Source organism: Malurus melanocephalus, unplaced genomic scaffold (assembly GCF_030028575.1).
Source record: "Malurus melanocephalus ecotype Western Australia unplaced genomic scaffold, MMel_1.1 scaffold_298, whole genome shotgun sequence".
NCBI classification, from domain to species: Eukaryota; Metazoa; Chordata; class Aves; order Passeriformes; family Maluridae; genus Malurus; species Malurus melanocephalus.
The window spans coordinates 899,261-961,795 of NW_026623530.1; the positions used below are offsets into that span (position 1 = coordinate 899,261).

At 45.1% G+C, this 62,535-nt stretch overlaps 2 protein-coding genes across 2 annotated transcripts in view; both read right to left on the reverse strand.

Annotated features, from left to right (window-relative positions):
- Window positions 1–19,663, reverse strand: part of DGAT2 (diacylglycerol O-acyltransferase 2) — a 23,604-nt gene extending 3,941 nt beyond the window's left edge. The window contains exons 1-5 of the mRNA XM_057377020.1: window positions 19,521–19,663; window positions 11,812–11,931; window positions 10,709–10,816; window positions 9,834–9,904; window positions 2,283–2,487 (exon numbers count right to left, since the gene is read on the reverse strand). Of these exons, the coding sequence (XP_057233003.1) occupies window positions 2,283–2,487; window positions 9,834–9,904; window positions 10,709–10,816; window positions 11,812–11,931; window positions 19,521–19,560 (544 nt within the window). The 5' untranslated portion in view covers window positions 19,561–19,663. The remainder of the gene's footprint in view (window positions 1–2,282; window positions 2,488–9,833; window positions 9,905–10,708; window positions 10,817–11,811; window positions 11,932–19,520) is intronic.
- Window positions 19,664–36,584: 16,921 nt separating this feature from the next.
- Window positions 36,585–60,692, reverse strand: MOGAT2 (monoacylglycerol O-acyltransferase 2). Its single transcript, XM_057377009.1, has 6 exons — window positions 60,591–60,692; window positions 53,363–53,541; window positions 40,907–41,111; window positions 39,334–39,508; window positions 38,976–39,175; window positions 36,585–36,969 (listed from the first exon to the last, which is right to left on the reverse strand). Exons 1-6 carry the CDS (start codon window positions 60,682–60,684, stop codon window positions 36,815–36,817), a joined length of 1,008 nt encoding a protein of 335 aa, XP_057232992.1. The 5' UTR covers window positions 60,685–60,692; the 3' UTR covers window positions 36,585–36,814.
- Between the last annotated feature and the right edge of the window lie 1,843 nt (window positions 60,693–62,535).

The window sequence follows — 62,535 nt, forward strand, 5'->3', positions numbered from 1 at the left end:
AATGAAAACCCAAAGACAGCACCTTTAACTTCTTCTGTATTGCTCTAAAAATGTGAAGAAATTTGATTGTCTGCTCTTTAAACGTTGTTTTTGCCCTACAACTGGTGTCCAAACTTGCTCCTGCCTCACGTTTTTGGCCAGGGTGAACCAAGGAGAAGTAGGATGCCCTCGTTTCCATTTCCATCAYGCAACACATCTGACCTGAGTACTTTAGGTCATTGCCCTATTACACCATTTAATCTTAGAAGCTGATTTTGCACATCTCATGGTATTCATTACTTGAGCCAAGAACTAAAAGATGAGCAGGCCCTCGGGACTTAGGACAAGTCTGCCAGGCCTTGATGTTTATCTGGGCATCAGGGTATCACCTATCCCAACTCCAGAAAAGAACAGAACAGACCACRCTTGACAGATCAGCTGGATTTGAGGATGAAAAATTAGTGTCTTTCAGCACAGCTCCATCTCTCTGACCATTTCTCCTCTGAAAGGCTCAGGCTATGCTCACTGCTTCAACTTTCATCCTTCTCCGGTGCTCTGGTGATCTCCTCATAGCTTACAGAATCCCTAGGATAACCTCTAATATGCTGTAAAATTAAGAATTCTTACTAGTTGTAAGCCAACTATGTGAATTGGTACAGTGTTAGGTTAAATTATAACAAATCCTCAAGTGGTTCAGCCACAGAAAAAAAGGATTGAGGGAATTCTAAGCCCTTTCTAAATTGTGTTAAGGCCTTTGTATCATCACTCTAAAGTTCTAGTATAGGAAAGTAGAGAAATTATGGCTTTCACAAGGTTAACTTCATCACACTTGTAGTATTGCTTAGATCCCAGGAAGAGAAGAAGCACAATTTTCCTCTGATTTAAGCACAATGCTCAGGGACATAGCCAAGCCAGCAATGACATTGCCAGTGTCTACTTCTACTTTCCTTCTAAAAAGAAAAAGGCAGCTGTGGCTGGCCACAAGATGTGTTTGCCAGTCATACTAAGAAAATTGAAGATGATTTTTTTAAAATACAGGAAGACTGTATGGAAACTTAAGCAACACAACTAAATTTACAGACATGACAGACTGGGAAGCAGATTCCAGATTCTCATGCACTGCTGTCCTGTGAAATTCCCAAATTATGGACTTCACACAGCAACTAACATCAGCGCAGGAAAGTAAAAACCAGCTTGACACACTATCTTTTCTAGATAGGGACAAACACCTTTTCTGCACCAGAGCAGGTTAGTTTTTTTCTCCCTCACTTAATTAAGGCAGTAATCTCAGAAAYAGTCAATTCTAACAAGTCAGAGCCAGGTACAGCTACTCCTRTCTTCTTCCCAGCCACGGTACWTAAGATCTCTGTTTTAAAGTAACTYGATGAAGCARTTCCAGAAACAGTGAACAGGTTACTGGATTGCTCAATTCATGGTCTTTAAGTGTTGTTGCTTCACCTCCATCTAACTGACAGGCATCCTCACTCTGAAAAGGAAGCTCAGGCCATGCAAGAACACTGTTTACTGAGATTTTAAACACTGCTTCCTCTGTCTAGTCATAACTTACAAGCCCTCCAGGAATCAAAATCGTGGACCCTGTTAAAACAGACCTATTAATGTAATTTAGCACACTTACATCACTGTCTAATCCGTATAATCCATCTATAGGAATACACTCAGGGAAGGGGCTCTCTGAACAGCTGGAACCATGCAATGCCCTAGATCCTTTACCCCTGGCAGTCACCCAGCAGTGCAGTTGGATGGAGAGAGCATCCATCACCAGTACAAAACACAGATGTGTGACAAGTCACGTGGCAGTGAGCCCAGAAACTGAGCTGGCCATGGGTACTCGGTATTTTACTGCAACTTCTGCAACTTCTTCCAGTACCTTCTACTAATAACTTGTTTCCATGTCTCCACCTTCCACCACTACAGATGTCAGATATCATTACTATGCCTTTGGACAAGAGTATCCTAGAGTTAAGGATGAACACAGAGGAGCAGCAGTGCTCGCAGCTCAAACTAGTCATCTTCACAGAATCACAGACTTGCTTGATTTGGAAGGAGCCTTAAAGACCATACAGTTCCAATCCTCTGCCATGGGCAGAGACACCTTCCACTAGACAGGATTTTTCACATTTATTCACAGCTTTCTCTTGACAGCCATATGAAAGCAATGATAGGTGATCCTACCAGCCAGAAGTGGTTACGTGAGCTTCTGACACAGCATTTCACTTGAAAGAGGTGAAGACAGGTCAGAGCCAAGGGCATGAGCAGAAATGGCACAGCGTGCTTGTGCTTACCACCAGACATTAAGTAGTCCCTCAAGATGGGCATCCTGAAGTTCCCAGCCAGGGTAGCAAGGTACGGTCGGATCCCAGGGAATTTCTGGCTCACACCTGTGGCCTCTGTGCTGAAGTTGCAAAAGGCACCCAAGCCCATGATGCCATGTGGATGGTACCCAAAAATGTAATTCCTGGTGGTCAGCAGATTGTGGGTTTTAACCAGCTAGAAAATAAAAAAGAGCTCAATTGAACATGGACCTTCAGATAGTAACTAAAATAGGAGAAGCATAAAACCTCATATCCCCCAGGTTTAGTCTCTCTTCCCATCAGGGAGAACATCCTAAGAGCTTGTGAATATGCTCGCCTGGATTTCAGAGGCTCTGATAGGAGCAGCCATTTTAACTTCAGTTTCCTGAGCAGAGGGAGCAGGATAAACAGGCTGGAATAAGAAGTCTGCTAGCCAAGTAGGAATAGGGATGGGTTGCTGCAGCCTGGGCCTTTTGCTTCTCTACTCCTTCCTAAGGAATTCTTACACACCTCCTGCCCAAACCAACCAAGTTCTTCAGTCCTGTAGCCACAGCTACGCCTCCTTCCAGGCTTTCTTTCAGCACATTAGTGGCTCACATCCCAGCATGAGGGGGAAAGAATATAAACATTGCTGTCTCATGGCAGAAGCAAGTTCACTTAATGCCTGAAAAACACAGCCAACCAGTGAATGTGCCTGTTGACCACCTTCCAAGTGGGAAAATGTGCAGAAGGGTGGTAACCACTGTGAGCTATCCCTTGTTTTAAGACATTCTGCCCTGGCCTACATGCCAAAGGGCCAACAAGACACCTCAAGCCATCTCTGATTCCAGCACGACATGCTCCACAAGTKGTGATTATATTGTTTTCAGGCTGTGCAATATTCCTAACCATTTGCTCCTCTGTTTGTACAGCATGAACTCACCACAGCTGTCTAGGCTAGCACAGAATCACCCATTTCCTGGTACCACTACTGTCAGAGGGATTTGTTTGGATGCTACAGGTAGCAGCAGCATCCCATGTGTCAGAGCATTTTCCCCAGCAGTACACAAGCAGTCTGAGACAAAGCACACAGCACAAAATACAGCAGGGCTACAGCATCATACTACAAAAATAGATCAAATTTGATTTTTTTTTTCTATATGTTAGAATAGYTTGCATTGGAAGGGACCTTAAGSATRATCCAGTTGCAAACCTCTGCCAYGKGCAGAGACACCTTTCTCTAGACCAGGTTGCTACAAACTCTGTCCAACCTSRCCTAAAACATTTCCTRGRATGAGGCAGCCACAGCTTCTCTGGGCARCCTGTGCCAGGGCCTCACTACCCTCAGAGTCAATAATCTCTTCCTAATATCTAATTTAAACATCTCCTCTTTTCCAGCTTCAATAGTGCCACTTTTTGCCCACTGCAACAACCCAGCAGCTCTCAGACCTATAAGCTGCAGCTTTGGCATGAGGTAACAGACAAGTGCACYCCATCCCTCAAGCTGCATATGCAAAGGTCACTGCATCAGCTCCCATAGGAAAAAACCTGCCAGATTTCCAAGATGTCACACCAGCATTACCCACCCCATTGCCTTTGGCCCAGTACTTTTGCACTACGCAAGTCCATTCTGTTGGACCACGCTACAGGGAACTGAAGTGCCATTGCAACACACTAMAGCAGCATGCCCAGAAACTTGATTCCCTTCTCTCCTTTGTCCTTAAACGAACTTACAGCCCCTGTGCTATTTAAAACAGCAGATAGGATATGGGCATGATGCAGCAGCACGTTCAGCAAGCTGAGTGGCTCTCTTCACAATTTCCTCTGGYTTTGAGGTCACATAGATCTCCAGGATCACAGAGGCTTGTGGCTGTGACAGCTCTGTAGAGCCCCATTACCTGTATCATACTAAGTCATCCTTTTATYCCTTTTTCTTTCTTTCCCAATTAGTAGATGACTTGCTTTCACTCCCCAGGGTAGAAGGGCTGTYCCCTTGATCAGTTACAACAAACAGGGATCACAAGCTACAGACCAAAAACAACTCTTCAGGAAAAACGTGGTGATATGGTAAGCAACCCTTCCATCTAGCAGCTCTTGATCAGTTGTATAAAGACTGCTACAACAGGCTGTCCACATCCGTGGTGGACTCCCCCATCCCCGGAGGAAGTCAAAAGCTGCGTGGAAGTAGCACCTGGGCATATGGGTTAGTACTAGCCTTGGCACTTCCAGCAGAATGGTTGGATTTCATGATTTTAGGGGACTTTTCCAACCAAAACAATACTCTGAATTTATGAGTCCACGCCTGGTAGACACAGACACATGTGGCTTGGCTGGACAAGCAGCAGACACTCTTCCTTAAAGCTCCTGTCAAGAGCAAAGTGGTGACTTCCAAGCSTCATCTCTCACCTGCACCAAGTATAGTTCCTTTTTAAGAAAGACAACTGAAAAAGGGCTTGTCCTTGTCATTCTGGAACATGAGGCATCTGCCCCTTGAGCTTGGCAGAACCACACATCTGGAGGACACACTGTTCTCCTGCTCCAGCCCCTCCACCACACGCAAGGACACCCAGATCCCAGTGTACCCCATTGCCTGGATACCTCATAGGAGCCCCAGCCAAGCTGCAGCCTTATCAGTGTGGTTGTTTTCCAAGAGCTCATGTTATGGAGCCATAGGGTTAGCAATATCCATGGCAATCAATCACCCACACCACTGCAGGAGCTGGGCAGGGAGTGTGCAGGGATCCAATTCACCAACAGCAAGGGAGAAGGGCTGAGCTTTAGCCTGGTATTCATACACAYGTGCTTTTCCCCTGCTTGTGCCATGCAGGCTGCCACTGCCCTCCACACCTGTCCCACAACACATGGGCTCACAGAAGGTAAACAGGGAGGGTGCAGGTGAAGGGCAGTTTCTTCTCCAAGGTAAGAAGTGACAGGACAAGAGGACATGGGCTCAAGTAGCACTGAGGGAGGTTTAGATTAGATACTAGGGAAAAATTTCTCAAAAGCCACTGGAATTGGTTRGACTCAATCCTCAAGGTCTTTTCTAACCTTAGTGATTCTATGTGTTCTTCCACCCACCAGACATCAGACAGGGCTGGGCACTTCTCTGCAAGTGGATGTCTCGGATCTGCTAAYGCACAAACTCAGCCCAGGGAGGGTCTGACCTGTCAATATCTTCTTCTCTCTCTATATTTAATCTAGAAGTGGGAATTTTTGAAGTACTGTAAATCCCTTATTTCTAACTCAAGCAAGAGTGAAAGACAGTGAAGTGCACAAGTCAGAAGGGTTTGGAACTAGAATGCATTCATTTCAACCCAAACCATTCTATGATGGGCCTGAAGCTCTATTCTGAACCTCCAAATAGTTTTACCTTTTGACTTCAAYGTCTCCTTCAGTCCCACACAGCTCTTTGGAGCCTCAGGGATCCCATGATAAGGCAGAGTCTGCACATCCCTGCTGCATCCCAGCCAGACAATCAGTACTGAGAGCGAAGCTGAACTTTCACCCTACACTAATACACCTGTTCACAGCTGCTGTCAGAGACCAAACCTGTTTCTCTGGGAGCAAGGTCCATCCACTTGTCTAATAATAAATTTCTTTACACAGATCTAATCCAGCCTACAGAAGCAGTAAGCTTCTCTAGCCAGTGTGACAGTACAAAAAAAAAAAACCATCAAGTGTTCTGTAAGCTAGTGCAACAGTGTAAAAAAAGCAAGTGATAATATTGAGTGCCACAGCCAAAGAACCATATTGCCAATTTTATTTGTAGCACAGTGGCACATTCAGTAGTGGAGAAAGGGGACTGCAGAACCATTGCTGCTTAGCCCCAGGAGCCAAAGAGCAGGATAAAAAACAGTTGTTTGGGTGGGAGCTGAGCAGCACTGTGAAAACATGCAGAGAGCAGAAAAACAGAGCTTATCCTGCAGGATTCCAAGCAGCAGTTCTCATAAGCATGTAAGCTTGCAAAACAGCCCAACAACTGCAATTAGCTCATACCCAGCTACAGTATGGAAGAAATTATCTTACCTTCTCAGCAGTGCAAGCCAGAACCTGAAGACCACCCCCAGGCTTCTAGTATTATATATGCCACAGATTCACAGTATGGTTTGGGTTGGAAGGGAACTTAAAAATCAATTTTTTTCAACCCCTGTCATGGGTAGGGGCACCTTCCACTAGACTAGGTTAGGACATAGCWATCAAACCTTTCTATTTCCATTCTGTAATTCATGTATAACAACTAAGGAGGAGCTTTGCCAGGARGCCAGCCAAGACACAGAATACAAGACAAATGCTTGGGAGGAAAAAAAAAAAAAATACACTTTTTGCAGCAATTCCTGCTCGGGCCAGATGCCCACTCTCCCACTGCAGTGAGTGGATCTCCCTGCACACAGCCTGACCAAGGTGACCCAAAGGTCTGCAGCCCCGGATACCTGGAGTCCTAGTGCACATGGAGATGCTCACSTGCTCAGGTGACAGCTTCTTTACCTAAACAAGACCTTCAGATGATGGCATTCCCAGTGTGACATCCTCAGATCAGCAGGATGTGCTCAGGAGGCTACTGGGATCTGTCTGCTGCAGTCCAGCACCATGCTCACACCTGCAAGGGCTTGGGTTTCACCTGTCACTGCAGATCCAGGAATCAGCTCACTGGAATATTCCTCAGCCACCTCATGCACTGCTTAGCTTAAACCTTTATTTACAAGGCCAGCCATCAACCAGCAGACAAACTTAAGCTTCTAGTGCCTAATCACTGCGTATTACMGCTTATTACTGTCAGAGCAGCTGCATGAAGCCCCAGAGAATGTGACCAGCCACTGCTCATGCTGAGCAACTGAGCCAGTTTTAGGCTGCTTTWCAAATCCACCTGGTATTACAAAACATGACCTCGTATCTCCAGGTAGAGGTACAATAGTCCTGGTGTTTCAGGTGGGGAGGCACTGATGACTCCAGTAAGACTAGCCTAATCAGCACAAACATCAGAGCACAGCCTGAATCTCATGCAGCTGCTCTAATACAGCAAGAAATAATAGGAAGAAATGCTTCCCTGTGAGGCGGTGAGGCCCTGGCACAGGTTGCCCAGAGAAGCTGTGGCTGCCCCATYCCTGGRAGTGTTCAAAGCCAAGTTGAATAGGGCTTGRAAACAACCTGGTCTAGTGGAAARTGTCCCTGCCTATGRCAGGGGSGTGAGCTTTAAGGTCCCTTCCAACTTTACTGTGATTCTGTTAATAAATCTGAGCCSATAGCCCAACAGMGGTGGTACCTCTGCAGGTACGGATGCAGCTACCACAGCTCTATGTGCAGACTTTGCAGGAGCTGAATTCAGCATAACAAGTGCCAWTGGTGAGACTGTCACTAGTGTAGTCTGTCCTTGCAGTGCTCAGTGGACACATGGCACAGGATGAGGTGCAGCAGAGAGAGGATTGCCCAGACAAACCATGACCCAGRGACACAAACCAAGCCCTGCTGAGCCATTACACAGATCAGGATCCAGYAAAAGGGAATTCTGCAGAGAGAACATTTAAACAAGTGATCCTCTGTAGACTTGTCTCCCTCTTGACCAAGAACAGCTAACTAGTTTAACCCAGGAGCTCCCATGCTCTTAGCAAATTCAAGCCCAAGTCATTCTGGTTCTTGGTACTATTCCTARTATCCAGAGATATTAATCATTGTTCATGCTATAAGATCAGTACCGTRACCATAGAAAACTACCTCTAGCACCTCTCTGTCCTATGATCCCTGTAGCAGCTTTTACCAACCCTGCAGTCAGCTGGCTGYTCCCCCAAAACAGCTGCAGGAGTCATCACCCAGCTGTCAGTCCTCACGTTCTGCTCTTTGCATGTGAATTGCCAGTGGGCTCTATAAACTTTGCACAACTCCTCCCCCTCAGTGGCAAAGGAATTACACCCACAAGGGGTTCTCACAAATGGGCTATGGGAACTAGCAACTATTTACCTAATACTGCTGCAAAGTTTAGTTTATCCTACCCCATCTCATCTATAAACCTACTTAAACAACCCAGCTGTTTGACAAACCTTTAATATCCACAGGGATCAAACCTTCAGGACTTCTGCCAGTGAACATTTCCATGAAGACAGGGATAAATGTGCCATCAAAGGAATGATGAAATAGCAGAACCAGTGCTACAGGTGATCCCTTGGAATCAGGTCCCCAGGACAGCAGAGCATATTTTGGCAATATCAAGGGAGCAGAGTTTAGTGTAGCAGTGAGGCCCTGGTACTAGAACACAACACATCTGAGACCCATCTTGAGCTGCAGAGCCTGCTCAGTTCTCTGTTAGCCATGAGACCCAGGCTGATTTCCAGCCTGTGCATGCATAGTGAATATTTCCATGTACACCTAGACTTGGCAAGAATTACCTGTTAACAACAGCAAATTTCATGGTGGACTTGGCAGTGCTGGGTTAATGGTCAAACTTGGTCTTAAAGGTCTTTTCCATCCTAAAAGGTTCTATGTTTCTAAGCGTACAAGAAGCTTGTTCACCAGCAGCACGTTCAGGCATCCTGAGAGYTCAAGTGACTTTGCAAAGGAAGAATCCAATCTAAGCTGCTTTCACATCCTKCTGGAATTGGATTCCCTGTTCCTTTCTGAAGCTGGACTATCTTGAGGATAGGTAGCTCAAAAATCATATCAAGGTCCCTCCCTCATACTCAAGCTGAATAAAACTTGCCAACAACYTTACATAATAGTCCTTTCAGCTGTGTGCCCTTCCAAAGAGGATCGAGTTCCCTCCTAGCTGAATTTAACCCTTGCTCCCTTCCAAGTCATCCAGCTAATTCTGCAATCCCAGAGCAAACTGGTAGCCCTGTCCTCTTTCTGAAACATGTCTGAACTAGCAGGAAAAATACAAGCATGTGTTGAACAAGTTACAAGCTGGAGAACTGAAACTATTCCCACTGCTGGCAAAACCCCTTCTCCAAAGCAAATAGACTTGAGGACAAATTTCACTGCTCTTTGCAAAATGCTAAGACATTTGGTGCACAGGGTTCCCAGCTATTCTGGCTCAATASATCCCAGAGCAGAAGTGTTACAGGAAAACAGATCAAAACTGAGCTAGATTTTATGATTTATGAGGGGGGAATAGAGTTAGGGTCAGCAGGACTCTGCTGCAGCACAGAAGAGAATCACAAAGTGATCTGCATTGGAAGGAACCTTAAAGATCATCCAATTAYAACTCCGTGYCATGGSCAGGGACACTTTCCACTAGACCAGGTTGCTCCAAGTCCCATCCAGCCTGGCTTTGAACACTCCCAGGGATGGAGCAGCCACCACTTATTGGGACAACCTGTGCCAGTGTCTCCAGAAGCTGGAGAGAACAAGGATTGCAGATTGCCTCAAAAAATCCAGTAAGACCACTAGAAGYAGCAGTTTCTGGCAATCGCATTGCCATCACTGGTGATACACTTCAGATTTTCTAACCACAGCTACCACATGGCAATGGTAACCAAGCCATGTCCTCCTTAGAGTTCACAGATATATTAGTGCCAGTACAAGAAGAAACTAAAGCAGTTAAACCCCAGGGTATAGAGTTAAACTTCAACTTACTCTTATTGGAAAATAATCCCTGAAGTACCTCCATATAGTCCAGTTTCTCACCCACTGGGATCTTCTTCCCCCTGTTGAGAAAAATGAATCATATTTTTAAGGCTCTTTCCATATGGCTGCCCATGATAAAGCCTGAAGGACTCCAAAGCTTGCTGTCTCACTAGAGGAATCAACACTTTCATTCCTTCATGTGGGACACATGCATCATTCACTGAAATCAGCACATGCTCTGGAACACACGGTACTTTGAGCAAATTAAGGCCCAACTGCAAATTTAGGGTAGACAACTCTATGATTCAAACTAGATACATTCAGATTCAACCTTTGGGAAAGGCCAAAATCCTGGATGATTTCAATCACCTTGAAACAATGCAGAACTGTGCTAATTGARTTCTAAAAGTAGTTGCCAAAGGTTGTTACCACAGTTGGTTCCCAGAAGCAGCTTCTAGAGGGTTGTTTTTTCTCCTGAAATAGTCTTCTGCTTAATTTGCAGCAACACTGACTCCATAGAGGAGCCACATCTTAATAATCACATCATAATCTGAACCTTGCAAGAGCTGGAAAGGACAGCAAGGTCTTGAATCTTTCCATCTTTCTGAATTACAGAAAGAATCTATCCCTTATGTTCGTAAAAGCAGGAAATGATAGGATATGAGTGAATGTTAATCTTGTACTGCCCTCAGCATCAATAAAACCTACGGTCACTGCTCATGCTAAGGGCTGACATTTAAATGCTTCACTGAATAATGCTTTTGGTCAGTGATTCAGCCAAGTCCCACTAAGACAGAAAGTCATCCATTATAAGGAAGTGCTTCTTTGTCCAAATATGGAAACAGGGACACCTTAAGTGCAAGGATCTGTTCTGCAATATTTACCTTTCTTTGGTGTATTCCAGTCAAATACCAGCCAGGCTAAATATAGAGCAGCAATCGCCCAGCAATCTGTGCACAGTATGTACATGAGGATTAAAGTGCAAGCAATACCTGCAGAGGTGCAAGAAAGAAGAAAACAAGGTTGCATCAGGTTTTGATCTCCATTTACACCCCTTGCCTTTTACTCTTCTATGCTGAAATCTAGTCTCAATCTGATGTCATTAATCCTCAATCAAATTCGATTTGGCTAAAAACACCTTACRTAGGGCTCAAGCAGCTTCCTCTAGAGCTCTGGAAAACCTCAACCTCCCCTTAATGGTCCTCCAGGTATCTTTCCATCCTATCTCCAAGCAGGGCAGCTGCTTCCATAGACTTGATGAGCACCAAGATTTCTTTGTGGCCCACACCAATGGAGGTTTTTTCCCCCACAGCTACATACATCTTCCGCAGATTACACCAGCTCTACATCAGCATCCCAGCAGGGTGCCAAGGACCCTGCCCATAAATGACATTGCCATTCTAGCTCAAACAGAATTGAAAAGGAACAGTGAGAGATGCTGAGTGCAGTCATTCTCCTGTTTAATTATAAAAAATTTAGAGGAGCAGAGGAGTCTGAGGCTTCACATAATCCAAGTACCCATGGACAGTCTTTACTCTTTTGCTGGTCTAACACAAACATTTGCCCATCTCTGGTACCCCCTGGAAGGAGAACAAGCCAAGARGAAGCCATTCCTGTTGCAGTCACTTTCATCAGTTGCCAACTGCTTCTCGGAAATCTCTGTGAGTATTCCCATGAGCGAGCCAGGTAAGATATTTCCAATTGTTTCAGCCTCATTTGCACAGTAGACCCAGACATGAGCTAAACATCAGTCTTTCCACAGCTCTTACGATTTTCTAGAGCCAGGAAAAGTAATTTATYCTTGAAAATATCAATGTAACTAGTTTACAATATCTATACACCCCAGCAGTTGCCCTGCTGCAGAACACATCCAGTAATTACTGGACAAAAGTATAAAAATTAAATTTTTTTTTGCATTAAAATTGTTCCAGAATTACAGCAAAAACCCCTTTGCTTTAGACCAAAAGTGAAGTTTACATTTACTTGCCCATGATAAGAAAAGTGAGAACCCATTGCAGCACGGAGATGATTTGGAGTTGTTTCTCTACTTTGGATTTCAATAGCCAGAACAAATCCTGCAGAGCAGAAAGAATGTTTGATCCTGTGCCTGAGGAAAGAAAAAATAAAGAAATAAAGTTCTATTTGCACACTGAGAAAAGGGAACAATATTTTTTCTTTCAAATAGAATCACAGAACAAAGGATCATCAAGTTCAACTTACTTTATAAGAGATTTTAGATAAATGTGCAGTTTGCTTTTAGAGCAAGGCTTGCTAAAAGCTACTATTTTCCATGGAGTTTGGGCATCCTGGAAGAGGAAGAATTGGCACCTATCAACATCCAGCATTCTTCAGAATAACGGAGGGAATTAATGGGTAACCATGAGTTCCCACCTGAGCAAGCCTCTATTGACTTGACCATAAAAATGCAGATGTTAACACATGTTCCTAACACATACCCTCATCTCAAGCTGCCAGTTCCTTGAAGTGGTGTTTCATAAGAGGGAACCCCACGAGTCCACAGTAAGATAAAGATCAGCTGCCTCAACCACAGGGAAGCAGACATCAGGTTGTGGTCTGAGCTGTTCTCATCCACCCTTCAGAAGGCCTGTTGCACAACTCCCAGTGCTATTCAAGGAAAGCTCTGTGCTCCAGCCTTACTCAGCACACAGCCCAAGGGCTGATTGAGCAACACCTCAACCCACTACCCTCAACAGCTCTACAAGTAAGGAAAATTATCAGCATTCCTAAAGCAGTAAATGAGAAGGAAGAAGCTGAAAGCCGCTCTTGTRAAAAGCTTTAGATATTCAAGAGGGGAGAAAACCAAAAGTGGGTAAAASACTGAAGTGGGAGACTTGCTTTCTATATGAGGAACCATCCACTACAGCTTTTGGCAATGTACTCAACCTCCAGAAAGAAGCACTTATGCGTGGGTTTTCCTTCACTTTTCTTCCTGACTTTATTTACAAGCACCATAATAACTGGCCAAAATACAAATCATGTTCATGTATATTTACATACTTCCTTTTGTGCTTAGGATCAGCCTGTTATTAGAAGGACTATGAAAGAAGCTGTTAATTAAATGGGTTCAGTCCTTGCTGACAAGATATGATCCTGCTAATGGTAATAGCATAGCAAGTGTTCACACTCAATCAAATGAAACTGATTGAAAATAGCTTCTYTAAGTATAAGCAGGCACTAGTATTTTTGGTAATTTCTACAAAGATACTCTCACTGACACATCCTTTAATTATGTAAAGCATCTGTTTCATAGGAATAAGGGTTGATTTAGATTAAATAAGGAAGAAGTTTTTTATTCTCAGGGTGGTGAAACATTGGCATTGGTTACCCAGAGATGCCTCTTCCCTGGGAACATTCAGGGGGSAGCCACACCAAAGGCTGCAGCCTAAATCTAGAGGCAGACCACCCAGTTCAGATTCTTGGTTCTGCTTAGTTCATGTTACACAGACAATCCCAGCAGTGGGTTGSGCATTAGTTACTCTAAGCAGAACAAGTTTTAGGCTGGGAGAGATCATACCACTACAATTGCCAGTAAATTGAAACCTACGGCGCTAATACATATTGAAGCAGCAGCTAGAGCCGAAAGCAGTTCTTTACCAGATAATATAGTGCAGTATTAAGAGTGAGTCCAGCAAGTAGTTCTCCTGCTTCTGAGGTGAGACAGGAGAATACGCTGAGTTAAACTGCCACTGTGCATTGATTTGCCACACTAGAGTATCTAGGCAGTGAGATTCAGAAATTCTGTGCTGTAAAAACTGGCAGTAAATAACCAAATTTGCAGTGAGGTATAAACTCCACCCCATTTTTTACAAAGCTAGCTGCCTGTCCCAGGGTAAAAGATACCTATTGGATTTGGAATGGTTTGTATTAGGAAAGAACTTRATGTTCATTGCAATCTAATGCCCTGCCATGGGCAGGGATACATTTCACTATAGCAGGTGGCTCAATTCTTCCTGAGAGACCATAGCTCCAGGAACTTGCTATCCCAAGAACTTTACAAAACTGCACATGAACAGACTTGATGAAGACTRAGGATTACCAGATATAAGTTTAAAGAAAGCTTACAGTAACCGTGGTGCCATTGGCCATATGTTTATGTACTCAAAATATGCCAAAAGTCTTAGAACTTATTTGTGACTCACAATAAAAGCCCAGCCCCATTAAATTTTATTCTTCCAGCACCTGCATTTACAACACCAAGCCTCTTTGGTTTCATAAACCCAACACTCCAGCCTTGGATCAGCTAAATCTCAATCCTCTTCCAAAAGAGAAGAACTGTTTATCCCTCCAGATGAGATTTTGTACTTCAGCATTTTCTACATGTTTGAACCAATTGCAGGCATTGCCAGCCCTGTAAATAGACCAGTGTTGGGTAGCATAAGTCAACCTGTCAACTTGTTTTCCAAACCACATGAAGATACACTCAAATCCTGCAGATAGAGGGAAGGCAGTGGTTTGACAGACAGCTCCAAGCACCTGCCCTTGGATAAGTGGTGTCCTGGGTCTTGCTGAAAGCAAAGACATCCTACACAGAGAAAAGATTATGCACTGCAGAAAAGTCCCAAGGGCTGAATATTAACATTTGATTCCCAGTTAAGACATGAAAGATGCCTGGTGGCAATTGGAAGGACTGTGGGAATCATCAGAGAAGTCACCTGGCCAGTTCATCAGGTCTRCCTTTGACCCAAACCTGCACACTCCAGATGAACGCATTTCATCAACCAAGCATTTACAGGTTTTACTGCCAAGACAACCCTTTCTAGACAGCCCTGAGCTTGCTGTTCATAATGACAGACCTGACACTGTGTATTCAACCACCCATGCAAGCCTTGCCTCCTTTCACCTTCAACTTCAGTAGCCGGGAGGCATTTTTGTAAAGACACTCCATGCTCTGGAAAACCAGGCCAGTTACCAGTAACACAGAACAGAAGAGCTTTGACAAATCAACAGAAATGTGGGGGTTTGGCACTCAGCCACAGAAGAACTACCCAACATTGACACTTGGGCTCAGTCCATTAGAGAAAATACTTCCTTTTAAGGGCTCACCTGTGTGCCCATACTAAGCACCTTTCACATTATTAAAAGCCCAAGGCATTTTCTCTAATTTTCAGAAAACAGATTATCCTAATAACCTGGTTTTAAAAGGCCCAGTAGATATAACTATAACTTTGAGGCAGAAGGATACTGTCTACACCAGCATTTTGTATCCATTTCTATCAGTCTTTTCCCAAGGAAATATTCCGGATCCTGAAGAAACCCAAACCTCCATCTTCTACTGCTGAAGACAGTAGCTTGTCCTGTGCTGGCCACACAACACTGCCCCTGGAGTATTTTCCAGGGTACCCRTCCCAGAACTGGAAAGCCTGACAGGGGAACCTTGACTAGATGACCCTTAAGATCCCTTCTAACCCAAGCAATTCCATAACTGTTGAGGACAGCCTTAGTATGCCACGTCCACAGAGGACATACTTTACCCACAGCTTTCCTGGTCTCAGATGAGATCCTAGCACCCCAGCTCACATGGCAGCCCATTCCTTTAAGTACTGATGGGATATTCCCTGCACCAAGCCGTGCATGGCTCTCAAGATTGCTCCTTGTCACAATGGACAGAGTAGCACCTTCTCCAGGAGACCTCCCTGCTGCCAGGGATAGCAGCCATCTCCAGCCTTCCAAGAAAGCTCAGGGACATTAGCCAGCTGTTCTGCAACTGGTGATGGGCTTGAAACACTGTTATCATTTAATTCCACTGAACACCAAAAGACCAGGAGTTGCTACCAAGGAGATCCTGGAGTCAGCAAAAGCTTTGACCAAGCATTTGACTCCTGCAACACAGACTCAGCATCTGGTGCTCTTTCAGTACAATTTATTTCAGATAAATTACTCAAACATTATTTATCTAGGCAGGGAAGCAGAATCAAAGGTCTCAAGAGTGGAAGTAAACAGGACTTCACACATGGGTACCAGAAAAACCCAACTGACAGGACTTGATTAAAAGCCAGCTAAAGAAACTAACTGAGAGGAAGTACAAGTGTTACATATAGGTAAAAATACACTGAAACCATGTTAAAGCCAAGCTTTATTTGTCCCCCTTTCCAGACAGCTAGCATGTTAATCTCAGCCAAGAATTAAACTGCTTCACAGAGCTTATTTGCAGGAAAACCATATTAGATCCATCAAAGCAYAARCTGCAAATGGACATTTTGAGCTACRTAAATGGCAGAGAAGCTGAAAYTGGARGCAWAACAAAGCTAGATAAGATAAGCAGACCGAATACTAGAATATCCAGGAGGATTCAGCCTCCCATGCAAAAGCAGGACTCCACACAGCACGCTGCTACACCTGTAAAACCCCTTGAGTAACACAAGTTCTTCTGAGTCTGGGGCTAACTTGGGTGCCCCAAGCATAAGCATACTCACTATATAGTAAAAAATTTGTTAAAAAAATAGTGAGCAACCAGAGCAGAGTATAGTTATCTTGTCCTGTACACAGCTTTAGAACAGTTTGCTCCTKTCCCAGGAAGCTACTCAATAATCCCATATTATCTGCAGCACAGTGTCTCTACAGCTGAAGGTCAACAACATTGTTAAGAGGGACATGCAAATAAAAATTTATAACAGCTCCTTTAGAAAGAAGCTTGGATTCTCCAGACCCAATAAACAAATCTGTTGACATTTCTCACGTTAGTTCTGCATTTACTCATAGTACTAAACTAAGCCCTCAGTCTCCATGCTCACAGCTCTATGTAGGTTAAAGTGATGTAACCAACAAGACCCAGCTGCCCCAGACCAGCCAACAAGCTTACATTTAAGTTAGCAGGACAGGACAGGTCTGGGTCCTGCTAAGGTCCCATTTTCTCCCAAGAGAAAATGACCCATCCTACTATAATTCATCAGTGCATCCAGAGCACATGGAAGCCCTGAAAGAGGGGTTTCAGATGAGCAAGCCCAGACCTTCACCTTCCAGACAACTTCGTCAAGAGAAAACAYCTCCATGCATCCAACAGTGATCCTGTTCTCCCAAAACAGGAGCTCCCAGGCTGCCCACCCCAGAGCAGAACTGGGGTCTGGTAAACCTCACAGACTATCTAACTCCAAGATAAAGCTAAGCAAAAGCATCTTCCTCATCCCAACCTTCTGACAGGTGAAAAAACATTAGAAACAACACTCCAGCACAGGACCACCTTTCAGTGTTGCAGCCACACCAACATCTTTCCTCAGTAGRGAGTGATGAGACAGACCTTGCTGCTCTGCCAAGCACAAGGAGGTGACCTCTTGGTCATCCCATGGCCAAACTGAGGCAGGTCAAGATGAGGAGACAACAATCCCTGCTACCTGACCAGGTGTCTCAGAGCATCATCCAATCCTAGGCAGTGGCCCAAGATCTGCTCTGATTTTTGCAATACTGGGTTGATATCCAAGGGCATTCTTCAGTATATATACAGGGATAGATATAGAGACAGATGCCTAAACCCTTTTTTTTTTTTGATTGTTTTTAAACAGGATCAAACTTAATTCAGCCAAATCCACGAGCACCAGGACAAGTCACAAAAGCACTAAGATGAAAAATAAAAGGACAGTATGAGCCATTCTGATGCTCACCCAAAAGTAAGCTCTTTGCACAGGCAAGATACTTGGAAGAAAAAATATTCAGTGAAGTAGGAAAAAAAAGTCTAATGGGTTTGTTCTACACATMCTCCATAGTCAGAGAAGTTGTCCAACATAATCAAGTACTAATGAGATTCCATGAATGAACCTCTATACCACATCAGTTTCGGCCAGACTTTGATCTGCAGGGTCTCACATTCCTATCCCCAAAACCCAGCCCAAGTAAGAACTCCTCTGGGAGGCACCTGGATTTGGCTTTGAAGCCAATTCTGTGCTTTTCCTGCCCAGACAATCCTGGCAAGGGGGTGGCAGATGCCRCAGTCACCAAGGCAACACCTCCTGTCTCCCCAAGCAGAAAACACATGAGGATATAACTCAAAAAGCACAAATATCACTGCAGGATCCCACGAGGTGCCTCWGAGGAAAACTGACCTGAGGAGAGTTAAGACAGCTTTCCATCACTAATCAGGATTATCTAGAGATGAGGCCAATCACTGTCCCTAAACCACACTCCATTTTGAATTATGCACGTGTCCTACATCCATCATTAACATGTCAGTGCCAACAAGGTGGCTGTAAAGTCTCAGGTCAACCCTACATATTTTATAGGTTTCCTAAATTATTTATTCTCTGCACTTAGCTTGCAGTTAACTCTCAGCTCAACAGTTCAGATGCTGCTAATTCAAGTGACCTCTCTCAACTGAAAACATAACTTGCCCTCTGTTAGTTGTGTAAGCAAGTAAAGTTATTTTAAGAAGCAGATTTGAGCAGAGGAAACACACAGAGGTCTTTTCCCCAGTCGATTCACAGCTGATCCTTCAGATCAAACACTAAAATACTTCTGGCTGAGATGGGCGCCAGCAGCTCTACACGCAGGACTGGGCAGGACAGTGCAAAAGCAAAACCTCAGGGGTTAATTCACCAGGTTCATGTCCTTTCAGCCCTGCAAATGATTTGCTTAAGAAACCATTTCACAGGTCTCTTCATCCCAGGAGGAATTAGCAGTTTATTTTTTTGAGGGCAAAAGGCCTTTCACAGCACAGAAGAATCACTCAAGAAACCTTAAATCGTTGTCCAAGAGCATTTTCATGCAAAGCCCCTCCTGTTTGGAAATCCTGACCTTTCTCTAGACAAGCAACCTTGCAGAAGGGATACTAAACTCTAACCAGCAAAACATTTAGACTTGCTGATTTTATTCCTACAATATCCTTTAAGATGCTGTTACAAGCATGCAAGAGAACTTGTCGTTTGGGATTTCYTACATTGTCTCTCCAAAGCCCTTTAACAACAAGTTGCAGCGTGCAGGGAAGTGTTCGCTGTCTGCAGCAGCTCTGCCCACGATGGGTGTCAGCCACAGACACCCATTCCACTTATCTCGACAAGTCACTCACGACCACAGAGGGCTGTAAAAGCAAACTTGGCGGAACTTGTTACCACAAAACTCCTGCTGAACAYTGAATCTTCAGCTCCTCATAAAACAACAACAAATAGCAACGTGTTGCCCTTTTTTTCCTCTCCCGTTGATGTAGGTATGGGGAACATATTATTRCAAAACAGTTGGACTTGATGAAGAGGCCTTTTCCAACCTAAACTAYTTTATGAAAATAAGGCTGAGACTGAATTTTATCAGCCATGCGTGCCGATAAAACTAGTACACTTCYCTTCCTACCATCACAAAAAGAGGAAAAAAAAGACTCGTTTATACGCATGTGTTTTACGCCCACATYTCGCCAAGGTGTAAACTCACTCAGACCAACCAGAGCCGCTTCGAACAGCCCGAGGAGCGCAGCCCGAGCTCCGAGCTCGCTAAAACACAAAACCTGCGCAGAGATCCGTAATCCCCATCTCAAGAAACGCTGCAGCTGCCTCCCCGCCATTGCACATCGCTCTCCCTCCCTTCCTATTCCTCCTGCACAAAGCTGCTGCGGCCAAAAAAAGGGGGAATATCAAAAAGCTAAGCGTTTGGGGGCTGCTCCCACCCCAGCCCTTGAACCGGCGGAACGCTGCYCCGCACCGCAGCATCCCCCTCCCGGCACCAGGACCCACCTCCACCCCTCCCCACCGCCCCCGGTACCTCTGAGCACCCCGGAGTAGGCAGCAATGATGGTCTTCATGGTAGGAGGGTGCTCAACACTCGGACAGGGCCATGGGATGGAGAACTGCAGCCGGCTCCACAGCCCCGGTGCAGCCGGCGAGTAGGAGCAGGAGCAGCCGCGTATCCATATATAGTGCCGGGGAGGTGGGAGGAGGAGGAGGAGGAGGAGGAGGAGGAGGGGAAGGGGGAAGGGCAGGGAAGGGCGGGCCTGGCAGGAAGCCCGGGTCCTTCAGCCCGGACGCGGAGGTGGGGGGGAACCTCTTGGTACAGGTAGTGCAGCTTTTTGTATGAGATTTGGGAGCGGGGCCAACGAGCAGAGGCCCACTGCCCACACAGGCTGTTTCATTCCCTGTTTTATAGAATCACACAACAGTTTGGATGGGAACAGACRTTAAAGCTMACYCAGTTCCAACCCTCTGCYKTGAGCAGGGACACCTTCCACTAGACCAGGTTGCTCCCTGCYRTATCYAACCTGGCCTTGAACAYTTCCAGGGATGGGGCAGCCACAGCTTCYMKGGGCAACCTCAGGTGCCMGGCTTCACCACCATCACAGCCAAGAATTTCTTCCCAATATCCCATCTWACCCTGCCCTCTGATAGTGAGAAGCCATTCCCCCTTGTCCCGTTCTTCCAGGCTCTTKTCCAGTCTCTCTCCAGCTTTCTTGGAGCCCCTTTAAGGACTGGCAGGGGCTCTGAGGTCTCTCCCCGGAGCCTTCTCCAGGCTGARGAGCCCAAACTCTCCYARYCTGTCTCCAGAGCGGAGGGACTTCAGCTGTTGGAGCATCTCCGCCTCCTCTGGACTCTCTCAAGCAGCTCYRCATCCTTCTGATGCTCTCAGAGCTGGAGGCAGCGCTGCAGGTGGGGTCTCACCTGASTGRGGCAGARTCSYCCCCTCCCCTGCTGCCAAATCCCATGTGTGGGATCAGCCCAGCACGTGGGGGAGCACCAGGCTGGCAGAGCACATGGCTGGRACACATTTCAGTTTCTTGTCCACCAACACCCCTAAATCCTTTCCAGGGCTCCTCTCAATCCATTCTATCCCCTCACTGGTGGGAGGGGATCACCCAATGCATCTGGTAGTGATGGGCTGTTTAAGACCCAATAGCTCTCTTCTTGCTCAAATGCTCTTCCACCCCAATCTTGGCTGATTTTATCTTCCCTAGTTGGCTTTGGGAGTTCCGGGGTCCTAAAAGAATCATGAAATTAGGAAAAAAAGTAGAAATGAGACATATTTAGTAATTTTAATTTTTTTAAATAAATTTTAATGAAAAATTAATAAATGAAAACTTTAAAACTTAACTGGAGCTCTAACGGTTTCATTAAGTATTATTTTTGTTACGATAACCTGCAGGTACTGTCCAAACCACTCACCAAGCCTGACCAATTTTCTTCTAACTGCCTGTTTAAGGGTCTRTTCAAGTGCTCCGTAAGAAACAGTGACCCTGTTATTTAGGTTTGCATCAAGTTTTAATGTCGCTGCGCTTGCCAAGAGATTTCTGGGGACAGGTGGGTCTGTCCCAGGTCCCATGACATTAAATCAGCTTCTTTGTAACAGGGTGCTGTCTGGGCAAGTTGGTAAACAAGGGACTCTGCTCTAGCTCTGGAYGAAGGATCAGGCCTCTGCCTCTTCCCTAATCTCAGTTTCATTTTCTATAATTTGGAGAARATTGAATCATCTGTATTTAAGGAGCACTTTAACATCCCTCAAGGAAAAGCCTGTAGAAAGYAGTGGACAAGTAGAGCTTCTTATGTGCAGTGGACAGGTAGAAAACATGACTGAAACAGCCCCAAAAATGCTTCAACTTTTTTAAGGTTTTTTTGGGATGAGAGCAGGATCATGCATAGATGTGTCTACAGGTTTTTCCAGTTGCTTCTGGAGGTGCTGCAGCAATATCTACCTTTAGGCTCAAAGAGACATGTCTACCAATGTGTTTCATTGGAAAAAAAAAAAAAAAAAGCCATACTTTCTTGTGTAGAGGGCTTAAATCTGCGATTCAGAGGTGAAAATGGTTTATTTTTCTTCTCAGTCCCCTCAGGCATTCCCATACCTGTCTTAATGAGTCAAAATAGCACCGTATCTTGTTCACTCTCCATTAGGCCTTAAGGATCTTCAATATTTGCAACTGGCCAGCTGAAATCTGCATAATAATATAAAATTGCAAGAGCCTGTCTGAAGAAAGGGTCTTGACCAACAGGCTAAGACCTCCAAAAGGGAGCCAGAAAAGGAATAAATCACTCTACCATGCTGCTGAGTGAATAGAGAACATTCTGCTGCCTGCCTATGTTCCCTGTCAAATTAAATAAAGTTATAGGCAAGCAAAGAAGGACTGAARTATCTTTTCTTATTTTAACTGAAAGAAAAAACTGCCAAAAAATCCCACTGCTAGGTCATGACAGCATGAGACAGGCAGATGGAAAAAAAGTTCATTTGCTGGGATCACTACCTGTCCAGATCCATCATCTTTCTATTTATATATTCACATTTTTATATATTTTGGTGCAAATTCTCTGAATCCTGATTATAGAATCACAGAAGGGTCTGGTTTGGAAGGAAGCTTGAAGCTCATCCAGTTCCAGCCCCCTACATGGGCAGGGACACCTTCTACTAGATCAGGTTGCTCAGAGCCCCATCCTACCTGCCCTTGAACCCTCCAGGGATGGGGCAGCCACGGCTTCTCTGGGTAACCTGTGCCAGGGCCTCAGCCTCTCACAGACAAGAATTTCTTTCCATTATCCCATCTAACCCTGCCCTATGTCAGCAGGATGCCATTTTCTCTTATCCTGTCCCTCCAGGCTCTTATCAAAAGTTCCTCTCCAGCTCTTTTGGAGCCCTTTTTAGGCACTGGCAGGGGCTCTGAGGTCTCCAGTAGCTCCACATCCTTCTGATGTTGGAAGCAGAACTGCAGGTGGGGTCTCACCTGAATGGAAAGAGGGATAGAATCCCCCTTCCCCTGTTACCCATGCTGTGGGATCAGCCCCAGCCCAGGACATGGGGGGTTTCTGGGCTGCTTTTCTTGCTCCATATATTGTCATGCTGTCCCAGACTAGAAGGATGCATTAAAAATTAAATAAATAAACTAATAATAATAAGAATTCTCAGTGCTTCATGGAGTATTACAACTGTCAGGAGTAATAAAAGACACAACCACCATAGCCTCAGGCTCAGCAGTTGCTTTAATTTGTGACTTGAAGGTGCAAAATTGTGTCACCAAGTTCTTTGTAAGGAAGGAAAACTTGAGCCTTGATCTGATGATACACATGAGTACCAGGACAGCCTCTACCCTCACAAGGGCATTTAGTGACACAATCAAGGGAACACCTTTAAACTGCCAGAGGGCAGGGTTAGATGGGATATTGGGAAGAAATTCTTGGCTGTGAGGGTGGTGAGACCCTGCCACAGGTTATCCAGAGAAGGTGTGGATGTTTCACCACTGGAAGTGCTCAATGCCAGGTTGGACAGGGCTTGGAGCAACCTGGTCTACTGGAAGGTGTCCCTTGGCAGGGGTTTGGAACTGGTTGGGCTTTAAGGATCCTTCCAACCCAAACCATTCTCAGATTATTTGACTGCCACTACTTGAGCAGAGCAGGGATCTCTCTCCCAGCCAGGTCCCACCTCACTTCTTTTACCAGTAATTGTCCTGTAACTTTTTCTTTCCTCTCCCATCCCACTCACTGAAAATCAGCAAACAGTTCCAAATAATAGATTAGAAATGTCTTGGTTTTTTCCCAATGAGAAGCCACACACCAGGTGCTTTGATAGATGATTTTGGAAATGCCCTGGGCTTGTTTTCTTGATGTTTTGGTTGATGCAGGAGATACACAACTTTGTCTGTTATTAAACCGTGTGTCTGTCATAATTATTCTTGAACAATAATATCTTTTCAAATACCCTACTATTACTTCACATGAGCCCGACAAATATAGGTTGTGGACAGAGAAACACAGACTGGAGCCAGCTCTCTGCAGCCAAGAATAATTCACAATAGTTTTAGAAAGGAAGTTCATCCTTTCATTCTGGGTTTTAGTGGCAACAGAATCTCATAGCAAAGTATCAATGAACCCTTACGCAGTCACTTTTTTTTTTAATACATGTACTGACTTTTTAGGGCGATGCCCACTGAATAAGGCTTTTGAGAACACATTTATTTTTCCCTTCCAACTTCTATTCAGGGTCTGCAGGAATTGTTTGCAAGGTATGGGGATGGTCTGAAGTACTTTGGGTCAGAACTTGGTGTACGATTTTGTAGTTTTGTTTCTATATGACTACTTAGTGGCAGAAAATCACAGAAAATGCCGTGTTTTCAAAGTGTCAGTGTTCAATGTCTTCACCCAGAGGTCAGAGGTTTGGATGTATRTAAGAAACTTTCTGTATTTGGCTTGTCAGAACACATTATACCCCAGTGTAGGCCTTATGTGTCTTTGTAATTCTCCTTTTCTGACTTGAAACCATAGAGTCATTTACCTGCCTGAATAAAACCTATGCTCATGGATTTTTAAGTTTTCTCTTTTAAGGTAGTATTATTTTCAGTAGATTTTTATTTCAAGAGTTGATACATGTCTTAAAAACAGAAGATTGAGAGCTGCGAGAGTTGTTCATTGATCCTGCAGTCTCTGCACAGGCTGCATGCACAGCATCAGAGAAGGGCCTTTTCTGCACAATTTCTACTCCTTTCTACTAAGATGATAGATCTTTCCCTGTAGTAGAGAGCATAGTTCAGGTACCACAATCAGATCCAACTCAGTAAGTCTTACCTCCCACTGGACCAKGTTGCTCCAARCCMCATCAAACCTGGCCTTGAACATCTCCAGGGGTGGGGCAGCCACAGCTTTTGTGAGCAGCCTGCACCAGGGCCTCACCACCCTCATGGGAATTTCTTCCTRATCTCTGATCKAAACCTGCTCTCTTTCAGTTTAAAGCCATCATGCACTTTCTAACTGGAGCATAACAGGACAACATTACAGATACATAAAGTCACTTTGGGTCAGGTCATTGGCACAGTCCAGTGACATTGGATCATGTTTTGCCAGGGTGCAAAAACATCCACTACTGTGTYTGGAGCCAGAAAGAGATGAGTGAGCAGGGAGCAATGCTTCCCCCCTCTCCAGAGATCTCAGCAGAGACCATGCTGAGATACCTGCAGACATCTGTGCACCACCATGATCATTCAACTGGTTGAACTTTGCATGTGGAGGATCCAGCTCATGAGGCCAAAGTCCACAGAATTATTTGGGATGCAAAAGCCCTCTAAGATCATCATGTCCARCTGTTAAAGCAGCAGTGYCAAGGCCTCCAYTAAAATCCTGTTCCCACGTGCTGCATCCACATGCMKTTAGAACWCTTCCAAAGATGGTGATTCCACCACCTCCCTATTATAATGCCTGACAATTCTCTTGGAAAAAAGTACTCTTTTATCCAGCCTAAAACAACCTGGGGCAAATTGGAGCTGCTTCCTCTGGTCCCATCACCTGGGAGCAGAGCCCAGCCCTGTCCTGGCTCCACCCTCCTGTCATGGAGTTGTGAAGAGCAAGAAGGTCGCCCCTGAGCTTCCTTTTCTCCAGGTTGAGCCCCCTCAGCTTCCTCAGATGCTCCTGGTGCTCCAGACCCTTTCCCATCTCCATTCCCTTCTCTGGGCATGCTCCAGCCTCCTCAATATCCTTGTCAGAGTGGGGGGCCCAGAACTGCCCCCAGGACTGGAGGTGCCTCAGCAGTGCCCAGCACAGGAGGAAATGCCACATTTCTTCTGTCCACTGTTGGATACTGGTCTTGTATCCTTTCTGATGCCTCATGACCTATTAGGTGTCATTTGGGGTAGGAGCACCAGCAATGCAAACCTCCATGCTCAGTGTACACAGCCASTATTTTTGTAGTATTGGAGCAAAGAATATTTCCTCCTTAATGGTACAACCACCTTCAGTGCCCAAAGCTGGCATCAGCTATTTTCATAGCACTGGCCTTTTTTGTTCATGCAGTCATTTAGCTGCAAAAAACTGTTCAAAGTTATTTAACATTACAGAAGTTTTGAAATGTAGCCATTTTGTCTTCTTCTAAGCTGCACTTACACCACCTTTTTTTCCCAAGTGGAAGCAGAGTTTAGGCCAAAACTGCAAGAGAGACTTCACAGTGAGMCTTGTGCTGGAGGGCATTAAAATAAAAATAAAACATATAATTTTTATTTTAAAGTCTCACCTTTTCTGCACCAGACAGATAGGAAAATTTATACAAGTCACAAAGCAAAGATTTTGGCTGTTGGCAGCAAGTCACAGTAGAGCTGCCCAGCTACAGTCTAAAATTAGAGCATCTAAAAATTAACTGTATGTCCAAAGAACTTTGGTCCCTGTGCTGAATGAGCACTGGAGAATTAGTAATAGAGAACTGGCCAGTTCCACTTTTAATCCAATTGAAGGGTTTTTTGCAAAACAAGAATTGGCACACATGACCCAAGAAAGTTGATCGTCATGTTTTTCTCAAATATGTTTGCTCTCCTTGCTAAGAAGGGCATGGGAGGATGAGACATGGGAAACTGGTTAAATATAACAGGGAACAATAGTTATTATTGAAAGGTGGGAGAATTTCATAATCTTTTAGGAAGCATCTTGCTATACTTCTCAAAAAAATAAGCATTTTCAGCTCATGTCCGTGACAAAGACTGCATTTTCCCAAAGGCTTCCCTATGAACTCCTCAAACCTCTGTGATTTTTTCTGTGTTTGCAACCAMTCATGGGACAGCACCARCCTCYAAACACAGGTGGGGAAACTGAGKCACAAATCTTGGGAAGGTGACCAGCCACACACAGACCATGCCTTTCTGATGAAGCCACAACAAGTACTCCTCTGCACCTCCCTGCCTCCATCCCAGCTCTCATGCCAGGCAAATTCCTAGCAAAAGCATCAYACACCCTCCATTCCCTGGGGACAGCAAGGGTCAATAAGGAAGGCTTTAGAGCTGTTAGCCAAGATTGTCCTTTCCTACCTGACCTTTCAGCCAATCAAACCTCTCAAGGGCTCCCCACTACCCTGGGCATGACAYGTCTGGCCCCAAATCCTGTGCAGTATCCATGAGTCCCCAGATCATAAGGAAAAAAATGGGTTAAAAAAAGGAGAAATTTACCCAACAGATCACCTGCAGTTTGCATGGACATATCCAAGTATTGCCCCATGGAATTAGCCCATTTCTGGTGCTTTCCAGCTTCCAAAGATTTTACCAATTGCAGCAAACCCCCCTAATCCCTTCGGGGCCCCTCCAGCAGCAGCACCCATTGCAGAGRAAAGCAGAGGCTGGGAAATCCTCCCTTTGCCCCTGATCTGCAATCCTCTCTGCAGGTTTTAGCCTCACACAGAAYACAGGATGACTTCAAGCAGGGAAGAAGGAAAAGTAACCTGGTGAGAAGGGACCACCTTGCTATGGGGCAGAGAAAGAAGTTCCCTGCTGCTTCACATGCACTTGGTTTCTCAAGGTGTAGCATGACAGGTTCTGGGTACCTCTGCTCCATGAGAGGCAGTTGTGGGCTGTTTCCTCAGAGATTGTCTMCCATGAGCTGGTGCATCTCTCCTCCATGTTTTCAGCTGCTTGTCTTTTCCCTTGGCTGGAGAAAAGCTGTAGGTTTTCAGAAAGGGAGGATGGATCCCTCCTACAGGGAGGATGGATCCCTACTGCAGGGAGGATCCTTGTGGCCTTTCTAAGATGTAAGGAAGGGTTCCTTAGGACTGCAAAACTGGGTGGTGTAGTTTGGAGGAAACAGACATTGCTTGGTCATTGTCCATGTCTACATCCATGGATTTTGTCTCAGTGGGAGGAGTGGAAGTGAAGACTGCATACGCATGACCCCCAGCATGTGGATCTCAAAGGAGAAGAGGAAGGGGATGTGCATGAGAGCAGAGGGATCAGGGAGATCTTCCAGCAGCCTTCCAATACCTAAAGGGGGCCTACAAGAGAGCGGGAGAGGGACTTTGGACATGAATCTGGAGGAACAGGGCAAGAGGGAATGGCTTCACACTGCCAGAGGGCAGGGTTAGATGGGATATTGGGAAGGAATTCACCCCCTGTGAGGGCAGTGAGGCGCTGGTACCTTAGAGAGGTTGCCCAGGGAAGCTGTAGCTGCCCCATCCCTGGAAGTGTTCAAGGCCAGGCTGGATGGGGTTTAGAGAGCCTGGTCTAGTGAAAAGTGTCCCTGCCTGTGGCAGGGGGATTGGAATGACAAACTATTCTATGACAAACCCAAACTATTCTATGATCTAATGATTCTTTTATCCCAGCCCTGAAATATTAAGGCTGGAACTTCCTCCAGCCTGAGCTGCCCTGGTCCTTCCCTGTTGTGCAGGACCAGAACTTCTGTGAGCTTTGCACTGGGGAAAGGTGCGAGAGAAGAAGTACATTGCCATCTGCTGCACCATTTTCTCCATTGTGTAAGGTGTAAGTCTGCCCATGGACTTAGGGACACACTGTCACCCACCTGTGCTTTATGGATAGTGCAGAAGTCCAAGTTAGTCTGTCCAAGCTGCCGTTTGAGGTCTTGGACCAAATAGTTTCTGCTGCAAGCCAAACAAGGGGACTCAGGAGTGTCTCAGATGGAGCGAATCTTCTTCCAAAATTGCTCTTCCTCCCCAGGCATGCTGGAGGTCTGTTTTCACCCTTTCTGCCAGAAATTTAACCTTTTTTTCCCCTGTATTTTCCCAGATCTTCCCCCCTGCCTTAGTCTGGCTGCATCTTCCAGCTACAAGACAGGATTGTGAAATCAAATCAAAACTTACTGTGATACTCCTTGGACCATGGATGAGAAGCTCCTCCAACACAAATCAGTAATAATGATCTGAAATTTAGCAGAACATCCAAAAGAGGCATCAGATCTGCTGTAGATCCTCATTTAGAACCCTTTATCTTTGAGGACAGGTGCAATCAAACCCCTGCTTGTTAATTATGCCTTGCAAAGATCATTTTGCCTCCCCTGTCCCAGAGCTCTCTCCTCTGAATGCAGGACAGCATCACTGTCACTCGTCTGGGAAAAGGCACAAATGGTCTTGCCCCGAAGTGCCTCTGTTGATATAAAGCTGAATTTTTACTTCTCTACACTACAGAAATGGATGAATTTTTTTTATGTCTTATTTGCAATGCTTTAGTTTGCTGTTTTAGAGCAAGTGTGCTAACCAGCCACCATGCCAATTAAAATTGAGTGTTATTTTAAAACTGAAAAAAGTTACATGCCCAATTATAGTATTGGAAATGCAGATGCAAAGCAAAAAGCATAGAACTCCTAGAGCAAAGTGTCAGGACCTACCTGTTGTGTCTCCAAATGCTCTTTCTCCAACCTGTTTTTTTTTTTTTTCTCAGGCACTTAGAGTCATAGAATAATTTAGGTTGGAAATAAAMTCCCTCTAAGATCATCGAGTATAACCTTTCCCCCAGCACTGCCAAGGCCAATAGTAAATCATGATTCCAAATGCCACATTCACATATCTTTCAGTTTCAGGACTGGTRATTCCAGCACYTGTTCCAATGTCTGACCACCATTTTGGTGAAGACWTTTTCCCTCATCCAATCTAAGCCCCACAACTTGAGGCGATTTTCTCTTGTCCTGTCWCTTRTCYCATGGGAGCCCAACCCTCACCTGACTCCACCCTCCTGTCAGAGAGYTGTARAGATAAGAAGGTCTCCCCTGAACCTCCTTTTCTCCAGGCTGAGCTCCCCCAGCTCCTTCAGACACTCCTCATAGAACTTGTRCTCCAGTCCATTCCCCAGCTACATTATCCTTCCCTGGATGCTCTTCAGCACCACTGCTGGTCAAAAATACCAAAAGACCTTTCTTGGTCGGGCTCTGCTGCTAAAATGCCCTTCTCTCTGGGACTTTGACTTGTGCATGGTTGCGTATTCTATATTGGCTCTTGAATTTCAAAGCACATCCCTTGAAGCCATGCATGGTTGAAAATGCCTCCCCATTGTGAATGAAGAAGGATTTTGGRATAGAAATCCCTTTCCTTCCCTCAGGAAGGCAATTAACACACTGTCCCCACTACACTTTGCATGTTGCACAGCAGAAAGGGGACATGCGGTGGGAGGCTGAATCTTAATTCCTCCTGGCTCTGCCAATCTAAGCAATAATCTGGGCCTCCCCACTGTGTTAGAATAGCTTGGAAAGTGGAAAGCATATAATTTCTACAGTATTTTTTCCAGCTCTGCAACTGCAGGAATTGATGTAGAGATTATATGTGATAGATCAACAGACCAGTGCTGCCTTAGTCCCCCATGGTGTTAGATTTAGGGGGTGGCATCACAAACAAGCATAAAACCATAAAAAACTAAGAATTTACAAAGTCTGCAGGAAGAAGGCACCAGCCTTGTTTCACAACTCCTGTGGGTCCCARTAGAGTTGTTCCACACCTGTGGGCTACAGGCACCAGTCTTGCACCCTTTAATTCACCAGGGAGTCACGCTGACTGTAACATGACTGTTTCTGCAGATGCTCCCGTGCTCTCCACGGCTGCAGGAACAAGCCAGGAAATGCAGAGTAAGAGCAGCACTTCTTGGTGATGTCTACAGGCTGAAGGACAAAAAGCTAATCTAGTCGCCTGARGCTGTATTTACTCTTGACAGAGCCTTTCSATGGCTCTCTATCTCATCCCTTTTCTGGAGYGTTGTGAGAAAAGTTTATCATAGACTCAGAGAATGGTAKGGGTTGGAAGGGACCTTGAAATATCATCTGTTCCAACCCTTCCTTCTTCCATGGGCAGGGACATCTTCAACTAGACCATGTTGCAGGTCTTTTCAGCAATTTGTCACATGAGAAATTTCTTGGCCAGATACGGACCAGTATTTTGGGGATGCCCAAGAACAGATCAACAGCTTTGGGCTAAAAATGGGAAGAAAGGAAATCTTCCTTTCACAGGCCATTTTCCATCAGCTCTTTTATGCTGGAGTATTTTCAGACTCATGGAAGTCCTCATAACCCCATGTTATCCAACTCTAGAAGTTGAGATGATCATCAAAATATATGTCTGTCTACCACTCAARCACCTATTCTGATGGAGATTATTGTGGAGGTTTTGCTGGATACAACTGATCAAATAAATTTGGTTTAGCCTGAAAACTGTGGATTAAGAAGACATGATATATGATGACATGGAAGTAGATACAGAGAAGAGAATAATCTTGTCTTCATTCCCCTACTGGATGGGRAAAAAAGCCATGAGCCGAAGTACATCTTTGAGAATTTGAGCTGAAATTTGGATTATGTATAAACTCTCTGGGAAGATTGTGGCATCTTTATCATAGAAAGTCTCCAAGAGCATATTAACACCATGTCTGCCTGATGACACATGACATGGATGGAGTTGATCCTTCCTTGAGATAGAGTRCATGGCCACACTGACCTCTTAATACCCCTTCCCAGCCCCGTTTCCCTATGATTGCAGTGCTGGGAMCAGGAATATCAGCTACATTGTCACCTCCACTGCTCTAAGAGGATTTTCCRCAGGATGTGCCTTAGCTAATAGGCTTTGGAAGATCTTTCTTGAGGCCAGTTTTAGCGTGACCYGCTAGGAAGTGATCAATATTTCTTCCTTCTTACAGAAACCAGTGTCCARTGGCTTTTCTTGTTACTGGGTTTCATTGCTTCTAATGCTTCTAATACTCCTAATGCTCTGCRCTGGTCAATACAAAGGAAAGTGAAGTGGTATCAGGCCTCCTTGCACAAATAAAGCTTTCAACAAAGATTAAAACTGTTCCTGATACTCCAGCCCTAAAGTTTGGCGAGGAAGACCCAGCAGCACATCCTATCATCATCACTGTGGTGTGCCAGGGTGGCAGTCACCTCTGTTGTGCTGCTCACATGCTCACAGCGAGATGTGAAATCCATTCCTCCATCTTTGGCTGAAGGATGTGGACATCCCAGAAACAAGGAGGTCTGATACACCACAGTTGCAAGGGTTTCTACAAGGAAAATTATGTGAAATACAGATGCAGGCTAAGAAGGAAGGAGAGAGGAAATAGACACTTACAGAGATGGCCACTAAAAGAACAGGTGAGGATGTAGGGACTCCTGAGCCTTGGGGCTAATGTGGAGAGGACTTTCTCTGTGTCATTTGCACTTTCTAAGGAAKGGGACAATTTTTATACTAAATACCTGTGAAATCTGGTCATCACCTCTTTATTTCTAAATTTTAAATTTTWAATAAGAATTTAGCCATTCTGCTTGCTTACTTTAAAATAGTTTTAATTTCATTTTGTCTGGACTATCGCTTACCAGATTGATACTCTTCTTTCTCCCTCTCTATGTTAACTATAAGTATTCTTAGAAAAGATGGTCCATTTAGATTARATRTAAGGAAGAAGTTTTTTTACAATGAGGGTCATGAGCTATTCTAYGATTCAGGAGGATTTAGGTCTTAACTTTGCTACAGTCTTCCTCCAACCAGCCACAAATCACATGGATCTAGATGATCTGGGAATTTGGGCCACAGGGTCATGCTTATTCTTGCTCTCTGGCCTTGTGCTATTCATGATCTCAAGTTGACAGAAGCCCAGCATCAACAGAGGGGTTAAAGGGGCTCCTGCTCCACCTCTGCAGGGATTATGGATCCTATTTACGTGTAAAGTACTTGGCAGTTCCTGGAAACAAGGCACACTACGGAATTTGTAGGTAATGTCAAAAACACAGCATAGAAAAATCTGACACTCAGCTCATTCCTTCCTCTGAGAGACACACTGTGATTTTAGCAAGTGAGTATCTCAGGATTTTTGGGCTGCTAATGAGGAAAATAAGGTGTTTAGCCTTCCTAGGAGATCCTGCCTCACGGCAGGATCCTTAGAGGATTTCCCTTTCAGAAAGTAGAAGCTAAGCACCYTGTAAACAATTCTAAAATCCTGACCCCACGGCCTTGTTTACGTACTCTTGACAATGCAGCAATGCTCTTCCAGCTCAAAGTACTCTGTGATGTRGAGGTGAATTCCTCAGCATCCAGATGCACCCTTGTCCATGAAGCTTTTGTTTGTGGTGAGCATCCAAGTTCTATCCTTGCTAGCAGCAGTGAAGATAAAAGCACTGCTTTCTACTGTTTGTTCCCCTTCAATTCTATGGGATCAGAAAACTTTCTCCACCAAGAATTAGGCATGAATTTTTTCTTTGCATTATTTTTCTTCTGTGCATGCACATTTTCTGTGCATTCATGGTTTCCCGCAARCATTTCAGAAACAAGTGATTTAAAATCCTTCCTGTAGTGCTTCTCTGTGTAATTTTCAGTGCATCTTGAGTTGGTCATTGAAATCATGTTTGGTCTGTATTTTGTTGGCTTCTTATAATCTAATAAAACATGAATCTTGTTAGCTCACAGGAATTATTTTGTATCCTGACGTCCAGGATGCTGGCTCACAACTACCTGATTTTACAGGTGGTTTCCCTCTTGATAAGTGCATTCTGTCTTTTGAAGGGCACATGTTGCCTGAAGCACACAAGCCCCCTTTGCCCCAGAGATGTGGTGGCTTTGTAGGTTGCCAACCCAAATTTAATGGCTCAGGATCTCCAGTGGGGCTAGGGTGAGGACATGGGTAGGAGTAAAACCAGGCACAAGTTTGAAAAACAGGTGAATCATAWCCAGTAATTCTTTAAATCCAATATATACCCTTCTGCCTCATTGGTAATTGCAGATTATTTCTTCATTAATCGGTTTTTATAACCTGAATAAGGCAGTTTGCCAAAATCTTGTGTCAGATGGTTCCTCCAAGAAAGGCTGTGTCAAGTGGCGAGCTCACGTGATGGGAGATGCAGAAGAGCTCATTGGGTACAAGTCAAACAGAACTAACAGATTACCCCCCAAAAAAGTGTCCRTGTTCATGAGGAGACCTGTGTTTTCTATGTTTTAAATGTTAGTGTTCCAAATGTTTAAATGGAAAAGGAAACAAAAAAAAAAAAAAGTGATTTCTTGTTTTGGATTTCGTTTTGTGGGTTTTTGTTTGGTTGTTTTTTTTAATACAAAGTGACAGGTTTCAGATACACTGGCAATTTTATTTCCTTTCTTGAAAGGTGCCGTAAGAGAGGGATGCATTTTGGGACTTTATTGAACTAAAGGCAGCAAATCTTTCCCTGAGCAGAAAATCACACATTTTCCTAGCTGTTTGCTGCAACAGCAGGCAATTTTTTAACCCCATTCTCAGGGCAGTAAAACAACTTTGTGGAACAAGACCTACAGAAGGGAAGAAAAAGGCATTGGTTTGCTTGGCTCTCCTCTTGAAGAATTAGTCCATACTTTGTAGTCATCAGTCATCAGAGGTTTTCTTCTGAGTCTCATGATCTGAACCTGCTAAGTAAGGCAAATCCAGATTAGAGCCTCTCGCAACAGAAATACAAGAGAGATCAGGAGGGAAGAGGTGGGAGGAAGAGACAGGTGGGAGGGGAATACTGAATCACCACACTTTTATTTCTTCCTGTATTTTCCAATTCAGAATTTCCATAGAAGTCCCAAAAAGAGTGAAATTTGAAATTTCTGCAAGAGAGGCAATTGGATGTATCTCTTCTCCTTGGGCTTCTTTCTCAGATCAAAGACAACCATGTAAGTAGGGAGTGGACTGGAAGGAGACATGCAGTGTTGTTTCAGCTTTAAGTGGTCCTTTCTTTAAGGTGACAGCTTAGAGGTCCCTCAGTTTAGGGAGCCTTGGAGGTGCCTCCAATTGAGTCAGTTCCAAGTTGAAGAGGAGTCCAAACCTAAAYATTGTTTGGTTTGGCTGATCTGAGCACTTTTCTTTTCTTTTCTTTAGGCTTCTTCTGCCTTGTGTAGCATCAGAGGAGTTTTAATCCTCCAGACAGCTCTGTGTGAGGCTGAAATAGCACAAAAGCTCCTTGACCTACAGTGTTTTGCTCGGAGACAGCTCTGGCTTCTTGAGATGGGATCTCTTATTGTGCTTTCCACCTCAAGAACAGCACTGTGGCTCTTTTTCCCCTTGCATCGAGATCTTAGCTCCTCATTCTCACCTCTGGAGAGCACCCCCATCCCTGCAGCACACTTGCTGTGACCCTGGGGACATCCCATCACTCCTCTCTGGCACTGATCCCTACTGGGATGTTTCCAGAAGGTCATGGCAACATTCCTGACATCTGTGGGTGGATGAGCAGTGAAAGGAAAGGCAGAAAAAAGCATAGAGAAAAAAACCCTGGAGGTAGGGTAAAGCTTGGGTGGTGATTGAGCACCAAGAGAAAAGGGTGACAGATACCTTTTTTTTTTTGGTGCCTCTTTTTTTTCCTTTTTTTCCTCCTGTTTTTTTCTCCTGTTTGTCCTTATTTTTTTTGTCTTAATTAAAGAGAAAGCAAGCAAGAAATCACAGCCTGTGACTTGTTTTTTTGGGCTGGATTAAGTCTGGGATTACAGTAGTGTTTAGAATATTTAGTATTTAGATGTTGACCAGGTCCATTAAATTCTTCCTTGCCAGTGCTTGTTTTCTGGGAATGGGAGGGATTTGAAGCAGGTTATTCAGGTTAAGAATCCAGTGGAAGAACTTGGTCAGGACAGGAGGCAAGAAAAGGAAAGAAACCTCWGTGAAGGTCTGGTTTTGTCAGTTGAGACAGTTTTCAATTTTTTTAACACCTTTTCTTGTTAAATGCAATTCTTGCAGTTTCAGGAACAAAAATAAGTTGCATGTGATCTGCAGGAATTTGGTGGCTCTTCACAAGTGGGCTTCGGATGTGGGGAAGAAATGAAGGGAGGGAGGGAGAAAGAAGAAGATAAAGGTATCAGGAGTCTGTAAGGGGGATATGAACAGAAGGCTGCCTGCCACCTAAAACTTCCACAGTGCAAAATCCCATTAAGTGCAGAGTTWAATGAAGTTCTGGATACCAAAAAGAAGCAGCTATTTAAAGTCTTGATCACCTGCCAAATGTGGCTCCCCTAAACTCCAATGGATCTTTCTGGCCCAAATCAATTCTCTCTTCCCCCATGTCCTGGTCATGCTCCTCTTTCCCAAGAAAATGGTCTCATTTGTAAAACAAAATGCTGCCATAGCTGGTGACTGGTCCAGTGTTCCTATACAGGGGTGTCTGTGATTAAATGAATCAAATTGGAAGCAGGGCTCCTAGAGCCCAGGTATGGTGAACCCTTTAAATGAGTCCCTGGACTTTATAAGTTTATTTCTAATTTATATTCCTAAACTAATCATTAAAGAACATGCTCAGAGCAGGCAGCTCACAGGCAGCTGTAGTGCCAGATGTAGATGGAGCTCTGGAGGCGAGAKGCTGTGAATTGCCAACTGTTTGCACAATAAATGGGCACAAGGAGCTGTGGCACAGCCAGGTGAATGAGCCCAGGACTCAGCAGGAAGAGCCCAGACTTGCCCACACTCAGATAGTAAGGGCACATAAACTGAGGGGTTTTGTTTTTTTTGAGATTTCTCTTCACTTTTGGAGGCTCCCACACCAAGCTGTTATTTTGTTCTTGCATGATTAAATTATTTGAAGGATCCAGATGTCTGAGACTGTGCTATGGGAAACCAGGGGCTGAGCCAGTAAGGAAACACAGCCTGACTGTGTGAGTGTGGAATGTGGATCTGARAGGGGCCTCAGCTCAGSTAGTGTGAGTGTGACTGCCARAGTGGGTCCTGGTTTCTTTAYAATAATTAGAAATATTTTATAGTTCCAATGCATATTTCTAATGGAATTTATTTAATTTCTTTTGCCATGGTGGGCTATGGCATTGTGCTGCTGAGGGTGCTTGGCATCACTGGTGGAAGTAAGGCCTTTCTGATAAACTGTGCTTCAGGTRGTGAGAAAAAAGCCCAGACCAATTGAAAACATGAAGACCAGCAAACAAACAATGTTCATTTGTTGTTCTAGATGAATTATATTTTTCAAATCATATGCCTTCAGCACAAATTATGGCTCATTGTCCTGTTTCAAAATGAAAACAATGCAAAGAATGAATTTCAATAATTTAGATCTGCCCAGGAATAAATGTCTGTATAAACTGGCATCTATGGCAGACAYGAAGTGTGAGCTTTGTGCTGGGGAKATTGAAYAGTGATGACTGCAGAAGAGATTTYCAACAYCYTTTTTATATCTTTTTTATGTCTTTTATGTGTCCTGGAGGAGACAGAACAGGAGGAGTCCATGGAGAAAAAGTAAAAAAATCAAWATCTGGCACTTATATCCATGTGAATACTGGGAAAATCAAGCTCTTTTCCCTACCTATATGGACTATATGGAGTATATGTTAACTGTGACTATGTTGAGGTTGTGAAGCAGTTCCAGAGAATGGGGAAACTGGGATCTTYATCTCCATGGTTTCACCTTGCTTGAGGCACTCTATATAAATTCCAGGTGGCTGTCTTCTGGGACATTGAATTTAGCTTTGTGCTGCTCAAAGAGCTTGGACAACTCATTTAGGTATTTTTGATGGACTTGATCAACTTCTTCCTCAGATGGTTTGCTCTTCTTCTGCACTGGAATTGGCTTCCCAACTGGAAAAGAAGCACAGGCATTATGAAAAGCMAGTGTCAGCTACCTCTGTACACCCTAGCACAGAGCTGAGGTCAGCCTCTCCAGGAGGAACAGGTCCACATGAGCAGTCATTTACTGAAGCTTGGGAGATAACAAAACCAAGGAGGGATGATAGCCCAGATCTGACCAAGCTGTTGGTCTCCAAGAGCACACCAGTCCTTGCCTCAGTTTACTCACCCATCTGCAAAGTTGGTTAATGTCACCTCTGTGCAGCTTTTTGAAGTTAAAAGTGCTGTGTCCCAATGCAATCCCAAGAGCTGCTCCTCATATCTCAGATGTATTGAAGATAAACACAATATAAAGACAAGATAATATTTGGGTTGGGCTTTCCGAGCTGTTTCTACATAGCCCTGGGAATCTACATTGCAAATGGGGAAAACGAGGCGCAGGGGAGCCCCACACTATTTAAATACTCTTGCAGTAGAGGTGYTTCCACTTTGCTCAGATTGAAGATWMTSTGAAACATCAGATTTTTATTAGGAATCAGGTATCTACATTATCTTTAAAAAGTGTTTTATTCAAGGGAAAATGTAATTATTTTGATTCCTATCACTAGAAGAGCCTTTCCATCTCCCAGAGCTACCAGGAGCAGGTGCCTGGCAGGAGACAGGGAAGTCCATGAGGAACCTCTCTTGCTCTGGTCTCTTACTCAAATTGTTTTGGTCGAGTGACAAATAATGTTATTCCTCATCCAATTAATGAAGACTCCATGTGATGCTACACAGCTCATAATACCATTGAGACAATCCAAACAGGTTGTAATACAATTAGAAGTAATTGCTTATTGTCAAACTTAATCAGCGCTGTGAGCYCTGACCATTCCAAACAGCATTTTTAACTAGATTGATTCACAGAGCATCAGCCACACTGGTGAGCCAAGCATGGAGTTGTTGAAAAATTTATTCAAAACCAAAGGTTTTCTTGAAATTTGGCCTGTCACAGAAATGGTCTCTGGTCAAAGTAGTTCATTTTCTTCACATACAAATAGGTTTGGATTTGTAGATGTGTCTGCACAGGACACTGAGCAAACCTGCAAACTGCTTCAGTGTTCACAGAATCACAGAWTGGKTTRGGTTGGGAGTGACCTTAAAGATCATCTCATTCCACCCCGCTGCCATGRGCAGGCACACCTTCCACTRGGCCAGATTRCTGCAARCACCATCCWACCYGCCCTTGAGCACACCCAGAGAAGCAGKGCAGCCATYWCTACTCTGGGCAACCTGTACCAGGCYCTCACAGCCAAGAATTTCTTYGCAATATCCCATMTAACCTGCCATCCCTGTTACTCCATGCCCTTGTCCAAAGTCCCTCTTCAGTTTTCTTGAATCCCCTTTAGGTACTGGCAGGGGCTCTAAGGTCTCACCAGAGCCTTCTCTTGTCCAGTCTGAACACCCCCAGCTCTCCCAGCCTGTCTCCAAAYCAGAGGGGCTCCATCCCTTGGAGCTTCTCCATGGCCTCCTCTGGACTCGCTCAAGCAGCTCCTCATCCTTCTGATGTTCTTGCCACAGAGCTGGAGGCAGCACTGGAGGAAGGGGTCTCACCTGAGTGGGGCAGAGGGGCAGAATACTCTCTCTTGAGCTGCTGATCCTATTTGTATTCGTAAAACTGCCTTGGAAGATGTTTAATGCAACCCTATTACAGTGGTTTGTGTCGCCACATTGCACCACTGTTGGTGTTGTCTGTGTTTCACAGGAGCAGTGGGGTGGCTGGGTTTGCTTTGGGGCTTTTCCTAGCTCAGCCCAGATAACCTGGGATCTGTCATGAGATCAAGACAGACTGCCAAACCAGTGTGACATGTGAACAGTTGGGGATGCTGCTTTGCAGCACATTTCTAGCCCACCACTGCTCATGCTCTCTGGCATGATGCTTCAGCCTGGCAGGACAGTGACACAACTGTCCCTGTTTCCCCAGTTTGACCAGCCTGAGTGTGTCTGGCATCACGCCAGAGTTGTGTGGGTTGACTCACCTACGGTGCAGATGGGCCGTCTGTAGGGTATCAGYCCAAAGCTGTACTGGAAAATCCCTCGTGCATGGAAGAGGGGAAGGGAGATGCCCATGACGTGCTGGAGCCGGTGCTGAATCCACCGCAGCCAGGAGCCCTTGGGGTTCCTCACCTGATCAAAGACATCATTCTCCCCAAAGGAAAAGGCAGGGACCAGAGGGGTGCTGCAGGGAGTCAAAACCAATAAAAGGGTGTCACAATCAGCAAAGCTCACCCCAAAACCCCTTTGTTCCTCTCCAAAACAGAAACACCCCATTAACCAGCCAGCTGGAGGAGCTGAGCACCCCTCATCAGCACCCCTGGACCCCATCCCCTGCATCACCCRTTCTGGATGGCCAAGCGCACAAATCCCTTCCTGTTCTTCAGCAGCAAGGTGAAGGATCCYGGCCGGGCATCCAGTGCCTCCTGAGCCCCGCCGACAATGATGGCCAGCAAATTCCCACCCTCCGGCTTCTGCAGCACGTAGGATGCACTCTCCTTGTCAGAGGAGATGAGGCCTGGAGAGAAGAGAGGAATTGAAAGTAAAATCCATCTGTAAAACCCAGCTGACTGTGGTTTGCTCTGGACATTTTGCCCCTATTATCCATCTCTGGAGAGGTGCTAAACACTATCTTTGGAGTTGAAAACCTCAGCTCAGCTCCCTTAAAAGGTGCTGCATTTATGCACAGCTCTGCTGGATGAGTATGCAATTATTCATTTGCTTTCTGGCTCAGAAGTGAGAAATGAGGGAAAAAAACTAGGAAAAAAGTAATTGGAGAACTAGCTGCACGTAAGCCCCAGGAAAAATCTGTTTCAATTTGTTGTCAAGTGAGACCGTGTCTAATCCTGAATATTTCTGAAGTCAGAGAAATATTTGCTTTAGGTCAAAACACATGTAACTTTCAGTGGACGGTGCTAATTTAGAGTGGAATTTAATGAAGGATTTGACCCCTTGGTGTTGTTTACTTGAATAAATTAATCTTTAATTCAGAAATTACAAAGTAACATTGTGTTGACTTGTAAAAAAAAAAAAAATCCTTGTTTCGGAGCTGAAATAATCTGCAAATTAAAACCTCTTTGTGAAATGGATTCAATTGACCTGAAAATGTGTTATGCACCCAATGCCCATATTAAAGTGATTAAACCTTCCTTCACCTAGGTCATGAGTCTCTCATATATCTCACAGTTTTGATTTCTCACACTCCATGTAAATATTTTTTCAGCAGCAGAAGCCAGAGTTTATATGGAAAACAGGGTAGTGGATGCCCTGGGTTATGTTAGATGGAACTGGATGCCTGTGTGATGTCCACATTCAGCTGGAGGCGTGGCCATTGCCAAGTCCACTGGTGAGAAATGGAAGTCATCCTGCCAATGTCCAAAAATCTCTCAAAACTCCCTTTCACCTCTCTCCATTTAATTTTTACCTGTTCTTTATCCTATTCCTTTTCACTACACCTTCCTCTCCTGACAGTTTCCTTTGCAGCAGCATGAACTGCTATTTTCATCCTAGGTCCCTGCATGCTGCTTCCCAGAAAAAGAGGTTTTTTCCTCACAATTTCATTCAATTTTTTGAATAAAATTTTTATGGACAGAAATACAGGATCTCCCTGCTCTGCAGCTCTTAGCATTTCTGTTCACAATTTCCTCTGCATTTTGCTGTTACACCTGGCAGAGTGATGCCTTGGGCACAGAGGACATTTAGGAAGTTGAACAACAGAGACAGCAGGGAGGAGGGCAATTTTTAATTACAGAGTTTTTGGGGTGCCATCTCCAATAGCTGTGCCCATGAATGGGATCCAATTGGCTCCTGATGGGGAAAACAGACCCTTGACTCCTCTTCCCCATGGGTCTTCATTCTATGTTCTTCAAAAAAGCACCCACCCATCCCACTGCTTGCTAGAGGCCCATGCTCTTACCTCCACTCATCGCATAGTCCCTGAAGAACGGAATGCGAAACCACAGGGAAAGCATCATCAGGTGTGGGGTGATGCCTGGGAASAGCTTGGAAAAGTCTGATGCCTCTGTGCAGAAATTGAGAAAGGCTCCAGCTGCCAGGACTCCGTGGGGATGAAATCCTACCAGGTAGTTCTGTCTAGGGTCCAGTTCCGCTGTCTTCATCAACTAGACCCAGAGATGAARCCAAAAAGGAGCCATGAGTTAATGCCATCACCTCAGAAGGGTGGAACACTGGCTGTGGAGAGCAGGTAAGGCATTCCTGGAGGGAGTACCTAGCACCCACCATGCTTTTCTGTGGGAAAAAGCCAACTGGAACAACTCCCCCATTTTTCACTGAGATGTATTTCATTGCCCATATTTCCATGTCCTGCCACCTATTGGCCTAAAATAACTTTTCCAATGGTACAGTTCCTCTTGAGCTGTTGTCTTGAACTGGTCTAGGTGCTGTTGGAAACCAATTTCATTTAAAATGTCCTCCAATACATTTTCTAATATGGAAAAAACCCATGAGAAAAGGGTGATTGTTTCCACACAGACCCCCTTGATCACACAACCAGAACAGCAGAGGGAGTGCATAATCACTCTGATCTGTGTAGAGCTACTACAGAGCACAAGCACATGGCCCACCCATCAGCCTGATGTGAATCCAAGGTTTATCCTGTCCTGAAGCATGTGTCAGATGATTCCAGGTTGTTTTCACACAATGGTAAGTTGAAATCTGGCTCTTAGACATCTAACAGAGAAGCTGATGGTTTCTTCCCACTGGTGAAAGCCTGTAGAAGCCCAGCTCTTCGTGCCTGTGTTGGGTGCCCAGGTGAATCAAAGCGTAGTGGATGTCTGGCTAAGGTTGCTGCAACTTTAGCAGGAGGGGGGAGCAGGGAATACCCATATCCAGCATTTTAGGGATGGGCAGCATGGATTGCAGATACAGTGCAGCTCATGACCAGCCCTTGGGGGTTGGCTAAGCAGCTGGTTAAAATCCTCAGCCGATCTGAAAGTGATATTGAAGCCTGGGATAAACTACATGGGAGAACAGGGAGCACAGAACAAGAGGGGATGATTAGTGGGAGGTAAGGGACAATCAGGATTTGGACTTGGTTACACTTGCTCTAGACTGCCCAGGGGGAAGGAGCTGTGTGACAAATCCACCCTCCAGCTCTGACACYGAGAAGATCTTGCCATGCCAACATCAACCGGTGTGTGCACAGCCCAGGCAGAAGCAGGCAAAACAAAATGCTAATGCTTCTGCTCTGTTTCTATGTGTGCTGAGGATACTCACAGCACTGGAGGAAGATGATCTTTCCAAGGTTAGTTATAATTTCCTCATGGAAAGGGTGGTCAGACATTGAAACAAGATGACCAGGGAAGTGGTGGGACCAAGATCCCCGAAATTATTCAAAAAACATATAGATGTGGCRCTTGGGGACATGGTTAAGTGGTGATTGTGATAGTGCTGGACTCAATGGACTTAGAGGGCTTCTCCAATCTAAGCAATTCTGTCATTCTGTAATCACAGAATCACCATGCATTTCCAGACAACTCAAAGGCACTTGTGATCAAGAATAACCAAGGCCCTATGCATTTCAGTGTCACCCTTCCAAGTACYCCCATTCCATGTGCACTCAGGGTGCAGTTAATGGTGCATGTGTTTTCCTAGAAGCAGCTAGATCTGCAGGTTAATCATATTTTACTTTCTTACATCATGGCTCATTTTCCACCTGTACGAAAGCACTGTTGACTGTACATGTGCCCATTCAAGCCACCTGCTCCTAATGAGGGGAATGAAAAAACAAAAGTCCCACCACTGCCCAGGTGCCGAAGTATCTAGGCAGGAAGAGAGGCAGATGGCTGAATCACTAAGTGCCCAGGGCCCTGCCACCATTAGCTCTTTTTAGAGTAATCTCAGCTTGCATTAATGTTTTCTGCATTCATCTTCAGCTTCCAAACAGTCTTTTATCTCCAAGTGATTTATAAGCAGGAAACCAAGATGTTCAGGCGTGTTGGAAACTGCTACATTTCTGGCTCTGTGTGTGCAGGGAGACAAGAAGGGGGGCGGGGGCACAGGAGGGCAGCCATTGAGATGTGGAAACTGCCTCAATGGGAGAGTTCACCTGTGCTAAGACACCACACATCTGTGAAATCTCTCCCTAGGAAACATCCTAGGGATGCTCTCTTGGTGCTCATCCCAATGAAAGAGGGAGGAAGACAGGAAAGGAAAGAATAAAGAATAGCGATTGGAGTGACAACACAGGGGAGAATGGTTTTAAACTAAGAGAGGAAAGATTAAGACCAGATATGATGAACAAATTTTTTTATGATGAGGGTGGTGAAGCTCTGGCACAGGGTGCCTGGAGAAGCTTTGGCTGCCCTATCCCTGTAAGTGTTCAAGGGCAGGTAGGATGTGGCTCAGAGCAGCCTGGTCTAGTGGAAGGTATCATTCCAATGAGATGAGTTTTAAAGTCCTTTCCAACCCAAACCATTGTGTGATTCAGTGATAAGACATGGTCCTGGGCAACTGGCTATGGATGGCCCTGTTTGAGCAGAGGGTTGGGTGTGATGRCCTCCAGAGTTGTCTTCCAATGTCACCCAGTCTGTGCATCTGTGATTTTTGACACTCTAAGCCATGGGCAGCTGGAGGGTAGCAGTTGCATTCCTCCAGATTTGGTGGGTCTGGTTAAYKTTTCTGCAAGGGCTGTCCCCTGAASTAGACCTGGGGRARGAAGGTCCTCATTTAGTCAAATCTGGATGATTTGGCCAAAACTCACAGAGAAACCAGAGAGCTTGTACAAGACTGAGAAGGAAATCTGTAGCAGAGGAGAGACTCGGGCAAAGCCTCTTACACTGAAGGTCTAGACTGTACACCACACCACCCTTTTTCCGCTGGGAACTCCTCAACAGAAACTCCATCCTCCCTTAAGGATTGTTCCCACTGTCTCACTCCTTCCCTCTCCACCTGCCAGAGACCAATCTCTATTCCCAAGCTGTCAGAAAGTTAATAATGTGACTCTGCACGGCCTCCTGCTCCTGCTGTCCAGCTGAAGTATCTAATGGAGCTGGGTTTGAGGTGCCAAGGGATGGGATTATCCTCTGTCCTGCCTTGAATGGGTTGTCTTTTCCACACCCTCTGGATGGTGTTTGCTCTTCTGGTCTTTATGAGTGAATTGAACATTTAATCATTGTCAAAGTACTTAAGGGTCCAAACAAACTGGTCTGTGCCTGAGCATCTAACTGAGAAAACCCAAGGTTTTTCTGGTGAGAGATGAACAGTTTCCTCACTCAGAGGTGTCTGAGGGATGCCAAGTTAATGTGTATGACCTGTGCTCTGAAGGCAGTGAGCTGTTAGCAGCTCAGGGTTGTGTTCTCCAAGCTGAGCCATGGGTTTGTTGATGTCCTCAAGATACCCCTTGGCATGGTGAGGGTGCTGGATGATGCCTTGGCTGCTGACAGCAGTAATGATCCATTCTCAAAGGTGTTACAAAGCTTTCTGAATCCCAGATGTGGGATGATCTTGGCCTTCCTAAAAGATCATAATTGTTTATGTTGGAAAAGCCCTCTAAGATCATGGAGTCCAACCATTCCCTCAGCACTGCCAAGGCCACCACTAACCATGTCCCCAGCTGCCACATCCACAGAGCTTTAAAATGTTTCYAGGGATAAGGACTCCACCACTGCCTTGGACAWYCTGTGCCAAYGYTGGAAARCCCTWTCAGTGAAGAATTTAATAAACTTAAATTCTGAAGGATGAGGTTTATTTTATGCTTCATCATTGAGAAATATCTTGATAGCTACCATTTTTCAGGGCTTGCAGTGATTACTCTGTAACAGAAAACTCCCTTTATTCTGTCTACTCAAATGTGGGTCCAAGACATGGGTGAAACTCTGCCCCAGTTCCCCCAGCTCCTTGAGAGTGTTGTGGGTTTAAATTCCTCTCTTTTTGTTCACTTTGGGAATTTTTTTTCCTTCCCCCATTTGTTGCTGGGATACCTTGATGGCCAAGCTGTTTTGTTAATGGTCGGGCGATTGAAGGGACAATGACACCTATGGCCACACCCTAAATGGGGAGACAGCTTTTGTGTGGTGGGGTGGGGATTGGGGAGTGGGTTTTTTCTTTCGCGGTTTGGGAGAGAGAGGGGTTTTTTTTCTGCTGGCGCCCCGTGCTTTTGCTCGGCGGTGGCTTGCTAGGACTCCAGCTTCAGGAGGGTGAACTCTGCTCCATTCCCGTCTCGCGTCCACGGGATTCCTGCTCGTCTTTTTTGCTGTCCTGGGTTTCTTGCTGTCCAGAAGAGCACCGGCGTTTTTCCACTGTGAGTTTTGCAGAGAAACTTTTCTTCATCCACCTCTGCCATCTTGTATCGATCATCCCAGCCGCGGGAGATCTGAGCTAGCCGGGACCCGCACCACCACGTCCCCTGCATCTCTGAAGAGTCACCGCGCCCTCCCTGCTCAGCCAGGGGGCCAGCGGCGCCGCTGCCAACCAAACTGTAATCTTGCCAAGAAGGAGACTGTTTCTATAAGGCTGTCACTAGGTTTGGACTGTGCTGTTGTTGCATTGTTATTGCTACTTGTTTCACCTTGTTTTAGATATATATATATTGGTAAAAACTGTTATTCCTTTTTTACCCATATTCCTGCCTGAAAGCCCGTGTTTTCTTTCAAAGCTGTAATAATTCGGAGGGAAGGGGGCCATAGCCACCACTCCAAGGGGGGTCCCTGCCTTCATTAGCAAATACCTGTCTTTCAAACGGTGACAGAGAGACATGGTGCATGCACTGTCAGCTGTGCAAGGGAAATGCATATGCAGACTTCCAGAAGTTCTGATAAGAGCCCATGTATTAGTGAGGATCTCAAGCAAATTAATCCAAATTGATTTTCGGCTGGATTAGTTAAATGCCATTATTAAATGGAATTAAAGTGCTCTTAATTTCATATTTCTTTTGGTTTGGTTTTAATTCCTTTTGGAGTGGAATTAAACTAATTAGAATTAGGGCTTCTCAGTGACTTTATTAGCCTAGGAGTTCAGCATGGGTTTASCTAGGCTGATTTAATTCATCCTTTGAGATGTGGCTGGGTTCTCCTGGTTATTCCCTACAGATTGGATTGTCCTGTCCCAAACCATGGGAAGACAGAGGACAGGAAATTCCCTGCCTAAGGCTGGTGTACTAATGCTTGAAGAAAGGGTAGTGAGGCACTGGCACATGTTGCCCAGAGAAGTTATGAATGCTTCATCCCTGAAAATATTCAAAGCCAAGTTGGATGAAGCTTGGAGCAACCTGGTCTAGTGAGTGGCATCCCTGCCCATGGCAGGAGGTTAAAACGAGATGATCTTTAAGATCCTTCCAACCCAAGTCACTCTGTGATTCTGTGATTCTACGATTCAAATAAAATTCTCCCAGAATCCAAAGTGTTGAGGATGGGTGTTTCAGAAGGCCCTGGAAATGCATTGTCCACAGGGCTGAAGGGGTTGAAATGTTGTTAGGTGAGGAATTAAGTCAAGTTGAGATGAGTAGGGGCATTTCATGGTGCATTCCATGTCAAGGCATGTAATCTGGGAGGACACTGATGTGCCGTGTCATTGCATCCTTACGGATCGATGAACATGAGGTGGGAAAGAAGGAGCTGCATGGCATTGTTCCTACAGTCATTCAGAGAGCAGAACAGGATGTGATGGAGGATGAGAGGTTAGGAACAAGGATCAGCAAGCTCTCAYCTTTTAAAGTCTCACAAATTGAATTGCTACTGTTTTTCTCTCCTTCTCTCATCCCAAATTCTGTTTCCATGGATGTTACGGTCATTATCCTGGTCTTAAGTAGGATAAACTTCTCTTCAACTTTGTACTAAGCAAATCCTCAGGTCTCTTGCTGTCCATGGGTGCCTCTAAAAAGCATCTCTTGCAGGATGAAACAATGCAGCTASTGGGAAGAGACCCAGCAAAGATATCCAGAAACCCAACCAGATCTGCAGAAGGACAAATTGTGCCAAGCTGAAGAGAGGCAGGTCACCCATCTGAGGTGTCTGGATGGGAGATCAAAGGAAGAGCAATTCTCTTGAGTACTGCCAGTAGCTGCTGAGGAGGATGGGTTTCAGGTCCCAGCAATGGTGGGTGTCTGAGAGGGACAGTTGTAGACACTGAGGTCTTTGAGCCCTGGGGTTTTCTCCTGGTGCCACAATGCCAGGTCACAGCTGGGTTTGCAGTCAGTATTGGAGAATCTGACCAGCCAGGTGGGTTTAAACTGAGTTTGGAATGGACTTCACCACCCTCATTCCCAAAGCTGGGTAAGGATGGAAGCTCCAAAATTCTCAGGTCCTCCCTTGCTCTTGTAGGATCACTTTAATCCAGTGGATTAGCAGTGCAGACGGTAGCAGACAGTCCTCTGATGGATCTCAGACAKGGTATCACTCTTACTTAAGGGCACCCCAGGGCAGGAAAGTGAGGGCCTACACATGGGACAGAAGTTCCTCAGAAAAGGATAATGATGGGCCATTTGGCCATGCCTTTTTTTTTCCCCTGACAATCCCTCTTCCAGACAACAGAAGGAAGCAAAGGGAGCAGCCAAGACCACTGGAAATCAGAAATTGTATTTAACATCATGGGCCATGACATAAATCCCCAGTCACAAATAATACCACTCTTCTGTGAAAACAAAGGAAACATTCCTGGCAGGGATTGTTTCACATGAACTGGAACCGTTCCCTCTACAGGGTCTTGTAAATCCCCAMAACACACTCAAATAACCTCCACTACAGTTTGTGCAATGATGAGAATGAATGAGCCATAGGATGGAGCCTTCCCAAATCACAGCTTCAAGGGTTCAACTAATTCTCCAATAACTCATTTTTGCTCAGCTAACAAAAAACAGTAACACCAGCAAGGCCCCAAGCACAATGACAGAGGTTGCTGCAGATAACAAGATYCAGCTGGCACTTTGAAAACCCCAAGGCTTGTAAAAAAATGTCTTGTGGCTCTTCATGAGGAGAAAACAGTGCAGCAAAGACCACAGGGACCTTCCCCAAACAGCAGGTGCTTTCCATGCCCTGAATARGCTGGCATGATTATCYCTACKGGGRTTGCTCTGAATGATGACAGCATCTRAAAACARAATTTGCCCCTGTCTTGGTTTAAAAGACAAATGTCTGCCAAGAAAGGTGGGAACTTTCCTGGAATAGGAAGAAAATACCTCTCTCTCCAAGTCATTATAATTTCAAAATTGCGGGGCTTTCAGGAAAAAAAATGTAGGAAAGGGAATAGCTTTAGAAAAATAGGGAAAATAGAAGATATAGATATAGATATAGATATAGATATATAGATATATAGAGATATAGAGATATAGAGATATAGAGATATAGAGATATAGAGATATAGATATGTCAATATATAGATTAGATATATAGATATATAGATATATAGATATATAGATATATAGATATATAGATATATAGATATAGATAGATATATGAGCACATATAAGGACAGAACAAACCACAGTACAGTAACAGAAGCTTCCAGCTCGAGTAAAATTTTTGGCTTTGATGTAGTTACGAGCAGGGCCGGCAGGAGGAGGCTCCAGCGAGGCGGAGAGGGTGCAATGATCCCCTCAGGCATCGCCGGGAGGGAAGGAAGGAAATTGTTCCTTTTGCAAACTCACGCAGGCAGCGAGAGATCTCGATAGTACCAAGAGCAGACAGGAGGGAAAGCGGGCAGATTCGATCGCAGTGTCGAATTGCAGCGTGGCAAAGTGCTGGAGCCGAGTACACGAACTCATTCCACCTCTCTTCAATACCCGAAGGAAGGAAGGAAGGCAAGCACCCACCAACACCAAGTCTCGGATTCAAATTCACAACCTATCGTGACATCACTCTGAAAAATCCCGAACAGCAAAGCCCACTCCCTCAGACAAAAACTCCCCAACCCCACAACAACTCCACTGGAATGCCAGGGAAGTTCCTTTGTGTCTTGATCGCTGACTATTCACCCAGAAAGCCGCCCCCTTGTCCCTGCCAGCGTCTCCCTGATGACAATGGGAGGAAATTCACTGAGAAACCTAAAAAATGACGACAGTCCCCGAAGTTATCTAAAACCTTAAATTTCATTTCCTGGTTCTAGAATGAACTCRTAACCCAGAGTGTGTAATCCAAAGGTGGGATGTCTTGCTTAAGTCAAGCATCCAGTCCCAATTCTCAGTCAGCAAGAAAGATAATAACTTCTGTTTGAGGACAGTGGAAGAGATAGATCTTGTCAAACTTATGCTTTCTCCATTTCACCTTCCTCAGCTGAAGTTATCAAAGCACCACTGGTTGTGTGACAGAGGATGGTGACAGGAGGGGATGGGGAGAAAGAGCAGTGAAATCCATTCGCTTGGCCAGGGGACACAYTTTGTTTTTACTGTAAGGCTGTGTGTATCTTTCATTATAAAGGTGYAATTATAAATGRTGGKGAAGGGATTATGAAAATGGAGACAGGGTTTGTCCAGCAGCAGATGGATTATTGACTGCTTTTTGAATGTAGCACAGGTAGACCAGTCCACAGAATCCAATCACTCTGGAGGCAACATCAACACAAGCAGGCMTCACTGGTTATCAAGCATAGTGTARCTCTAACAGATTAATTTTAAACYTTTTGGTGTATTTTCCAACGTTTTGATGCAGCTGAGCTCAGTCATGTATTGGAAGTGAAGAATCATAGATTTATTTAGGTCATAAAAGCCCTCTGAGACCATCGAGTCCAGCCATTGCCCCAGCAGTGCCAAGGCCACCACTAAACCATGTCCCCAAGTGTTACATCTACACAATTTTGAAACAATTCCAGGCCAACTGAAGGCCTATAATGAGGGCATATTAAAAACAAAACAAAACACAACAAAACAAAACAGACTAGAATAGGTTTAAAATGCAGTGAAATTAAGCAGAAATAACTTCCTTGGCCAATGCACTGGGCCCTGACTTGGATTCTCACAGCAGTTTTTCCCATCCCCTTTTTAAAAACACTCAAGCTCATTCAAGTCCTGCCTGACTCTGATTCTCAAACCATTAATTAAAATGCAGTGAGTTTCCAGGGGTACAAATCCAACAGCAAAGTGATACTTGTCCAAGGGTGGTATTGGCAGAAGATGCTCCTTGTGCACCCTGAGGTGACCTGGCTCAGCATTGTCATGCTCCATGTACTGCAGCACACTGCAGATTCACACTGCCCAGAGAACAGATGCTCTCTTTGCTTCCAAGACAGMAAACATGCACAAGGATTCCTTAAAAGCAGTGTTTAAAGTGGTTTCTTAAAAATATGAGGCCAGCACTTGTTGCGTCCAAACACTAGACCAGGCTAAGTTTGCTGCTGGGATCTGGCAGAATTAGGAGCCACATTTAATCTTCACAGAATGCCTAATTMTCCAGGGCTGAACAAACTCAGTCTACACACAAATACAGCCCAGAGTGCTGGGTGTCAGCCTGGCCTGTGTCCCTAGATCTCACTTCCTTGTGTCCCTTGTTCTGGGACTTTGGGCAAGTGGGGTTGTTCAGCCTGAGAAAGAAAAGTCTATGGGGAGACCTTAAAGCCCTTGCCAGNGGGGAGACCTTAAAGCCCTTGCCAGTATGGAAAAGGGCTCCAGGAGAGCTGGAGAGGGACTTTGGACAAGGACAGGAGGGACAGGAAAATGGGAATGGCTTCCCACTGCCAGAGGGCAGGGTTAGATGGGATGTTGGAAGGAAATTCTTGGCTGTGATAGTGGTGAGGCCCTGGCACAGGTTACCCAGAGAAGCTGTGAGTGCTGCCCCATCCCTGGAAGTGTTCAAGACCAAGCTGGCCAGGGGTTGGAGCAACCTGGTCCAGTGGAAGGTGTCCCTGTCCATGGTAGGGTGGTTAGAATTGCATGATTGCTGAGGTCGTTTCCAACCCAAAACATTTTATTATTGCATGATTCTATAACTGAGAAAATGTTTTAGAGAAATAGCATTATGTGATTGCTTGGTAATAATGCTTTTTCTTTTCTTTCATTTTTTTTTTTTTTCCAATTTTAATGTTTCTGCCGTCTTTTGGGGAACTTCCTCTGTTTTCTCCCAGAGAAGTGGGGAGAAAGGCTCCAMGGAGCCCTTCCATCCCTCACCCAGAGAGCTGCAGCCAAATCCCACACCACGCTCCCTCTACTGGTCTTAGCGGTCATCCTACAAGAAAGGACACACACGGAATATAGTGAGGCATTCAGGAGTGGGGTTCCATGTCCTTTAGAAATGGACAGGAGAAGGGTCATGGCTGGGCTGAGCTGGCAGCTAAATTTTAGCAGAGAATTGGTCCAACACTGCACAAGTGGTGGCTTATGGCCACAAATAATTCACAGAAWATATATTGCATATAATTATTACAGTCACATAAATAATAGAATTACAGTATTGTTTGGGTTGGAAGTTGAAAAATGACATAGAGAATAGAAAATTTCAGTTTCCCTGAAGTTGCTGAATACAGCTTAAAAGTAGCCAAAAAAAAAAAAAAAAGGATGCAAAGTGTGCACACAGGACAGTAAATGTAGCTTACCACTGGAGAAACAGATTAAGAGGCCTATTGTGATTTTTTTTTTTTTTTTTTTTGCAAGAAGCAACACCACATGCCCAAAGAAAAAGTTCAGGGAAAGGTCAACTTTAAAATTGAAGTATTCACCAAATAGGCCAACCAGAGATCCCTTTAGAGGACCCTCCAGGACCATAAAAGAATTTCCAGTAGGAGGCAGATACATGCAAATTAGTTCTAGGAGAAATGGTATTTATGTACTAGCTAGGAGTAAAGTTTTAATGAAAATGTATGATTATGATGGATAAATACCTTGTTTAAAATCCTCACCACACACATTAGATTAAAGGACATATCCTAATGTGTCTGGCACAGATAAACAATGCCTGCTCTCTAATTTTTCAAATTGTGTTAGAAAGTTTATTTTCTGGCTGATTTCAGTATCAAAGGGACCTTAAAAACATTCCACTTTCTGCCATGGGAATGGATCCCTTCTATTAGACCAGGYCCAACCTGGCCTTGRACAYTTCYAGGGATGGGGMAGCCACAGCTTCTCTGGGCAACCTGTGCCAGGGCCTCACCACCCTCACAGCCAAGAATTTCTTCCCAATATCCTATGTAAATCTATTCTCTTACAGTTTGAACCCATTCCCCCTCTTTCCATCTCTATAGCTCCTGATGAACAGTCTTTCTCTGTTTTCCCTGCAGCCCCTTCAGACACTGGGAAGGTTCTGTGAGGTGTCCACACAATCTTCTCTTCTCCAGGCTGAACAGCCTCAACTTYCTCATTTGTCTCCATAGRSCAGGWGCTCCAGCCCCATTATTGACTTTGTGGCCTCCTCTGGACTTGCCCCACAAGTGCCATTTACCCTTCTTACCCTGGGGCACCAGAGCTGTGCAGAGTGTTACAGATGGGGTYTTAYRAGAGCAGAGCAGAGGGKTATTTCTGTTGAGCAGCAAAACYGATAGGTGATCTTGGGCACATCATCTCCGGTCCACACTTTGCTCCAGCTCTCCCTAATCTTTTTCCCATGCCCTCCTCCATGCAGGATGGACTCTGAGGCCGGGTTCTTATTTTTTCCATTGGGCTGGTGGGCTTTTTGGCTTTCTGGGTTCTCAACTTCACTTTCCTTGACTGCAGCACCCAGCTTCTGACTCGGGGTGATTTCTGACCAGCTGTGTGCATGCACCTGAGTTCTCTCAATAGTCAACGTGTTCCTAAAGCAATTATCTTGGAAATTCACATTGCCTGGTCTACCCTTGAAGCTTGTCTTCCTCGCACAAGCCATGAGCTCTTCTGCTGCATTCCTCAGCTTTGTACCAACTTGTGATGGCTCTGAGGCAGGACTTGCTGCTTCTCCGTGCATCCATAGCATGACAAGGGGACACCAGATAAAAGAGTAAGGGCAAAGGCCAACCACATGCATTAAGTAAATCAGGGAATGTCACACAAGTCCCTCTCAAGGGAACAGCAGCTCTATGAGACTGCCCAGTGCACACCCAACTTTACCCATCCATCCCATTCCTCAGCAGAAAGGATCCTGACATTGCAAGGCGCGCAGGATCTCTTGGATTTTGGTTAAAACTTGGCCCTGTGCCCACTGGGTAAATTCTGAGCAACCTGAAGGGCAGGAACGTAGCAATGTAGATGTGGAAAACAAAGGTGAGATTTCCCTAATTGCTGGAATGCAGCAAGGTAAAATAGGTGTGGAAAAGCCAGATGATTGAAAGATGAGGTTTGTGAAAATGATGGTCCCCATTTTTGTCAGTGTCTCCCAGTAATCTGAGAGCTGGGAAGATTACCCTTCAGCACCAAATTCCCAGCACCCCACGCCATGACTGCTGTCCCCCGACTGTGTCCAGACTCCAAGGGCAGAGCTGGTCCCTGAAACACTGAAGAGACAATGAAATCAGTGGCACTTACCGTAATGGGGAAATAGTCCCTCATGTACCTCCAGACGACGCAGTTTCGGAGGATGTGGATCCGCCGCCCGCCCTTCCTGGGCTTTTCCCTGTCTATGAACCACCATGCAGCATAGAGGGCACTGACCAGCCAAAAACGGGTGAAGAACAGGGCGATGAAGGCAGCTGTACAGCACTGTGCTGAAAGAAAAGCCAGCAGTGACTTGGCAGTGGGGTTAGGTGGACTTTGGGAGAGGAATGATTAACTTGGAGAGGCATTTTGGTGCCAGGATGGAGCCCAAGCCTCCACTGGGCTTGCTGCTGAAGGCACCTTTGGTGCAGAGGTGATTTCTATCTGCCCCAGGAATCTGAACAGACACCAAGCATCTGCCTTGCAGCAACCACCAATTTCTCCAAAGGCCACCATGTCCCTCTCTTCCCAAAAGACTGATGGACCTCACGTCATTCACAAGGTCCTCATGGATCAGCTCTCTATCCCTTTGTTGTCTTGCTTTGGACTTGCTGTCTTGACTCTGGAGTCAGACTGATCTCTGAAATGATAATGACCTTGTTTTACCCCAAAACTCCTGTTAATACCCCCCTGATGACACCTAATATTTTGCCATGGCAGCAAAAAGGGTGCAATGTCCTGTCTGTACCATCCCCAATAGCTTTATCCTGAGCTAATGATTCCCCATTTAAATTTGTGTCCTTGATTTATACCCATAGTCTTTACTAAGTTTTTTATTATTGATTTTGGACCCTTTCCTCCACTTCTTGGGTTCAGTCTCAACTTTAATCCTGGCCTCTAGAGGATTTTCAGCCCTTTCAACTTAGTGTCATCATGACTTTTATAAGAATGCTCTATTTATTTCCCTAAGACTTTAATGACTTGGGACTTTCTCAAATCATTAAAGACTTTTCTAAGCTGCCTCCATTTAGTGCCCAGCTTTGACCTCTACCTCCCACCTCCCTTATACCTTGTGTTTTAGCATGGGAACAAGAGAAGAAAAGTCTGTGTGCAAACAAACATCACGTGGTACATGAAATCCCACCCAAACTCAACGTTGTCTGTCAGAGACTGGCAAGTGATGATGGCCACCAAGCTGCCACCTGGTAAAGCCTGCCTGGAAAGAGCTGTGTCCTTTCCATTTTTCCCTCTGGAATCCTTGGCATTGCTTGTAAAGGGGAAGACTGAGATAAAAAAAAAAAAAAACCCGAAGATTCATCCAAGTCATTTGTCTTCCCCAGCTCATGGGTTACATAACCTTTTATACATTTTGTTCTACTTTGGGTTTTCATCACAAATGGGTTTGAAGGATGTGAAGATGGAGATGCCCTGATGGGCTTCAGCTGTGACTTGGATGCATCTGCACCCTCATGCTCTGACACCTTCTCCATCTTTGTGAGCAACCTGATACCAGCTCTCTCCATCTCATCTCAGCTAAGGCCTTTCATAGAAATGGAATATCTAAGACCTTCTCATCTAAGACCTTCATGTACCTCCTGCTTGTTTTCACTTAAGGATAAGTAAGTAGATCAGATTTGCTGGGTTTTTTTTTTTTCTTTTGGTGATAAGTCACCCTGATTACAAAGTTTGCACAGAAAAGCAAATCCCTGTCCCTTTTTAAAACACTGTCATGATGGTACCCATAATTCCTATGGGGAAAATAAGTGCCACAATCTAACAGGATGTTAAATTCCCTCAAAGCTGAAATAGGACTGTATGTTCCTATAAATACAGACATTGCAGCATCTGGGTAGCCAATAAGAATTTTCCAGTGGGAACATTTTCAGCTCTCTGGTCTAACCTTTAATGCATCCCACAGGTCAGAAAGAACCACTGCTCACACACAGTGCCACATTTTTCATGGAATCAYAGAAGCCCCGTCAGATCTGGCCTCGGACACTTCCAAGGATACAGAACTCAGCTTCTCTGCGCAACCTGTGCCAGCACCTCACSCCCCTCACAGCCAGGAWWTYCTTCCCAATATCCCATCYAACCCTGCCCTCTGGCAGTTTGAAGCCATTMCCCCTTGTCCTGTCCCTCCAGACCTTTGTCCAGAGCTCCTCTCCAGCTCTCYTGGAGCCTCTTTAGCACTGGCAGGATCTCTAAGGTCRCCCCAGAGCCTTYTCTTGTCCAGTCTGAACACCCCCAGSTCTCCCAGCCTGTCTCCAGAACAGAGGGGCTCCAGCCCTTAAAGCATCTCAGTGGTGTCCTCTGGACCTGCTCCAAGTGGAGTCTCACAAAAATGGAACAGATGGGRARAATCCCCTCYSTCAACCTGCTACTCRTGCTTCTTTTTCAAATACCACAGACACAGACTTTATATCTCTCAAGAATTGCATAGAACATGAACTGCAGCTTCAGGGTCCACATGACAGATAAAAACAATCTTACTGCACCTAGGAGATCGGTCCTCAGGTCTGCTACAAAACTGTGCAGTGCTAATTATCTTTTTATCATACTGTGCAAAGATCAAAGTGCATTCTGCAAAGTGAAGGAGTAGTTCTGGTCCAAATCCATGCTTTATCTCACAATTATGTAATTATTAATTTCTTCCTTGATTCATTTGCAATTCAACTTTTTTTTCTTTTTCTTTTTTCTTCTTGTTTCAGAACAGAATTTGCACTTCATGACCTTCACTCAATTTTAAGATTAGAGGGGTTTTTTTCCCTTTTAAAACCTTTTGGTGTTCTGTAAGAAAGGAGCCTATTCCTGTCCCAGAATGGACTGTCAGTCGGAAAGTTACTGTGGATGGGACCAAAGAGATCGGAAAGTTCCATGAAATGTACAGTTACAGTTGCATACAAATGAATTCCAGCTTTAGGCAGGCACCTGATTATTTATGGTCTGTTATTTGGTGAGAAGGAGGAACCCCATACCACAATCTGGACACCAGTGGCAGGATGTTTGCCACAGAGCTCTATTACTCCTTCCCAAAAGCAGTGTCAGGTCCCCAGGCTGAGTCCACCAACAACAGTCCCACTGCTCAGAAGAAATGGGCAGGTTTGGGTGTGAGGCTGCAAACAGATGTGATTCTCTTCTCCCTCTGCAGCTCTGAACTCCTGTGCTATAGGCCAACAGCAGATGCTAAATTGCTATAAAATGGATTAAGCCCGTACACAGAGACATTTCAAGGTAGACAAGGGCTGCAAGAGCAGGGTTAAAGGTGTCATGCAAGTTTTTGCAGATGCATGAGTTCTATTATCTGAAAATAGCCAGATAATTCTGGGCTGGGCTGAGATTAGCTGCTACACTCTATATACTGTCATGGAAAGTGAAGACTCTTTTAAACCAAAACTAAAACTGAGGGGTCCTTGACATGAAGAAAAGCCATATGCAGACCCTAAATCTTGCACTTTCTTATCAGTTCAGATGCAGGAAGGTTTCTCTGTGGCTGTCCATGGTGAGGTTTGGCTCTGGATAAAGCATTCATAGGATGGTGCTGGACTCTGCAGTGCACCTCTGCAGCTGAGCTGGGGTGCAGCAACTTTTCATGGTCCAGGACCAATATATTATATCTCCATGGCCATATGGGACTCAGCAAAGAGGAGACAAATCCTTGTGGATGTGATGACGTTTTTGATTCTTTCACATGCCAAGTGGTTTCCTGGGCTGGATTCCTTCAAAGAAGCTCAGAGAAAAAATGAAGGGGTGGGGGTTTCTTATGCTGAATAGTTTTGTTGTTAGCAGCAAGTCCCTCTCTGGATAAAAACATGGCCATATCACAGAGACCATAAATATGTCATAGGCTCCAAGTGAGTCATGGTTTCCAGATAAGCCACAGGTTCCAAAGCACATGGGGGACTTTCCTGGCCAAGTCTAAGTGAGGGACCACATCCCATCAAAGTTCTGCTAACCCAGAATTTGTTCATTCAGCTTGAAATAGGGAAAAGTGCAGCCCACAGAGAGAGATATTTGTTATTGCAACAGCCCCAAAGTGGGTCAGATTCATGCTACACTTGTCAGGAGGGTTTGCCAGGTATCACTGAATCACAGAATGGGTTGGTTTAGAAGAATCTTAAAGACTATSSAGTTCCAAMCCCYGTGCCATGGGCAGKGATACCTTCCACTAAACCCCTTTCACTGCAGRTTGTTCAGAGTCCCATCCAAACTGGCCATGAATGCCTTCGAGATGAATTTTCTGGAGGTCCCCAGTGCCACCCTGAAGTCCCTGACAGTGACTGCCTGCACAGGCTGTGGACTATGCTCAGCTGCCAAAGGAGGACTGATCACAGGGTACTGCACGCACTTTGAGCCAACCCTGATGGCTCTGAGGGTTCAAAGGCTGGATTTGATACCCTGAGTCTGCAGAGGCAGCGCTGTGTCCAGGTCTCCTGCCCTTGCACTGCATTTGTTTGCCATGGTTCAGCTCTGCATGGTATGTTTGGATCAATGTCCATGCCCAGTGAAGAGTGGGAATGAGAGAGGCAGCAGGAAGCAGCGCAGCAGGCTTGGGCACCAGCCTGCTGATTTCAGTTTCCTGCAGGTTCCACTGCGTTGTGAGGGGCACTGGTCAGCACTCAGATTGCACACCGGGCAGGCAATGGGACTCCGTGCCCTGCAACCCATTCTTACGCCTTGCACTCTTCCTCCAGCAGCTGTCAGAATCTGAAATAAACGGGATCTTTTGTCTCCATGCTCTTGTCAGGAGCAGGAGCATCCTCAAGAAAACTGGCAGTGTGGACAGTGTCCACTGCTGCAAGGGATGCTGGAGCAGAGCTCCCTGCCAGCACGGGGGCTGAGCTGCTGCCCTCACCCAGCATCCTGACAGGAATGAATGAATGAATCCCTCAGGGAAATTACATTTGCACAACCATAGCAACAGCTGCCTGCACTCAGTGCTGCTGGGATCTCTGGCCAAAGGGCTGAGCAGCGCTCAGATCGGTGTTTTCAGAAGCCCTTTTCTGGCAGCAGAAGCACAAGCCTGTCTCCCAAACAAAGGAGCAGCCAGCAGCTAAATCCTGCCCATGGAAGGCCTGAGCTGTGTGCTTGAGGATTATAACAGTGCAGCAAGAGGTCTTTGGCAGCTCATGGGATGAAATTAAGAGTATCACTTACCATCTAGTTTATGCAGTTGGTAAACTGGAAGATTTTGGCTGGCAAGCTCCAGGCTTAAAGAAACTTTGTAAAATGAACCAAACCAGCTGGAATTGCTTCATAAGGTTTTTTTATCACCTTTCTAATGTTTTTCTTAGAGCATTTTTAGCTGCTTTTAGCTTCAAATTGTATCACTCCCAAAAAAAAAAAAAAAATCAATGTCACATTCGTCCAAGGAAAGATGATAAGCTCTGGAAGGTCAGCTGTGGAGGAGGAGTGGGTTTGGGTCTCATCCTCATTCAGGCTAAGCTGCATTTCCCCGCAGAAGGTAGAGCCTGTGATGCAAGTAACTCCTACAGCTGCAGAGAATCTTTCCCTGCTGGCTATTTGCTGTCATTCTGCTGGCTCAGAAGTAATTTCCCTCTGTGGAAAGCCAAGTGTCAGCTTGTTCCCAATACCAAGAAGGGAAAAACCTCAACTACAAACTGTTTTACTGGAAAACACTGTTAAAGCTCCATAAGCCCCAACTGTATCCGTGTTAGGATGGGAATGTCTGTTAGGTCCCTTGTCAACACTGCAACCACATCTCTACCACATTCCAACTGATTCAGGCACCACGGAAGGAAATGCTGGTGCAGGGACAGAGAGGGAACCATGGAACACCCCAAAATGTCCCATTCTGGCCAGCTGGGTCCCAGGCTGTACAGCTCTTGCCAGATCTCCATCACTCTTGCTAGGACACATTGGTGTCTCCTCCTGCAAGGGGTTCTCTGCTGGCAGAAGGTTGATCACAGCTGGGATCTCTTCACTTAGGGAGACCACCAGGGTTTATAACACAAGTACATAATGGCATCAAGGGTGGCTGTTTGGTGCTTCTCTTGCTGCACCCATCCTGGTGACCAGCAATGGTCACTGGCCTCTGAAATTGCTGAAACTGGGGCTAATGTGTAGTTTGGAAGAGTGATATTTAGCATGGACTAATCCTACACTAAGAAGCATTCAAAGAGCTATGCTGTCTGGATCAGTATGGCACAGTCCTCCAGTCCAAGAGATACTGGTGCAAAGGTGGCCATTCAGGCTCAGCTCTGTAGCAGATTTTGGAAGGGCCCATCTCAGAAACTGAGTGCGATTCAGAAGCACAGCTGGTGCCTTCTGTGCAGGTATAGTTCTGGAGATGTTTGTGTACCAGGACAGGGATTCACACAAAGACTTTCTGTGTTTAGGGGATAGTCAACAACTGTCTTGCCTCAAAAAAATGCAGAGCTTTACACAGATCCCCTCTGGGATTCACAACTGGCATAACAACAGGGGAAACTCTGTGATGTTACCTCTCAGCTTGGCTCGTGATGGGCTGTAAATGGCCCCAGACATTTTACACTGATAATCTGCCTCTGACACTCCCTTCTCTTTATTTCCCTAACACCAGGAAACACAGGGATGTGACATTCCACTCTGATGGGCTGTGAATGTCCCCAGGCAGTGTGCACTCTCTGATAACCTGGCTCTGGGTCTCCCATCTCTTTATTTCCCAGTGCTTCCTATCCAAAGTGGCACATGTGTCATTTCCATCAGCACCTGATGCCCTTCACCAAGCAGTGAGTTTGGCTGCATCCCAGCTTGCTGATGTGTCTTTTCCTCAAGCTGCTTGGGTTTTCTTGGACAAAAGGCCCTTTGGAATGTGCAGGGGCACCTGTAAAAAAGTGAATTTTCTGTTCCCAGGTCTGCAAAGCAGATTCCTGGGTGCTCTTTCTATAGTACCATTCTTCAGGAATGGTAGTGCTGTTTCCCACCCCTAACACCAAGCAGAGCAACAGCTTAAACCAGGAAAACTAAACCTAATGAGAAGGACAAGCTGAAAACCCAACCCAGGTTTAGATGCTGCATAAGACCTGTAGATAATCCCCTGCACAGGCAGGCAGCCATACACTTCCATAGTGCCACCATGCCCTGATCGGGTAATGAGAAGAAGCCAAAAACACTGGCACAGGTTGCTCAAGAAAGCTGTGGCTGACCCCCCCCCTGGGGCCCTGTTCATGACCACATTGGACAGGGCTTGGAGCAACACAGACTAGTAGAAGATGACCTTACCCATGGCAGGGGATTGGAACTGAATGATCTTTGATGTCCCTTCCAACCTAAACCATTCTGCAATTCCATGGAAAGCTTGTCTGCCTTCTCAGAAAAAGGAAGAAGGTATGTTTCCTACCTAGACACAGGAAGCTGAAGATCCATTGAACCACTGATGCTGTCTGAAGTCTTCTCTGCAGTGGCAACGAACGCGGAGCAAACTCGACCTTCATCTTGGGCTCTGCACGCAAGTTTCAGAAGGAGAAGGAAGCAAGTTGCAAATGAAAAGTGCAAAGTTGCCTGTCAATGTTTACCCAGTTTTACGGTAGAAGGGATTGTGCAACAACAGTGGCAGTGGTGACTGCCCACAGCACCATCCTGTACAAGGAGGAGAGGGAGGTGTCACTGACTTTACAATAACGTGACTCACAGTGTTGTTAGATGGTAACAATTCCATGCTTCTATCACCCAAATCTGGGAAGTAAACATCAGTCACGATGCAATCCTGTTATCAAGATCCTGTCACTCTCAAATTTTGCAATACTTGGATGTTGGCAGAGAGAATGAGGCATAAAACCTGTGAGCCAGGTTTTATTTTCCCCCTTTCCCTACAAATCATGCTGTGCACAGCAGGAAGGGACAAGCACTGGTGGGTCCCTTTTGTTGGCAGGTAATGTGGTGTGGAGGGGTTTCAGTCTCAGCCAAAGAGGTGGGGAGACAACACAAGTGCATTTTACTGCTGAGCACAGGGTATGAGCAACCTCATTCTTTGGCCAAGTCATGGATGGATGGTGGATGGATGAGACAGATGAGTGTCCATGTACATCCTTGCAGAGGATATAGGTGTAGAGAAAGGAAATATTGCTCCTGTTTTGCATATCTATGTTCAAGCAGGTGCACAGTCTGAGTCTCTGCCTTGTCATGTGCAAAGAGATGCAATTTACTATGTGGAAAAAAAAATCAGAAATTTTGGGGGAAAAAATCCTCTAAGAACTGACAAGCTACTCAGGTAAACACAGAAATCATCTCCTGGGAGGGCTGGGAAAACCAAAGGTCTCATTGTAACCAGGACACAGAATAATATCATGAACAATGGCCTGATGCACTGTGAAAACACTGGCTATGTACAAAGGCTTCACTCACATGTTTAAGGGGCATTTCAAATCCCCAAGGTCACTTCAGCAAAGAATTATAAGGAAAAAACTAAAAACAATCATTGGGAGTAGCAAATCAGAGATGTTAGCTGAAAAATAATCCCTCCCCTTTGTCATGTTTAGGAAGATGCTGGGCTATGAGGGGTTTACATCTGTTAGACCCTGTTTTCCTGAATCACTGGGACAACAGGGCTCTGGTGAAGCCTCAAGGGATCTTTTCCTAAAGGCATTAATTGCTTTAATTGAGCTAAAACTGGTGTAGATTTCACTCGAATTTCTTCCCATCCTTTGTCTTCCGCTGCAAATATCAGGACCCTGACTGCTTCAAGAAAGCAAAGGAGGTTTTTGTTTCTTTCATCACTGTTACCTGGTCACAGGATGTTTCCTGGTGAGAAACCATCAGTGATTTCCAAAATTCCATGGGGAGATCTTTGGGCCCAGAGTTCCTGGTCTCCTGGTCTCCTGTGCAACACCAGCACCATCAGAGAGGTGGATGGTGGAACCAATAAGGGTTAAATTGATTGTTAGGGAAAATTCCTTCCCCAAAACAGTTGTCAAGCCCTGGTACAAGCTGCCCAGAGCAGTCATGGAGTTCCCATTCCTGGAAGGATTTCACAGACATGTAGATGTGGCACTTGGGTTAGTAGTGGGCTTGGCAGTGCTGGTGGAAGGGCTGGACTCAATGGTCTTAGAGGACTTTTTCAACCTTAACAATTCTGTGACTCTATGAAAAGTCCATGCAAGGACATCTCTGGTCCAGTCATGATGTTTCGAGGTGCTTTTCACTTTTCATGATGTTTCGAGGTTCATCCAGCACTCTTGTCCTTGTTGGAGACCAGCCGTGCCAAGGAACTCTTTTGGTTTTCAATAGAAAACTGTGAAGAGTCACACCTGTGCCTTGGGGACACCCAGACATGTGGGAAGCATTTT